Genomic DNA, 67,926 nt, shown 5'->3' on the forward strand with positions numbered 1-67,926 from the left:
TGAAAACCGATCGATGTTCACCCCTAACGGTCACTCTGAAATAAATTTTGTTTTGTTTTGTTTTGTTTTGTTTTTTTTTTTTTGTTTTTTTTTTCAAGCTGGAACCGCCAACTTCTATTATTTATTTATTTATTATTATTATTATTTTTTTTGTTTTTCTTGTTTAATTTTGTTGTTAAATTTTTTAAATTTGAACAACAAATTTATGCAATGTAAATATAGTATATAGTTTGATACCATATTATTCGACTTGAAAATTTATAATTATAAAAATATTTTAATTTTGACATGTTTAATTTAAATATAATAATTGTAATTATAATTTTTTATAATGATAATAAATAAAGAAATAATTAAAATATATTTGGGTCTACAAAAATTTGAGAAAAAACCCTAAAACTAATGGGGAGATAAAGGATGCAAGGTTTTTGGTGGATATCTTATAAATGGCATCCTTTACCCTTATTTGTAGACTTAAAAAAAAATACTATTGACTCTATTACAATGTAGTATTTTAATTTTTTAAATTAAGAATTAGATTTTAAATGTTTTTATTGTTAAAAATTATAATTATTTAACATTATGACTAAGAGTTGACGGGAAATAGAGAATCTCCGTCTCCGCCAAATTCCTTGTGGGGACGGGGATGATGAGTATTTCCAATTCTCCACCGTGGACGAGGACGGAGAATATACTCTCCGCCCCGTTGCCATCCCTATTTGGTTGTTTAAATGTATAATAAATCATTATATTGTGGATCCAAGTTTCACCATCCGTATTATGGACTCTAATTCAGATTATGTACATACAATTAATATATTACCCATACTTTCGAACATTCGGTTGACATAATGTACATAATAATTGAATAATGTACAAAATTTAGTAAAGGCATGTGTACATCTAGACCAAAGTCCACAATACTCATGATAGATCCTTAATAAAAGCTAACATCATTTACTCTTATTAAATTTTATTTTATAAAAATGTCCAATGCATAATAAATAAATAAATAAAGATAGTAAAACTATATGATTTGAATAAATAAACAAACACATAAATCTTTCTTCCCAAAACAAAGACATAAATCTTATCACTATTAAAAGATGACATTTTTATTTTTGATGAAAAGAAAGATTATTGTATCTCATAAAATTATTAAAAACTACATTAAATTTAGTAAAAATTGTGTTTTAAAATGATTATACTTTTCGCAAATGCAAACTATTTTTCTGATAATTTCTGTTTTAAAAATCTCCTATGAGATTGTATCGTGGATGGAATCGGATACTTTGTAAGTATTATATTTTTTCACATAAGTATTACAATTTTCATCATAAGTAACTCTTCAACTCTTAATATTATATTTTGATTTAAAAGTATTATATTTTTCTTTATCAAAAGTATTACATTTTTCGTCATAAATATTACACTTCCTCTTATAAGTAACAATTAAAAAATTTATCAATTATTAATATTAATTTTTTTTCCTCATAAGTAACTATTCAACCCTACATACTACATTTCGATTTAAATGTATTATATTTTTTTTCAGAAGTATTACACTTTTCATTATAAGTAACAAACAATGTATTCCTAATTAATATTACATTTTTCATCATAAGTATTACACATGACCAGACCCATCTCACTTATAAGGATATGTGAAACGGTATGATCTCATAGATAAAGATCCGTGAGACGACCTCACACGATACTCATTCAAACAAGAATGTTTTGTTTGCATTAAGATAACAATATATTCTACATCAAGTATTAGTAATATAAGAATGAAAGACAAACTCATTTTTTAAGTGAGTTTTTATTTATTATGTTTTTCTTTTTTAGAATAAGTTTTTATTTATTTTTTTAATAAATAAAAATTATATATTTGTACTTTACATAGTGAGCGTAGAATTGACAAAATGAAAAAATATTGAAGGTAGAATTGGTAAAAATGTATAAATGTACATTACAAAAATCAACAAAGAAATGCACTTAATGACATTTTTTGAATGACATTTAATCATTAACAATTGTATTTTAATTTCAATTAAGGACTAATGTTAGAAAAAATGTCAAAAGGAAAAATATGAAGGTACAACTGGGAAAAAATGTAAATGTATAACACAAAAAATAAACACATAATACAACTTATACTGTCAACACAATTTATATTCTAGTAGGGGAGCACATGTCCCCCCCCCCCCCCCCCCCCCCTCGCATTTAATGTGATATTTATAGGAGAGCAGGGGGAAACACATGGTAGAAGCTCGGCATGTGTTGCTCATGCACAAGGACAAATTGGGGGCCCTTCCAATTCCTCCACGTGCACAGAGGTTCTTGACGCCCTCATTCTTGCTGCAATCGGGGTTGACTAAAGGGATTGATGTTCCGTGCACTAAGTGGAGGAGATCGATCGAGCATCTCGTCCCGACCTAAGATGATCGGGAAGACCCTAAAGGTAAGGAAGTATGGTCGCTAACTATGCCTCTACTCGACCCTTCATGACATGTTGGGTCGAGTTGCTTTGAAGTCGGTAAATGCTCGTGACTAATTCCTCTTGATAGTATGCCTGGATATCGAGCCGGCCGGTATACGATACGTAAAGGTAACAAGATCTTAGGTATATTACTTATCACAATTCACAACCACTATACTTTAAGTGGTTACTTCTTCATATTTGTGGATATGACATGTTATATTCAACCTCACAAGTACATTAAACGATATCAATGTATTGGACCGTTCTTGAGTCTTCCACGAGGTCTTGGAAGGTAAAACACCTCAAGTAAACTTCTTTGTTAATGGTAACCATTATAATTTGGGCTATTACTTAGCAATAGAAATATATCCAAGTTGGGATACCTTTGTGAAGTCAATCTTGCTATCGTAACCATTATTGTGTTAATGATAACCATTATAAACTTAACGATGTGGAAGTATAACCCAATAATCCTAGTCTTAGTAAAAAATTCAAAACCCACGCACCTTGTCAAAATAGTTCCAATTGTTATAGCATGGACCATGGTCCACCTTATATTATGGACCCTTGTCAAAAAATTATGTGTTTGAAACATATTATGTACTACTAATTTATTTATAGACACATAATATGTTAACTATAGATACATAATTTAAAAGTCATTTTGAATAAAGGTCCACAATGTAATGTGTACCTTAGTCCATTATATAATTTGCCAACTAATTCAAGTGATCAACCAATTAACGTTTAGCTTTCTTTCAGCGGCACCACAAGAAATCGGAAGAAACTTGGGTTATTAAAAATAAAATTAAAGGAAAAATGACACAGTGTCCCCATGAATTGTATCATATAGCGCTTTTCCCCTTGAATTATTCATGTATCCATATTTGCCTCCTCAGTTATTTTAAAAGTGTCAGTTTTCCATTTTAGGTTAAGTGGACATTTTTATCCTTAAAAATAAGTATCACATTTATTTTTCTTTTCTGACAAATTATTGTTTATATGTAGCCATGTAGGGATTACAACGGTTCATTTAAACCGACCAGACACTGTAGCAACCCAACAGAAACTATAGAGATGGTTCCGGTTCCAATTCAAAATTGGAAACAAAATAAAATAAAGTAAAATAATTATTGAATTTTTACTATTTTAAAAATAGAAAATAGAATTTGCAAATAATAATAATAATAATAATAATAATAACCAAACAAACAAAAAAAGGGTTCAAATCGGAACCGCTGGTTATGGTTTATCATTTCTTGGAACCGTGAATTGGAACCGAACTGCGGTCATATCTATTTATATGGGGATCAAAATAAATGCAAAAAAAAAAAAAAACCTGACATGATTTGTAAATATTATAATTATAATTTTAAGCCAATGTTAGTAATATTATAATTATAATAATTGATAGGGACTATACTTTACTCGTATACTTAATTACTTATACATGTGCTCGGTATATGTACATGGAACTGACCATCTTGTGTTTTACCCGACCCGAGCATAGTTAGAAAATGACCCCTTATGATTAGTAGAAGGCACTCGCACCCGGGGTGAAATTTCCGACAACATTTGATCAAGAAGACCATCCCGAGCACCAGACCCCTATTACTAAAGAATTAATATAACTCGATCGCATTGCCCAATCACATCATGATAATATCGGTGTCAGGAATCTTAGGACATGCGAAACCATATGAACTACTCTCATTGCAGCCGGTGCATGAAGGATATGTGGCCGATATGCCGGACTCCTGACATATGTCTCATTCATACTTCTATATAAGGCACATTTAACACTTGGAAGGGGGACTTTTGGATTTTAGACTAGATACCACTAAGCTCATGGACGTCTGGCCTCATATTCAGTTACCTGATACCTTATACTGACAAAAAACAACACACCTGCGTATTTGTCAAATCAATAATTAATGATTTTTTACTTGTATTTAAATCTTAAATATGTTAGTAACATTAGCTTAAAATTATAATTATAATATTTGTAAATTATGTATATTATTTGTGTTTAAGTTTTAATTATGTTACTAGCATTAACTTAAAATTATAATTATAATATTTGCAAATGGTGTATGTTATTTTTCACATTTATTCTGATTCTCATTTATAAATAATTTATTAGAAAAGAAAAATAAATAAAATATTTATTTTTAATGATTTAAAAATCCATTTAATTTAATATAAGAAGGAGAAAGTTATCACTTTTAAAATAATTAAGGGACTAAAATGAATAGATAAAGATTGAGGGGGAAAAACTATATACATATAATTCAGGAGAATAAAGTGTCATTTTTTCAAAATTAAATTAAAAACCCAAAACCCTAACCGGGTTTTTGAAATTTAGAGCAACCACAAAACCCCGGGGATGCTCTAATCCGACCGGAATCCGACGTACAACGGTGGACGGCCGCAAATAAAATCTTTCTGTTCTACATTTTGATTCTTGTGTAGTAAAATTAATATAGAGCAGCAACAATCGACCACCAGAATGATCGAGCACAAGGAGGAGGATTGGTGTCTCTGGCGAGGGCAGTACCTCGGAGAAATCTCTGCCCTGTGTTTTCTCCATCTTCCTCCTCACCTCTCTTCTCTTCCCTATCTTCTAGCCGGTCTTCTCCTCTCTCTCTCTCTCTCTCTCTTGCTATTTAAATTATTATTATACCTTCTCTTTTCTGAATGAGTAAATGAATGATTATCTTATGTTAGTTGAACAAGTACCTTGAAGTACTCCACGCTATTCGGCTACTAATTTCGTTAATTTTTTCTTTTGGACATTTAGGAACTGGATCGCAAATTCTTGTCTACGATTTAGCCAGCGGGCTCATTATACGATCCTTTGAAGTTTTCGATGGAGTTCGAGTTCATGGAATTTCTCTGGGGTCTTTCAGTGATGACTCCACTACTGCCACCTTCAAGATTGCAGTTTTCGGGGAGAGAAGAGTTAAATTATTCAGTTTGCTAATAAATTCACTTGCTCACCCACGGGAATCTCTTCATTTGTCATTAACTCTAATGCAGTCGCTGCCAAGACTTGGCCACTGGGTCTTGGACGTTGCCTTCTTCCATGTAACCCAACTAATTTCGGTTTTTGTACTTTAATATTCTAACAAAATGGCTTCTTTTCCTTCTTATACTCAGTTATTATTACTTATAATGGCAGGGGAACCAGTGGCTTGCAATTGGATGCAGTGACAATTCTGTTTATTTCTGGAACATGTTGAGATGTAAGGTGCTTTCTCAAGTGAGCTGTTCAGGTGTGTTCATCAATTTTTTTCTAGTGAACTAGATTATCTTTGAGCTTTGTAGAGCTATACTTGTCTGCAATATTTAGTACCATAGCATATTGTTCTCTTATCAATTGGACGGAGTGTTTACTTACTGAATTTGTAGAGAGGTGCCTGTTATACTCTATGCGTATCTGGGGAAATGAAGTTGATTCTCTCCGTGTTGCCTCGGGTACAATTTTTAATGAGGTAACTGATGTGTATCTCCCTGACATATCAATCCAGAATTGGATCCATACAACATATGAGTTTTAATGTAAAAATATACATATTTAGTGAACTTATGAATTAATTAGCCCCAGGAATGCAATCCTCTCATCTCATCCAGAAATTATGACATGCAGGCTTCTTACACTGTCATCGTTTAAAAGGGGTGGGGCCTGGTGGTTTAAATTTGTTTGTTACTTGTCCTTTTTAATTCACAAGTTTCATTACTGCACTGAAAAATTATAAAAGCTAGCTTTTAAATGGTTATGTCATATGTGATTGGATGTTTGTTGCTGAACTAGTGAAAATAAATATATTTCAGTTGCAATAAACAGTAATAATGATTCTTGTAGAATATGTTGCAGTTTTATATTTGAATTTTCCTCTAGTTGAATCCCTATCTTTAAAAATTTGAAAGACACTATTGTCTCTTGGCAGGTTATTGTCTGGAAATTGGATAGCACAAATGATGCTCCTGCGTTTGGAAGTCCTGCTGTGGATAATGTAAACCTGACGAATGAAAAGGACAATCATCTTCCTATTCAGCCATATACAGCTATTAATTTATTCCGACTGATTGGACATGAAGGTTCAATTTTTCGCCTTGCTTGGTCACCTGATGGGTCAAAAATAGTATCTGTTTCTGATGATCGGAGGTAGATGTTTGTTGTCTTTTGTGCTGAGTGTTTACTGTTTAATAATGTACAGAACAATTTAAGTTGTAATGATGCTTAATTTATTCCTGGCTGCCGCAGTGCTCGTGTTTGGATACTTGATGAGAGCAAATGCCTTCAGTGCTCTGTGGAGGGTCCTAATCAATCTGTCAGCTCTGTTCTATTTGGTCACACTGCCAGGGTTTGGGATTGCTGTATATTTGACCATGTAAGTTCTGGAAATACTTTTCTGTATTATGCCTGAATACAAGTCATTTGAATTATTTACTCCTCTTGGAATATTTCATGTTTGGATCATGATCTCTCACTCCATCTCTTTTCTGACTTTGTTCAGTTGATTGTTACTGCTGGCGAGGACTGCACATGTCGAATATGGGGACTGGATGGTGCACAACTTAATTTGATCAAAGAGCACATGTGAGTTACATGACAAATTTGCATTGTCAATTCGTATACATGTTTTTGTGGTTGTATTCTCTGTTGATGAAGATGGATGTGTTATTTTAACCTTTAGTATACCTTTGTGGGTATCTTGTTGAGTATTAAAATAGTCAATTGCAACTCATGTCTCAACATGCTTACTGTGCCACTATTTTCTACCTTACCATCTTATTCTGCAGTGGGAGAGGGGTATGGCGGTGTGCCTATGATCCTGATTTTTCACTGCTTGTTACTGCGGGATTTGATTCTGCCATAAAGGTTCACCAGCTGCAGACTTCTCCTGAATTTTTGGGCAAAATTGTTGGGGCACAAGAGTTGTCAACTTATGAAAAGGACACCTTTAAACTTTCTATTCCGAATTCCACAGAGCATGTTGGCCACATGGATAGGTAACTAATATAATAATTTAATCATGCTGCTTGAAGTATTCCAAGTTTCATCGCCTGTTACTTTTGGCATTAAAATTCAATGAAATAAATTATATTTTTCTTTCTCTAGTCGGGGAAAAGGTGTTAAACTTTTACCACTGTACTGTTTTACTAGAATCTATTAGATCCAGTTAACATACTGGATGAGGAAAATCTGCTATCTATGAATGAAACACATTGTTTTTACTAGCCAAGCCTTACTCTAGTCATTTGATTTCAGTCATCAGATTTTAGAGCATTTCAGTAGCTTCTGCATGCCTTTTTTCATAATTCTTCCCGAGTCAAGGTTTTGTGCTCAAATTATCTGGTTTTACTTTGAACTTACAGAATTTTTATGGTCACTATTTTCTTTCTTCATCTACTCACAAATTCTATACCATCCTCGCATCAGATAGTATGTGTTAACTGGTTTTTTTTGGATGAATTCTTGCAGCAAGAGTGAATATGTTCGGTGTTTGCATTTCTCATGTGAAGATTCTCTTTATATTGCCACAAACAATGGCTATGTATACCATGCTAAATTATGTCATACAGGACGTGCTAGTTGGACTAAACTTCTACACATTGGGGAGGATGCACCAATCGTTTGTATGGACATGTTATCAAACCGGTCTGATCCCTCTTGTGGAATTGACGATTGGGTTGCAGTTGGAGATGGTAAAGGTAGAATGATGATTGCCCACCTTGCTGGTGATGTTTGTAGTCCTAAAGTTGAGTGCTCTTTAACTTGGTCGGCTGAAATTGAGCGGCAGCTTTTGGGAACTTATTGGTGCATCTCACTGGGATATAGGTATCTAATTATTCTCACTTAATGAAGATAGGGATTAATATGTCCACAGGCTTTTGAAACTTGAAACATATCTCACGAAAAGAATGGTATTGTTCTCCCATGTAGAGACAGTCTAATGTCTCTTTGTAGAAACACTACTTCTCTAGACTATTATAGGAGTTTGTTCAAGCATACTAGAAAAAGCATACTTGAAATTAGATTTTGCTTTTATCTCTGACTAAGTGAGGTGTATATCTTGTATAGGTTCATCTTCACTGTGGATCCTAGAGGGAGGTTGAAGCTCTGGAGGCTATGGAACCCTCAGTCATCTGTTTCTCATGTAGAGGCTGATTATCGTCCAGAATTGGTATCTGAATTTGTCTCTTGTGTCGGGATGCGGATAATTTGCTTGGATGCATCACTTGAGGATGAGGTTAATGACATTTATTAGTTCTGTATGTAGTTATTTTCTAAGTCAGTTTACCTCTCAGCAGATTAAAACTATAATGCTACATATAATGAAAATGAAACTTATCATAAGGGGAAAATGAATTTATAATTCCAGTCCTAAATCCTGCTGCTAAAATTTAAGATAATCTTGAGAAGTCTGAATCAACTTTTTGAATTATTCTCCTTTTTTACATTCTAATTTCTATTTTTTTAATTCTTTACATATGTCAATATTTGCTATTTGTGAACACTAACTTTTAGTATGTTGATCTTGCATTTTCTTAGAAGCAAATAATAGATCTTTCTAGTGGTTATTTCGATTATTACCAAGACTTATTATTGTTGTTTGGCTAAAATATAAATTTCGTCTCCTAAGTTATCATTGTGTGGTCAATTTTGCCTTTTATATATATATTTATATATAGTCAGTTTTAGTTTATATTTTCAATATTTAGGTTAATTTGATCATTTTGACCCAACCCTTCAATGTTATCATGTCAACATGTAACCTTTCAGCCTTGCAAGGTGCATGAAATGCAGTGAACTGACATCACAGATGAATATGAAAATTGATTTTTTTTTTATTTTTCATTTTTATATTAACAAGTGGCAAGTTATATTGGTACTCTATAACTTGAAGTTGTTGGATAATGGATATATGTGGATGGATTGTTAACACTAGTAATGAAACAATCCAATTGACTAAATATTGAAAACATAGAGGCTAAATTTGTATTTTTTCCATTGTTATTTTCTTTTGATGTGAAATGTCTTCGTATTTTATAGAATGTTCAAATCAATTCACTGCATCTGATGCGTTTATCTACTTGTACACAGGTGCTAGTGTGTGGGGACATCCGTGGAAATGTTTTGCTGTTTCCTTTGAAAAAGAATCTACTATATAACTCACCTATAACTTTAGAAGAGAATGTATCTCCACTGGCTTTTTTCAAAGGAGCTCATGGAATATCAACAGTTTGTAGTGTTTCAATTGTTGGCTCTGGTCCAAGTCAACTTGATATACATTCTGTATGGCCCTCTTATTTGAGATTCCTCTCCTGCCTTCACTTCACCTGTGATTATAAATAGCTTTGTATATCACTAAAAGAATATTTGTTCATTCTATATTCACTATTTTGTTATCTGTATTTTTAAAAAAATTTCAGACTGGAGGAGATGGATGCATATGCTACTTTGAATATGATAGAAATCAAAAGAATTTAGAATTCACAGGAATCAAGCAAGTGAAAGAACTAAGCACTGTACAATCAGTCTACTCCAATGCTGACTACAATGACAAATTGCCAAGTGGTAGCTATGCTATAGGTTTTACATCGTCAGAGTTTATAATATGGAATTTAAGTTCTGAAAGAAAGGTAATTCCCCCTCCCTCCCTCTCGTCCTCACCCCTCAACATTTAGTTTTCTCCTTTGTAAACTCCGTCTCCTACATTGTGTGTTGGAACAGGTTGTACAAATATTATGCGGTGGATGGCGACGTCCTCATTCATATTATCTTGGTCGTTCTCCTGAGATGAAGAATTGCTTTGCATTTGTGAAGGTTTTTTCTGTTTCCATGTTCTACGTTATTCATGTTCCATAAAGGGTTCTGAACAAATAAAGAAGTTAAACTCCTAATCTGGATTACTTACAAGTGCCTGGAAAAGTAGAATTGGACTGTATACTTTTATGAGCTCACACCCAAAAAAAGAACCTTTTTAAATGTATGATCATTTTTTGGGGGTCTGATGAGTATTCATGTTTAACACTTGTAATGTGGGACTATGCAGGATGGAATCATTTATATTCATAGGTACTGGGTGGAAGAGAATGACAGGGAGATGTACCCAAAAAATTTGCATTTGCAGTTCCATGGGAGGGAGATACATTCCTTAAGTTTCATTCATCCGGATCCATCATACAGTCCAAATGGGAAACAGAGTTACTTTTCTGAATCTAGCTGGATTGCAACAGGTTGTGAAGATGGAACTGTGCGACTGACAAGGTGCAATAGCTTCATTTGTTATTTTGTTAGACATCTTGTTTTATATTGAATTTATTTCCAACCTTGAATTTTTATTATCAACTTCCCCTCGTAGTTTGGGGTTCTGGCAATGCTGGGAGACATCTCATTTTACATTACTACTACTACTACTACAAGTTAAGTCTGCTAACATCTGTCTTCCCCATACCTGCATGACTTGGGCCTGTATGCAATGCTTAGAACTTTTTAAAAGTTTAGCTGCAATAGAAAACTGTGCAAAAGAAATGATCAACTTGGGATTTCAACTGCTATTAAATGTGTCAATAGTGTTGTTGCAATTTGATGACCATAATTCTCAGGTATGAAGCAGAAACTGAGAGTTGGTTAACTTCCATGCTACTTGGAGAACACGTTGGTGGATCGGCTGTGAGATCAATATGCTCTGTTTCGAAGATTCATAGAATAATGCTGAAGGCAACTGATAAGTCTGAAAAGGTGCAACGACAAATGGGAAACTTGGAGGACCAAGAAAATCATTTATTACTGATATCAGTTGGTGCAAAAAGGGTAATTACTGCATGGAAACAAAAAATTAGGTCAATAGACCAAAGGATAGAATCCCAGTACTGCAAACATGATAACAGAGATGGAATTACATCTCATGGTTCTTCATCATCCAAAAAATTATCACCTCCGTTATTCCAGTGGCTTTCTAGTGATATGCCTACTAGAAATAACAATGGCATACGTGAAAGCACTTCGAAGATAATTGGAGCAGTTGAAAATGACCAACCATTTCCATCAAAAGGCAGTGAGATAGAATCAAAATCTTACCTTCTAGATAGATCTGAAAATGATTGGAGATATCTGGCAGTTACTGCATTCCTTGTTAAAGGATCAGACTCAAGGTCAGTAAATCAACAATTAGCTCCTTGTTTAACACTCTTTTGTGTAAGTTACTTTAATTTGAAATAACTGGACTTTGTTCTGTCTTCAGGACCACGGTTTGCTTCATCATTGTTGCCTCTTCAGATGCTACACTTTCATTACGGGCTCTGATATTACCGCATCGACTCTGGTATGCACAGTTGTCTTTTCCTTTGCTACTTCTGAGTTTTTTCTTTTTCCCCCGTACACTTTGCAGAATCAGGATGGAGTTGCATGTCTTTAGTCCTGTCTTAACTTGTTTTGCTTCCTTATTATTCAATAATTGTTAGGTTTGATGTTGCTCTGCTGACTCCCTTGTCATCTCCAGTTCTAGCTTTGCAGCACGTCATTGTTCCCAGGCATTTGCTATCTGAAGGTTAGTTAAGCACAAGCCTACTGCAACCACTTTTTTTTTTCTTTTTGGCCTTGTGAAATCTTTATGAGCTTGTTCAGGAAACAAATAATTTTGGTTAATTCTCCAAAATTTTGGAAAAACAGTGGAACAATAGAGAATGTGTTCAAGTTATTTATTTTTCTCCAATGTGGAAAATGCTCCCTTGTATTCCAGTTTCCCAACTTTCTTTCAAAATGGAAAACACAGGTGAACAATACTTTCTAAACTGTTCACCCATGTTGTGTTCTGTAGTCTTCCTCCATGGAACTGGATGGCAGAACACGTGTTTTTTTTTTTTCCCTGAAAGGAACCAACCTGCTCTGTTATTCTTTTTGTTTTTGTTTGTTTGTTTGTTATTATTATTATTATTATTATTATTATTTTTTTTTTTTTTTTTTTTTTTTTTTTGGGGGGCTCCTCCACCGAACCATGGAAAAGTTGGTGGCTTGGTGCCAACCTGTTCATTTAATATTTAAAAAAAAAAAAAAAAATTCCTTCACCTCCCCTTCTCCTTCTTAACTTCTTTTCCTTAGATCTGTCACCACCACCCGCCACCACCAAGTGGGAAAAATAAATGGAGAGGTGAGGAAGAAGCTGTGCAGAGAGGGAGAGAGGAGGATTTGGTCTGATGATAAATGGGCCTAAAAATTCCTATATAGATACATCATATTTGAACTCTTTTTTGTGACTCACTTTTAGTTTTAAGTGAAGATTGTTACTGCCATCTTTTCTTTTGTTTCATTAATTCATCATTGGGACCTGCTCGGTAGTCCCCCATCAGGCATCAGCTTTGGTATATATCTGGATATTCCAACAATGACATGTTTTACATTCTTGGTGGGGAGTTCTGCAAGTTCTTCCTTCTGTTTTTATTAATAAAATTCTGGTGATTGCAATCTTGGTTGTGCAGAGAACGTTCAGATTGGAGATCTGTATATGGTAATTAGTGGATCAACAGATGGAAGTATTGCACTTTGGGATCTCACTGATCATGTTGAAAACTTTATGCAACTATTATCAACCCTTGAAATGGAAAAGGGTATAGATAACCAGAAAAGACCACGCACAGGCAGAGGAAGTCAAGGTGGACGATGGTGGAGATCTCTTGGCAGTCATGCCTCCAAGAAAAGACCAGGTGGTGAGCGGTTGAATGATCCTTCTTTGACAGAAAAAGGGCAAAACAGTTCATCTTTAACAACAAAAAAGGCAAACGACGCATCTTTACAAAATTATGATGCGGACTGTCTAGCTGGATGTTTCCATACTAAGCAAAGTAGGCATGTTTCTTCTGAAGGTAATCATAACGCATCACTCCTTAGAAAAGAGAAAACAGATGTCTCATCCCTGGATATCTGTGAAATAGGCCCCTTGCATGTCTTTAACGATATGCATCAGTCAGGTGTAAACTGTCTTCATGTTTCACATGTCAACAAGCCAACAGCTTCAGATTCAACGTTTAAGTTTTGTGTTTTAAGTGGAGGTGATGATCAGTCACTTAACTGCCTTACATTTGTTTTCACTGCCACCCAAAATTTGGAACTTCTTAATTTGGAGGCAGATATCTCCCCGTCAAGAAATATGGAAAGTAACATTTATTATTGTCAAATCCATAACCATCAAATGAGGCTTTTATCTGTTGATAAGATCAGCTCGGCTCACTCGTCTGCTGTCAAAGGTTTGTCATCTTAAGTTATGAACATTACTATTACGTTATTTTTCCCTTTTTTGTTGGCATGTGCAATCATTTCTATTGTCCTTTCATATGCATCCACATTCATTGACATTGGCTATTATTACCACCTCAAATTGCCCACATACCAATATACTTTTGGTTTGTGCTAATAACATATAATGTAGTTCTCCCTCTATCCCATTTTATCTTATTAAGTATTTTCTTTTTTTGGTCAATTTGATTAAATTTTGACCTAAGGTTTTGATATTGATAAACTAAATATTTGAAAGTAAAAATTACAAATTATGACCATTGGAAAATGAAAGAAGACATAACAAACAAGGTAATTGGAATATACTCTTACCATTTTATCTCATCTCATGTTATATTTACTACTACATATTTGAGAGTCAAATCTGTTCTTAAATCAAAATTTACCTTAATATTTTTCCTACAATTTTGAAGAGACATGAGAGCTGATTTGTGTTTGAGTTAATTGCTCTAGTTCATTAATCGCTTGTATAGTTGAAGTTTTCTATTAAACAACAGATTTTCTTGGTTCAAGTGGCTTCCCTATTGTAGGCCTTGCATTATTTTGTTATTTAGTCAAAGTGCATATTTTTACAAACCTAAAATGCCATTCCATTAACTACCATCCCTTCCAACTTCTAAAACTAAAATTCCATTTCTTACTTTCCCAAACGAATTGTTTGCATTCAAGGTTTGATCTGAACTGAACTTTTAGGGATTATATTAAAATTCTCTAGGAAATTTATACAGAATTTGGCTTACAAGTTACAAATGATGAAAATCTAATACACACCCACCCACACACATATATACAGGTGTTTGGACAGATGGTAGATGGGTATTCTCCACCGGCCTTGATCAGCGTGTGAGATGTTGGAATATTGAACAAGGGAAACTTATTGAGCGTGCTCATCTAGTTATCAGTGTGCCAGAGCCTGAGGCGTTGGATGCTAGACCTTGCGACAGGTAACCAAATTGAATGGTCGTTGATGACTGTATCTATTTCGTGTATGAAACCAAATAGGCAATTTTCTAGATGTATATTGATGCATTTGCTTATTATTATTATACCCAGGGATCACTATCAGATTGCAGTTGCTGGCAGAGGCATGCAAATGGTTGAGTTCTATGCACCTGGCAAAATGAATTGCGGAAAGTAATGCATTTTCCCCAACCCTCCCAATCTCCCATGCATCATGTGAAGTTATGGCGCCATATTTTGAGCATCAAAGGTAAGTTGCTGCACATACAGCTTAAGAGGAGCCATTACCAAACCACCCACCCCACAATGTTTTATACGGATCGAGTACATGTTTACAAGAGAAATGTTAAGAATAACAATTTCGAAAGAAGTTCATACTATTGAGAAGTACACTTCAACTGGTCGATCAAGTGGACAGGGATTCATTAGTGTATTAAGATGGTGATTAACTTCACACCCGCAAAGCTAATGTGATTATGATGAGGACGAGGACGAGGAGGAGGCTTATCGAGTGGGCAGGTGGAACTGGAATTAATCACTGGCGGGTAACTAAAATGTTATTTATTTGCAGGACAGGAAGAACAAGTAGATGTGTTTTTTTTTCCTGTTACATTCACAATTGTTAGGATCTACTACTTCCAAAGTTTTGTAATTTTTCACCTATTTCTCTTACATTTCAAAAATAGAATAGTAATTTTAACAATAAACTATTTTATCACTTGGTTCAGTCTTAACTTCTTTATATATATATATATATATATATATATATATATATATATATATATATATATATATATATATATATATATATTTATTTATTGTAGAAGATCCTTGCCATGCCTAATATTCCCAACCAGGATATTTATTTAAAAAATTGTATTCCCAACCTTTATTTCGCAATCAGGATATGTATTCCCAACCAAAATAGTTAATACATCAACCGAATCAATAATAATAAACAAAAAGCAAATAAAGGTTCATGTATTAATACTATTTTTATCATCAAATTCTTCAAGTGTTTGTGGATATTTTCGTCCAAGATATTTATGGTACAACAATATCTTACAACTGACAATGCAATGTACAAAAGATTAACGGAAAGGCAAATAATTAAAGGGTACTGATAACATAAATTAGAACATGGATATGTGTGCGTATAGCGTACATACTATATCAAGATGGGTATAACAATAAAAATGCTTTGTATGACCACTCAAGTAGAAGGTGATCAAGAGAATAGTTGAGACTAAGGACAATGGGATGGCTATGATAAGTAGCTAGTATAAATTATGATATGACAGGTAGAAAATGAGGTTGTTGTGGCTAGTTGATTATGTGGGGTAGTAACTTCAACAACTTAGGCTAATTACATCAAGGATGAGACTTGCAAGATGATGTGGCTACACAAGTAGAAAAAAATTTAATATTCTTATTGCTTAAATGTATTGTAAGCTTGAAAAGTATAAAAAAGGCTGACGCATGACAACACGTAGTAATCTTTTTGTACCTTTTTATTTTATTTTATTATTATTTTATTGTATTCTGATGTAAGAGTGGACTCACTTTTAAAAGTGAGAGTGTATTGCATGAATGTAAAATAAAAAAAATAAAAAAAATTAATGAATTACAAATTTGATGACATGAAAGTAAGATTTGTTTTTTTTTTTTTTTGTTTTTGTTTTTTTGTTTTTTTTTTTTTTTTTAAAGAACTAGCTACTTATCATAGCGTGGAAATAATAACCGATGGAAGTAAGGATGAATAAAATTTTACATCTAAAATCATTTTAGTTTTACCTATTCTTATCTAGAATTTAAAATTTACCCATTTTTGTTCGGTCCGCTCCAATTTTACCAATTGTTGTAAAAATCTCAACTTTATATGGCCTTTGATGAGAAGGGAAAAAATCGATCAAGATATATATTGGATCCCATGATCCATCCTGTAAGATGAACCATATGATATATGTTTATTTTTAATATGTTGTAAGTTTATTTTTAGTGTATTACAAATTCATTTTATGATTACTGAACAGTAAGTAACTTACACTGCATGCTTTGTCAGGGTACTCACGCGGTCGAATAGTGCTTTGCAAATATTGCATTTCCCTGGAACATTGCGATCTTGGAAGAAAGACTGCAATGAGTTGGCACACCATTCAAAAAACTGTAAACAGAAATCCCTAAGCAACCTCTCAACAAATCAATTAGTCCTTTTCAGATTATACCATCTTAATTGTTGAAGTTTAATATGTTAAACAATGACATACTGAAAGTTGGAAGCCAAGCATATTGATTAGAGCTAGAAATCAGAGCTGAGAAAATACTTCTGTAAGAAATCAGAGCTGAGAAAATACTTCTGTAAGAAATCAGAGCTGAGAAAATACTTCTGTCAAAAATCAGAGCTGAGTAAATACTTCTGCTAGAAATCAGAGCTGAGAAAAATACTCTGCCAGAAATCAGAGTTTGCAGTTAGAGCATTCGCTTGGTACCCCACTGCGATTTCGGAAGTCAGATCGCAAGAGAGACTGCAATCATAAGCAGAAATAAGCAAAAATCAGGGTACTCTTCTGAAGAACAACTCTTTATACATTTTTCTATTGACATAGAATGATGTTTATGCATTTATTTTAATTTACAGTTTTTCAATGCAAGTTCCTCGAATTCTAACTAATGCAAGAACAACTTATTATTAGGACTAACAGACAATCACATAACAGGATAGTGAGGTTCTGGCTTGCATTTTGTTGTAATTGAGGTTCTTATGTATGCAATAGGATTGTGAGGAAGGCTCAGATAGTGAATAAACAGAACATGTAAGATCCCACAAGCTGAGAGAACTAGAAAAAGCAAAAGCAACACTTCTACTGGCAACTCTCTCTATGTCTTTACATTGTAGGAATAAGAAGACAATCGCATAAAGAAGAGAGCTATACATCATGACTCCAAAAGGCTAAAATTCAAAATGCTACTTCAAGCAATTTTTTCAATTAGCTTTTTAAGAAAAGAAATTATACCAAACAGCTATCAGCTAACAGTTAATTTACCAAACACTTTTCTACAATCAGCTAATGTTATCAACTATTTATACCTTCTAATTAACACAATCAAGTTAACAACTAACAGCTAACAGCCATTTTACCAAAGATTGATCTAAGTATTTAAAATCAAATCAAATTCTTCACAAAAAGCTAACCATAAACTTTATAAGCTAGCCAATACACAAAAGTAAGTCATATCTAAAATGAATTAATAAATGATTATACAATGTTACGTTGGTGGGGACCTGCGAGACCTGAATTTGAAGAGAGATGAAGATGAGGAGCTCTGGGATTATGAATTCTGAAGAGAGATGAAGATGGAGTCTGCGAAATGGTCCTTTGATTATAGTTAAATTCACAAATTGTTCCTCGACTTTCAATTTTAAATAATTAAGTCCTTAACTTTATAATTTTAACACGATTTGGTCTTCCGTCTATTTTAGTATGTACATCACATAGCGTGCTTGTGATAATGTTCAATATAAAAACCGTTTTTTTAAAAATATAAAAACCAATTTAGTATTGCTAATAAAAAAATACATTTCAAAATGAATTTTCATCATAAATGTTTGATTTTATCATTTTTTTTAAACATTATTAACAATAAAGTTACTTAAATTTTATGTCGTGCATCGCACGAGGACAAATACTAGTATATTATAAGGATCCAAATATATGCATTTATATATAAGGTTTTGAAGAATTGGGCCAATGGTAATTATTAGGCTAGGATTATTTAAAATAGGAGAGTTGAGCTTTTCAATTAAAGAATTAATTTTCAAATTAAAAAAATATTCGTAGAAGTTGAATTTGGAATTAGAATAATTTTTGGGATGTCACACCAATAGAGAGCATATATAGTCGCTCGTTTGATATGTCGTAATTCCGTGTTGTACTATTCGTAGTAAACCCCCACCCAGCCCCCACTCCTCGAGGAGCCTCTTTCACCTGCCACCGATTCATATGAGATAATGATTTTCGACAACCATTAGCTCTCATCTTCGAGCCAAAGGGTAAAATAAAATACATAATTATAACTAATTGAGACAATACTATAATGAAAATGGCATAACCCTTTCACAAGAAATATCTTACAGTTTATTTAAACAAAATAATAAGTTCACTAATAATGATTTCACATAATCCAATCTCCTGCACTAACATTGTAAATAACATTTGAACAAAATTTTCGTGTTGTGATAGTCTTCTCTTCCATATCATATATGTATATGCTCATCTTTTCATTTTCATCAGAAGATAACAGGAATGATGTAGATCGAATTTTCCTTAACACGACCTGATGATCCAATGCTTGAGCATGACATAGAGGTGGTTTTGCCACTGATGAAAAATATTCTTTTAGCACCTAAGTTATTTACTCTTATCCATTTTGCCTTTTCAAAATCCAATTTGTATACAAATATGTCTCGAATTTTGAATATAATCTCGCTATAGAGTGAAATGACAACAACAAAAATCTCACCCAAAGATTCAATATAGTAATGGTTAAAGCTTATTGCCCCAGGAACATCCCATGTAGGCTTTTTAATCTTCTCAACTTGTGATTGTCTCATTTTGTGTCCATCAACATCCAACACCTTCATTTTCTCAAAGGTAAAGCAATAAATCTTCCCCTCACAACTAATAACGCTATCATAAGCATGATCATCATCATCAAACTCCCACTTTCTCCAAACTTTCTCACCAGGATGACAAAACATAACTGATGATTTTTCTGGTTGGAAGAATACAACTACGCTTTTTGGGTCACTTGGAGGCAATGTAAGAACAAAATACATGAATGTTTCAAATTTCCATGGTGGCAACTTTATCTTTTCCATGGAAGCAATTTTTAATAAGAAAAGAGTGTCTGATTTGATATAGGTATCTACCATCACAGTCCATCCCCAATAGTTTTTCCCAACATATTTTCTAAACAAATCGGGTATTTTCTTGACCTCATAACTGTCTCTTTCAATGTCATAAAAGGTTTGAGTATTATATTTCTTCCCATGAAAATATACAAGCCACGGAAAACGTGAAGGAGTAGGTGGCCGAGAAATACTTTTGTTACTTTTTGTCATATTATCTGCAAAACAAATATAATGTAAAACTAAAATATTTATTTAATTTATTTTGTAAATAGAGACGAGAAAATAAAACGTTAATATCATAATATTATAATATGACCAAAAAACTTTAATTTCAAATTTACTTTAAATAAAAAAAAAAAAATTGACAGGCTAGTAGGAAAACTTTGAATTAAGAAATAAATAAATAAATAAATAAATAAATATATATATATATATATATATATATATATATATATATATATATATATATATATTGCCAAACAGCATAATAATAATAATAATAATAATAATAATAATAATAATAATAATAATAATAATATAACAAAGAAGCAAATAATATAATATATTTAGAGGAGATTTGGAGCAAACAAGCAGGTTCGTTTAATTCTTTCAGGCTGAACCCCAACCCTAAGGGCCCCCCACACCCGACCCGACAGAGCGGTGGTCGTTTAATTCTTTCAGGCTGAACCCCAACCCTAAGGGCCTCCCCACACCCCGACAGAGCGGTGGGAGGTTGTAAATCATGGTGACTCAACTGAACATTAATCACAGAGGCTACCCATCAAATCATCAAGACCTGATTAATTGTTGAAGTTTAATATGTTAAACAATGACATACTGAAAGTTGGAAGCCAAGCATATTGATCAGAGCTAGAAATCAGAGTTGAGAAAATACTTCTGTAAGAAATCAGAGCTGAGAAAATACTTCTGTAAGAAATCAGAGCTGAGAAAATACTTCTGTCAAAAATCAGAGCTGAGTAAATACTTCTGCTAGAAATCAGAGCTGAGAAAAATACTCTGCCAGAAATCAGAGTTTGCAGTTAGAGCATTCGCTTGGTACCCCACTGCGATTTCGGAAGTCAGATCGCAAGAGAGACTGCAATCATAAGCAGAAATAAGCAAAAATCAGGGTACTCTTCTGAAGAACAACTCTTTATACATTTTTCTATTGACATAGAATGAGGTTTATGCATTTATTTTAATCTACAGTTTTTCAATGCAAGTTCCTCGAATTCTAACTAATGCAATAACAACTTATTATTAGAACTAACAGACAATCACATAACAAGACAAGTACAAGTAAAATTGTATCAAACAATAATGAATATGCACAAATAAACATATAGTCCAATTATAGATAAACTAAAAATGAATCGGTAATACACTAAAAATAAATTTGCAATATATTAACATTGAATCTATATAAAGGTCTATCTTGTAAGTAAATCTTGGGATCCACGATATAATTTGTCAAAAATTTTGGGATCCACGATATAATTTGTCAAAATGATTATAGCCCGATGGAATCGATCCAAATAAAGTTGTCCTCAACCTTACAATTGTAAGCTTTTGCAAGATGATGTGGTAGAAGAGAGAGTATATTTATTGCATTGTTTTAATCCTACGTGTATTGCAAGATGGCTATTTTAGCAAGTGCTTGCTAATCAGAAGTAAGTTGCAATATGGCTGCTTTTGCCGTCCATGGCAAGCAAAAGCTGCCGCCACATGCTTTGTTATCAAGGACGGAGCCAAAGGGGGCAGCTGTCCCCCCCTCACCCCACCCTCATTCCATATATAGTCTTTGTATGTATATATATATATATATATATATATATATATATATATATATATATATATATATATATATATATAGTACAAGTTTTAGTATTAGTATAAAAACACACACACACACACACACACACACACACACACACACACACACACACACACACACACACACACATATATATATATATATATATATATATATATATATATATATATATATAGTACAAGTTTTAGTATTAGTATAAAAAAACTATAAAATCGTAACAAAAGTGAGTTAGATTATGTGGTAGAGCACATATTTGGTAATTATGAGGTAAAGGGTTCAAATCTTGGCATTATTGTTGTTTTACAATTCATTAATTATGTTTCATATTTTGTTATGAATATTTTTATAAAGTTTAAATGTGTTTTAAGTATCCAACAATATTTACAACTATATTTCTTAAGTAATTTATTTATTTATTTTTAAATTATCTCTTTTGTTTTAATGTTTCGCCTTTATTGGAAAAAAAATTTCTGAATCCGTCTGTACTGTTTCGCCCCCCTTTAACCAAATTTCTGGCTCCGTCCCTGTTTGTTATGTGTTTTTTTATTTTTTTTAATTTCTTTTATATTATTTTATTATTATATTTATAATATAATAAGAAGGTGTGACCCATTTTTTAATGTGAGAAAAATTTGCTGGGATATAGAACAAATAGTGAAAAAATTATAAATTTAAGCCTAAATTTAATGATGTGGATGTGGGATCCCTTTTAGAAAGTGAGAAATTTTTAAGATAAGGATAGCCTAAGAACAATCAAATTTGATTCCACCCAGAAGGGTCCAACAATCATTTTCCTGGCCAAACTCAAATAAAGACAACAGGTATACCATGGTCCCGGGTCCAAAATACACAATTTACATACTGAAGTGAACATTTAGTATGTAAAATTGTAAACATTCAATATGTAAATTATGTATTTTTTAACCCGAGTTTACCTTGCAATGTGAACCAGAATTCAAAGACACACAATTTACATATTAAATGTTCACAATTTACTTCTTGAAAATTTACAATTTGTGATGACCTTATATTGTATTTACAAATTCTCAAAACTTAAAAACACAATTTATATTCTAGATGTTGACAATTCCAATACTAAAAATACACAATTTAGGACCAAGATCCACCTTGCAAGGTGGACCATGGTATAACAACTGAAATAAACATGGGTTCCAAAAATGTTTCTGATTTTCCTAGTGAGCACCAAATAGTATGTCAAATACAATGGACTCAAGAAAAAAAAAATACAGAGTATAAAAATTATAAAAAAAAATAAAAATAAAAAGGGGCTCCTTTCTGAAGCACAATGCAATAACTGTGTGGCTGTATACACTATAAGTAGACACTTCAAACTATTCCACATGTTTATTGCACAAGAGCTTGTTTTTCTTGTGAACCCCCTGCTGCATATTCTGCATCGGGAGGGGCTTCTACTTCGCTCACGACATCATAACATCGGCTGCAAAGTGAAGGATGATCGTCAAAGGAGCCAACTTGAAGTGAATAGTTCCAGCATCTTTCACATTTCTCGCCATTTGCACGTGATACACCGATCCACACTTTGCTCTCCCCTTCTATAAGATACTCTCCTGTGTACCGTATATCTTTAACCCGTTCATCTTCCAAGGATGAAAGGACCTCCACCTGCGGGCCACAATTTGCAGAAATAAGTTTGCGATTGTAAATACTATACTATGATAAGCTCTTCAACTCTCTCTGTAGACTAAAGAAACACTAATCAATTTGCCCCGCTTGTTTAAGTAATTACCAACCAATATGTGAACTAAAAAGGTCCTACTAGGATGAAGATGAGCAATATTAATGAGATTTTTCGTGTCTAGTGATGTACCTGGGATGTTATAAAGATCCGATGCAATGCATCAGCATCATATTTGGGTTCGCATGCTTCCTTTAACCGTGCAGCCAATGTACTATCAGAAGTGTACAGATAGACCGTAGCCTCTAAACTGGCACCAATCAATTTCCCACCTCGAGCAGCTTCGAGTGCTTTGTTCACCTCCGTCCTCAGCTGGTGAAAGTAGTTCAATTATATTCTACTTATTTTGGAGTGATAATGTGAAATGCATCTTATACAAATTTCATGAACAGTTTTTTTTTTTCAAGAAGAAGAAGATCAACTCCGATTGGAACTTGAGAACATTTTAGTTGAAAGTCAATATTAATGAGGGATAATCTCGGGGCATATAGGCAGTAATTACTTGCAATCATTGTTGCAAAAGTCGGCCTAGGTGGCTGCCTAGGCGCTAGGCGCCCTTAGGCCGTGGCGATTTCCCCCCTAGGCGGCCGCCTAGGCGCCTAACTTGGCCGACTTAGCCAAGTTGGCGACGAACTCAGCCGAGTCGGGGGCAGACTCGGCCAAATTTGACCGAGTTAACTCGACCTTGCTATATGTATGTATGTATATATAATATGACACACCCACATACGTGCACTGTTTTTTTTTTTAGTTAGCCGCCTAGGCCGTCTAGGCGGTACTCTACCACCCGACTAGCGCCTACTGCAACCATGCTTGTAATGCTCTCTCAATCAGACATTACTAGAGGATACAGTTGAGTTCTAAAAGCACGGTCAGATCTAAAGATAAAATAGTTACCTCAAGAACTTTTCCCCAGAATTCAATGTCTTCCTCGGGGAAGGAAAGATGGCTTTCATTTGTTTCTGGCCAACCTGACTCGAAGACAAATGTGGCTACATTTCCATCTTCAGAAGTATATGGGAAAGGAAGATGCTGCCAGACATCCTCAGCCAAATGGGGTAAAATTGGAGCAACTATCCTTGCAATTGAAAGTAAATGAGCAGCAAGGACAGTTTGACAACTTCTCCTTGTAAAACTAGCACTCCCACTGCAAATTTACAATTTGCATACATATTCAGTATGCAGTTTCAATAAGCTGCTAAAGTGTCGGGCAAAAACATTCAAAGGTGTAGTGTGAAAAGCATGCTAAAGTGTCGGGCAAAAGCATGCTACTAGTTAGTCTATTAAGAGAACTAATTTATGACCATAAATAAACTCTGGGCAATCTGATCAAGCGACCACTTGTCATTTTGTCATTTCTTTGGAAATTCTATTGTAGGAAGTTGAGAAACAAATACAAAATCATAAATCACAGACAGTTATAGCATGTTTTTTACACTTACCCAACATAAAGTCGATCTTTTGCTACATCAAAATAAAAGTTGGAGAGATCAATGACAACAAAGCGTTGAATGATCTGAAAGGATTAAAAAGTAAGTTAAGATAATAAGAAAGCAACCAGATGATTGTAGCTTTCTTCGTGTTCCTCTTTGATGTTTTTTACCTGATAAATCTTATAAAACTGATAATTTTCATAGCTCTCTTTAGTATTTTTCACGATAGAGGAAAGTTGAAATAAGGCGTGCCGATCAATCATTGGAAGGTCACTATATGGTACTGCATAACTGGCCTGCAAAAACAATTCTTCAGATATACGAACACAAGAAATTGGTATGACATACTACAAAAGTTGCTAACAATAGATCAAAGGAATGAAGTATCATGCAAGAGAAAGGAATATGAAATGAGTTGGATCTGCATGTAATGTAGAGTAGTGACAAAGAAGTTGAAGGTAGAGATACTAAAACCCGAATGAGTAAGAAAGTTCTCTTCTGGGAGAAAGATGCTACATTTTCATTTGGAATGATTTATAGATTAAGGATAAACAACTAATATTTTTCATAAATTAGGAAACTTTCTCAGATTGTCAAGCATACTTTCCAGTCATGGAGATTTGCCAAAAGAAACCGCAAAGTTCCTCGTAGTTTCCGGTACATGTCAGATGTTTGACGGAGGACTTGAGGGCCAATAAGCACATCTCCTGTATAATCTACACTTGAAACCCAGAGTCTCAAGACATCAGCACCGTACGGTGGTGCTTCCTGTCAAAGATAAAGTGTAAAACGAACTTGTAACCCAGAAAATTGAGATTGCTCATAGCACATTATCAACTAATGAGTAATGACTAACCTTTTGGTTTTTCCCTCCTTCAATCACACTCCTAGGATCAACAACATTGCCCAAAGATTTGCTCATCTTTAGCCCTCTTTCATCAAGTACAAATCCATGTGTAATGACCCCAAAATAAGGGGCCTTGCCTGCAATATGTTTATAGATCATGAGAACAAATGCTTTCTCAGACAAAGCAATTTGAACTATATGGGACCACTAAGGCATGACATGGCAAGACAAGGCAAAGAAGCCGGTACAGCAGATTTATTTTTTTATTTACATTTGAACAAAGACGCATATGAAACATTTAAGATCTATATATATATATATATATATATATATATATATATATATATATATATATATATATATATATATATATATATATATATATATATATATATATATATATATATATATGAAAGAGAAGCGAGAAAAAGACTATCATAGAATGCTCCTGACCTTTGCTAGCAATGCTTGTCAATAAAGAACTTTGGAACCAACCACGATGCTGATCAGTACCCTCAAGATACAGATCTGCAGGGTAATTAAGGCTGTTCCTCTTCTCTAGCACAGCAGCCCATGAAGAGCCTGAGGTAAAAATCCTTTGCATCACTGGTAAAGAGGATTGGTGGACAAAGAATAATAAACTAGCATATTCTCATAATACCTGAATCAAACCAAACATCCATTGTATCAGTCCCTTTCTCATATTCTGATGCTCTGTCACGATATTTATCAGGAAGTAATTCCTCAACTTTCATATACCACCATGCATCACTGCCCTTTTGAGAAATGATTGCTGCAAAATTTAATAATTGAGATTTCAATATGTTTTCATATTTGAAACGCAGATATCTATTTCTTAAGTCTCAAAGACTTCAAAGCTTTTAAACATTTCAATAAAACAGCGAAAGAGATGGATCTGGGTTTTCTCTTGAAGAGATTTAGTATCAGCTGAACAATTAAAAAAATAACAGTGGATCTCTGTTTCTCAACTCTCAAGTCTCAAAGACTTAAATGTTTTAAAACACTTTGATAAAACAATGCAGGAGAAAATTCTGGGTTTCTCTTGAAGAGATTTAGCATCAACTAAACAATTCAAAAAAATAAAAGGTGATCTATTTCTATCAAACAAACATGTAAAATAATGGAGATGAAAAATCCATAAACCATTGCAGGAAGAGTTTACATTTTATATGGCTAAGTGTTTCTTCATTCATCAGTGGTTCCTTGGACTCCACATGATAAAAGACAGGAATGGGAACACCCCAAGTCCTTTGTCGGGATATACACCAATCAGAGCGGCTAGAAATCATTGCAGAAATACGGTTCTCTGCCTGGAAATAAAAATATTAACTACAAAATGCAGCAAACAGTTGAATTTGGAAGATTGGTAATCCATAAACTCTCCAAAAGGAGCTCTCAGCATAAACGTTCCAAAGTCATTGTCAAAGTAAACAAAATACATAAAATAGACCTCTTACAGAAGTCAAGACTCAAGAGCATACAGTCAAATACCTGGGGTGGAACCCAATTCACTTGGCTGATTGCATCCATTGCAGCCTCACGAAATCCTTCCACAGAGGCAAACCATTGCTCGGTTGCCCTGAATATTGTAGGCTTTTTGGTCCTCCAGTCATATGGATACTTGTGTTCTGTATAATCATTTCCAGAATTATGTGGAGAAAAATGTAATTAAGAAAGTTGAAAAAATTTGCTAAATCTAGGTTGTCAAAATAGGAGTATAACTCACTGTATGGTTCCACCATGATCATTGACTGGCAATCATCCAAGTATTCAATAATAGCAGCGTTGCCATCACCAAGAACATTAAGGCCACCAAACCGTCCTGCTTCTTCAGTAAACTTCCCATCATCATCTACAGGGGAAAATATTGGCAAGCCATACTTGAGGCCAGTAATGTAATCTTCCTGACCATGGCCAGGTGCTGTATGAACTAGTCCGGTTCCTGACTCAGTAGTAATGTAATCACCACCAATGACAACAGGGCATTCTCGGTTATCTATGGGATGGATATACCTTTAAAAAAAAAAAATTGAAGCTAACATTTTAGAGCCATATGTTTGTTTGTGTTGAAATTGAGAGATTGAAAGGCCTAGTGGGTGGAGAATAACAACCACCCGCCAGTTAGGCGGAAGCAAAATATGTGAGAAACCAAAGAAAAAGATAATAGAAAGAATATATTATAATGAAATATTACAATAGATTGTCTCCCTATTTACTCTATACTTCTATCTATCTAAGGATACTATATTTATAGGAACATGGGGACTAAATCAAGCCTAATAGGAATAGGAAACTAAGCCCACTCCTAATAGGAGTTTCCTAATATTCAACAGTTTGGTTCCCATTACAGATTGAAAGGAAGAAGCTTTTGTGTTGTATTTCTCACACTCTTTACATGGATAAAATATAGCTCTAACAACCTCTGACCATTTAATCCCTCTAATTGTTGTGTTCCTTTAACATCCAACTAATACAAAGGCCAATTATTAGTAGTGGCTAGTGAAATAAATATACAAACCAAGATTAATTTGGATATGGGAGGAAAAGTCTCTATATAATCTATCCCATATGTTTGGACTTAACCCTTAGCCACCAGGTGCACCTTTAACCTGACCACAGAGCCATTAGGGTTTCTTTTCACCACATAGCTGCACTGACAGCAGCACATGGAAGAGTGTGGATGTACTTGGCAGCATAATTCCTTTATCAAGGTCTCCTCCAAACCAAGCAAAGCACAATCACTCCCACTCCAATACCATATTACAGATTGAAAGGAAGAAGCTTTTGTGTTGTATTTCTCATACTGTGCATTATAGACGTATAATGCATAGACCTAAAATAACAGGCATACATTTGAATGAATGTGAACAACCCTTTGACCATTTAACCCCTCTAACAAATGATAACTTCTACTAGTTCCTAGATAACAGCTAATGTAAAAAAGGGCATGGCTCAAGCAAGGAGAATAACGGAATAGACATATTACAATTTAACAGTAAAGACCTAAGAAAAAACAGACATACATTTGAATGAATGTTGTTAGAGAATAGCTCTAGCAACCCTCTGGCCCTTTAACCCCTCTAACAAATGATGACTTCTTCTACCAGTTCCTAACAACTAATGTAAAAAATGCATGACTCAAGCAAGGAGAATAAGGGGGTAGACAAAGGTATTACTCCATACAATTTAACAGGAAAGGGAAAAAGACAAAGGCATGTATTTTAAACCAATTCTGAATATCAAGAATTCAAAATGTTAGTAATATTTGTCTATACAGCAATATAAGGTACTAAGCATTCTTTATTCCACATTTTAGCTCTAATATGACCTTTTTCAAGATAAAAGTGGTACAAGGGAGGAAAGAAACATTTAAATGTCTAAATTGAAATTTGAATTACTTTGGCTACAACTGCATTTGTAATGTCTTTCACAAAGAACAACCATAGAGATTACCAAAATCATAAAGCAGCACTAAATTGCCAGTGTGTGATGCAGTAATAGTTTGATGCTTAGAATGTAACCTGCTATTTTCAAGATCTGAGCCCAGTAATGTTTTCTTCACAAGAAGCTTTAAGTTCCATTTTGCCTCCAGAGTTGAAACAAGGTCCAGTGCCACAATGAGGAAGAGGTTCTCAAAACCCTTCAACAAATTTCCTGGTATCTTCTTTTCATCTTTAGATATTGGATTGTCTACTGAAACTGACTGAACTTCGACAATGGCATATTGAAGCTTTGCATTCAGTGCAACAGCTGAAACCCCATAAAGAAAATATTATAGACTAACCATTATATATAATCCAAGAAGGGGAAAGATAATAGATAATTAGAGATGCCTACCAGCATTGGCTGGAATGGTCCAGGGAGTAGTTGTCCAAATTGCCAAACACAAATTGGGAAAGAATTCCTTCAAAAAATCTGATGCAGGTGGAGCACTGACTAATCTGAAAATGGCATATAAGCTCTTTGACACATGCTCCTCATTATACTGCATATAAGACAAAAGAACAAATAACAAAAGCTTGGTTTAATTTATGTAGTTGACCACTTGACCATTCAGATTGATTTACAGGTTATATAACAATTAATGCCAACTTTTCAGGAAATGACAAAACAGTAAGCATATACCATGAAGCATGTCCTATTCAAGAAAGAGAAAATCCCAAACTACATTACCTCCAACTCAGCTTCTGCAAGAGCTGTCCGGGATGAAGGACTCCAGTGAACTGGCTTTCTTCCTCTATAGATATGACCATGAATGGCCATCTGGCCAAATACTTCAATCTAGTCAAGACACAAATCAAAAGAGAAATATAGATAAGATTATTTTCTCAATAGGCTACTGAATACTGATAACACCATTTGAAAATGCACTTTCAGTTTCAACTGTCACCTAGCAAGGCAGAAAAATAACAGTATGTGGGGTATGCATCAGATGCAAAAGCAACAAGAAAAATAATGCCAATCAAAGCAAGCAGATCAAAATAAGATCCCAAGAACTAAATAAAAGGAACTATAATTGCTTTGACATCTACCTGAGCAGCTTCATATTCTGGATCAAGAGTAAGATATGGATGGTCCCAGTCTGCCCATACACCATATCTCTGTAAGCATCCAAATATGATTTTAGCATTCAGCTTTTATTGACTACGCATATCTGCTGGAAACAAGACTTTTCCCAATATAAAATACAACTGATTGTGATGAAGGGGGGAAAATACTGTTAGAAGAAAGGAAGTATATATTTTATTAGAAGGGCACAGGATATTCTTGCATTTAACCTTAAATGATGCCATCTGACTCTGCACTGTTGTTTTAGCAAACTTAGCTGCCTTGATCCTCAATTTTTGGGGTGTTAGCTGTCTTCTAGCATCTTGGTCTAGTGACTGCAAAACTAAAATAATGCAAAGAAGTCATGCTATGCAAGACACGGATCACAACCTTCCTCTGTTTTTTCCACATATGGCCATGTGTTAGTCAAAGGATAACCTCCAAGGGTTATGAACTAATAGTTTCATAAATCAATTAATCATTAGAGAAAGAGGGAGAAGAGGGCAATTATGGCTTTCCTCCATAAAAGAATAATCAACTATCAAAACTTTATAGAATACATTCTGAGCAAAACTAGAAGATTGGCTGTCAAAATTCAATATGCAACAGTGTAATTCTTATATCTTTTACATTTTTAATAAAAGCAAGCTTCTTGGAATTTATCAAACTAGCCCAAAATGCCCAATTACATCCATAAGATGTCTCACAATAAACCCATGATATTCTGAGGTTTCTTATTCTGATAGAAGGCAATTTATTGTAGATATAAGTTGTTAGGAAGATATGAAAAATGTACCTTTCAACTCAATTGGTAGACCATGGCAATCCCAACCTGGCACATACTTCACTTTATGGTTTTGAAGAAGCTGCAAGGAAAGAAAATAGTAGAACTTTTACAAATTGAAAAGGTAGAATTATGCTTACAATAGTAGTGGAATTACATGTGCTATACATTCCCAGACTGGTAATCTATGTTATGAAATCCTTGTATATTACAAGAATGTAATTGAAACTAAGATCATGGAACAAGTGTAAATGCTATTTCCTTTCTCTGAAATGGCATAATGCAGAGACAAAGCAAAACATAAATGTTAAAAACACATAAAGAAATTAAATAGATAAAAGGTAATGTAGAGTGCAAACCTTATAACGATTAATAATGTCCTTCAAAATCTTATTTAAAGCATGCCCCATGTGTAAATCACCATTAGCATAAGGAGGACCATCATGAAGAACAAAATTTGCCTATAAACATGCATAAATCATCAGCAAAGAATCCACCTGGGTACATAGAAACTTCAAAAAATTATTTACAAACTCACCCCATTATTCCTCTCAGAAACCCTCTTAAAAACCTGGTTTTCATCCCATAGTTTTTGAAGTTCTAGCTCTCTAATTACAGAATTTGCTCTTAAACTAAATGTTGTCTTTGGCAGATCAACTGTGTGCTTATACTTCCCATCTTCCTGCTTTGAACCTAGCCTTGCAGAAATACACATCCTCAAGAGCAGACAAAACATGCTAGAAGCAAGAAGGAATCATGAAAGATTAACACTATTTTCAAATAAATCATAGCAATAAACTTGTAAACCTTCAGATGCTTTTTTGGCCAACATCACAGGTCCTCGAGACCTCCTTTTTGAAGAAGGAGAAGTGTCGGAGTAGGTACAATAACGAGTCACATTCAAGAGAGATAAACCTCTAGCTGAAGAGCTGCTTCTTATATTCAATGAGCTAAAATAACTAGTGGTCCTAAATGATGAGGAATTCTTCATTGACCAAGCCTGAAACAAATCACATATACTATATTGGAATGCAATACACAGAAAATGTGGAAATTAGAGCTCTGTTTTAAGCCATAGAGTTATAATAAAAAAAATACATATCATCAAGCGACTGGTGTGCCACCAGTAGTTACATTCTTCTTTACCATCACATAACAAATTGAGGAGAGCGACTACACATACTTACAATAACGAGAATAAAAACATACGGAGTATATTCATATTGTAAGATTGGTTCAATTTAATATTGAAAACAACTTAGAAACTTGCCCCAATTAAAAACAGAGACTTGCAGATCAAGAAAGTAATTCTTAAAGCCATTGGAAAAAATAATGGCATTCAAAAAACTTTCAAAGTCAATGTTCTAAAAACCCATCAATTCAAAAACCATTAAAATCTAATTTCGCGCATTTAAAAGCTAAAACCTCGAGCTAAGTTTACCATTTGCCCAAAAAAGCTTACAAGAAAGACGAAAACAAATGGATTAATAAGAGCACAGAGAATATGTGTTGTGTATGTGGCCGCGCACACACACACGCATGTATAGCACACATACATAGACTACCTTGTAAGTGGAAGTTTGTAGAGCCATTTTGAAATGAGAGACAGAGGACGAAATTGGCTTTGTGGAATTGTGGAGAAGGATAGCTTCCATTTATATGGAACTGCAGCTACTTAAGAAGAAGAAGAAGAAGAAGATACTCTGTTCCATTTGACTAAGAAAGTGACTGAGGAAGAAGATGGTGTGCGCGGGCGGATAAGCGAGCGACGAAGCCTGCGATTTTATAGTTTGTAGAGTGTGGAGTAACAATTTTGTGGTTAATTGCATTCCCACCACTTGTATTTTCTGAAATTGGGTGTGCCCTGAATTCTGCTGCGCTACCAAATTAAAATTGCCAGATAATGCTGCTTATGTTCTGTATCAAAACTCATTCTATTTCATTTTACTAATTTATAATATGAGTTAATACGCAAATAACTTTGACTATGATGGTTTTTTTTAATTCTATTTTAATCGATTTTTGTGATCTAATTTTTTTTTTTTTTATTACAAAGGAAGGGGGATACCCATACACAATCTATGCCTACACTGAGGCTCGAAACCTAAACCTCCCACATAGGGGAGCAATCCGATACCAGTGGACCACAAGCCACCGATTTTTGTGATCTAATTTAGTCCTTACACTTTATATTTTCTCACCGTTAAATAAAGAAACAATATAATAATTGTAATATTTCACTATCTGACCTGCCAAGAAGCACCTAAATCATAGACTTGTGTGACTTTCGGGGATGGGTCTAATGAAAGTTCCGATAAAGATGTCAACAGGGCGGGGGACATACCCCCCATCCCCGCCCCCGACTTTCTTCTCATTCTTCGTCCCCGTCCCTATCCCCGTCGGGGAAGGGAAAACTCCCCACACCCCATCTCCACGGGGATTATTCGGAGACGGGGAATCCCAACTCCATTAATAAGTTATAAAAAAATTAAAAATTAAACATTCAAAAACATTGAAATAAATAACAGATATATATTCATCCCCTATTTAAATAGTATTCAATATTTTACAATTAAATATGTTATTTAAATATGCATTTCATAAGTATGACATACAATGACAATAATATTTTTAAAATTATATATATTGTATACAAAGTAATACATATGTGTGAATTGTGTGGCTATATATATATATATATATCGGGGACGGAACGGGGCGGGGAGAGTACTCCCCATCCTCGACGGGGAATTCAAAATTGCCCACATCCCCATCCTCATTCCCGATCCCATATTTCTGTCCCCATCCCCGTCCTCGTAGGGACAGGGAATCGGGTTCCCCGTCGGGTGCGGGTACAATTGACATCTCTAAGTTCCGTCAAGACATTTGATGATCGATTTAGGTTTTCGGGCTCTTGGTGGGGGAACTACTAACCAGGAATCAAGGTGTCCGTATAAACTATTTGACCAACATTAAATTAATTAGAGGATCAAATTATAAGAAATTGGAATTGATGACAACATTGATAGTTCGCTTACAATTGAGGGACCAAATTGCTGATTCCTCCAATTTCTCATATTTTTTACTTTCTAACACAAATTTACAAGAGTAGTAATGAAATTCCTAATGTTTTGATTCAAAGTATTTTCAATTCCAGACTGTCTCATTTGAAACATATTTATTTTACAATAAAAAAATTACCTAAATCATATATGAGAATAAAACAGTTATAAATCTCGTGATTTAAAACAATATTAATGATAGCGAATATACCACGTGCTGCAGCACTCCTTATACTCAGAACCTTATCAAGTATGAGTCGCCTTAAGACCCGGACTATTCCCAACCAGAGTGGAGCACTTGTCCATCATGGCCCTGGGTTAATCGGCATGTTGTCCTGGTAAGCTACTACCTTAACCTCTATGCGGTGGAGCCCAACTCGAATGTTCAGCCTCGACCGAGTTTTATATGAATATTTTACGCCGCCTAAACTAATCCCAACAAGCAATTAACTGGACCAAAACATTCTTAGTTTTTTACACAGTGTCCATTCATCCTTAGCCGACGGATTACCAAATGCATGGAGGACACGCGACATACATGCCGGCCCTCGACATGTGTCCCATGAATTCTCTACAAATACCCCGCGATGCGACGGTAAACGAGACTTTTGGCAAATTTTTCATAACTTTACTTAGTTCGGGAATTTTCGGCATCATGCCACTTACCAAGCTTAACCACTAAACCAATAAGCAGACAACCCAAGGGTCCAAACCCGGCTCGATCTCATACTTTATATGTATATTTATAATAATAAATGAGGTATTTTACCACATCAATTAAAATAGAGTTTGATTTCAATTTTTTCACAACGTAATGACTTTTTAAATTACTATTTTTTGTTTTGTTTATCATATTTATTTAAGTACTAATATAATTACCTAAATCATATTACAATATTAATTTTTAAGATAATTGCAGATAGTCGAGTCATATTTTTATTCAATTAATTGGTGATATTTTTACATTATTCTTATAATAATTAAATAAATGTAAATTTTAAATATTAGAGTTGTTTATAAATTATATTTTTAATTTTATTATTTAAATACACGAAAATTTTATCCGTACATCGCACGGATAATTTATTAAAATATTTGAAGTGATAGAGATAATTTACTAGCCAAATTTGGTAACCTAGTAGCTAAATTGATTAAACCAATCGGCAATCGGGACAATACCTATTACCTAGATATGTTTGGCAAATGTAGATGAAAATGTAGCTGATAGTTTAAAATGAGCTGAAAGTTGAAAAGCTATAAGTTAAGAGTTGAAAACTAAAGAGTTGTTAAGCTAGCTGTTATATTTGAAAGTTTGATAAAATTAATTTTTTTATAAGCTGATAAATGTAAAAAGATAAAAAATGACATCTTCATAAAATTTAAATTAGTTTGTTTACATATTAAAATTTAACATTTTGTCTTAAAAAAAATTAACATTTTAAAATAAAATTAGCATAATAATGATCTAGCATCCCATAAAGAAATAGAAATATTGTTGCGAATCTCCTTCATATATAATAATAATAATAATAATAATAATAATAATAATTAATAATAATAATAATAATTGCTGTGAAAGTTGCGGATAAAGGAGAATAGAAAAGAATTTTAATTAGAAAGGATAAATGATGTCATTTCTTTAAAATAATAAGGACATGAAAAAAAATTAGGAGGCTATGAATTAGGGTGCGTTTGGAAACTTAGAAAATTACTTTTGGAAAATATTTTTCGAGTTTTAAGTGCTTGGCAAGAGGATGAAAAATGAGGTCAATGAAAAATGATTCATTAGTCAAAGGAAAATATGTATGTTTTGGGGAAAAATGACTTCCCTTTTTTTGGGAAGTCATTTTCTAACTCGTCCTCCTCACATCACTTCCTATACTTTTCATTTCACAGTCTATAGATAGATACTGACTCTGTTTGGCAGAGCTTATAGCTTATTTTAAGCTACTAATAAGCTATAAGCTCTGTTTGGTAATGTTTCCAAAATAAGCTCCTAGCTTAAAATAAGAGCTTATTTTGGAACGTTATCTAAGGTAGCGTTTCAAAATAAGCTATTAGCTTCCTAACTTTTTTCCTTTGTCCTTATTATTTTAAAGAAGTGGCATCATTTACCCTCTCCAATTAAAATCATTTTATCTTCTCCTTTTATCAACAACTTTCACTGCAATTATTATTATTATTATTATTATTATTATTATTATTATTATTATTATTATTATTATTATTATTATTATTATTATTATTATGGGATGAAGGAGATTCGTAACAATATTGCTACTTCATTATGGGATGTTAGATCATGATTATGCTAATAATTTTATTTCAAAATGTATTTTTTTTTTAAAGATAAAATGTTAAATTTTAATATGTAAACAAACTACTTAAAATTATTTTTGAATATGTCCTTTTTAGTCATTTTACATTTATCAGCTTATCAAAAAGCTATTTTTACCAAACACTTTTAATTATAACAGCTAGCTTAACAACTCTTCAGTTTTCAGCTCCTAGCTTATAGCTTTTTAACTTTTAGCTTATTTTTAGCTTTCAGCTCCGAGCTTACAACTTTTCAGGTAGGCAAACAGAGCCACTGTATGTAATATATATATATATATATATATATATATATATATATATATATATATATATATATATATTAAAGCAAAATAATAGGAGCAAAAAACTCCCGCCCAACAGCAACGGCGTCGTTTTGACATAGCCGAAATATTTATGGTATTTGCGTCGGAACAAGAAAGGTTTGTGCAGTGTAATAGGTAAACTTTATAGAAAACCTACATTTTTAAAAATATCTACGGTAGATCACTCTCTAATCCAATGGGATTAGAGAATGTATTTAATTCCATCACTTCCCCATATGGAACATTGAGCCCACTAACCCATACATATTCTCTAGGTATTAATTTCTAAGGAAATAGTACGAAAGGTCATCAGACCTTATATATACAGCACATATACAACACAAAATATTCTACTGTCATTCTCATTCTTCTTCAGACCTTTCGTTATTTCACACAAAAACTGCACCGGTCACTCTCATTCTTCTTCAGACCTACAAGAAGATGTTTATCCTTGCTAGCCAAATATCCCCAATGAACACCAGGCAGGCTCTTAGGCTACGGGTGGTGAGAGCATATCAGATTCCTGAGAGAAATGATCACACGAAGATTAGATCAAAAGAAATAGTTTTTCATGATGAAGAGGTAAATGCTATTTACAAATATATATTCAAATACATCAACAGGTTTAAGTCACAGGTTTCAGTTTTTACAGTTCCTATTTATGATATATATTTAGACAGTTCCTATTGATTTTATAGGGTTCCTTCCTTCATGCTCATGTACCCAAAGAATATGTAAAAAAGTACCTAAGCTATTTTTCTGAGGGTTCAGTTTACGCTATAAAGAATTTTTGTGTTATCACCAATTTTTATTCATACAAGACCAGTCCACAGAAGTACATGATAAAGTTTAATTATCAGACTATGGTCAAGGATTTAAAGAATGCAAAATTTCCGATGAAAATGTATCGTCCGAAGTCATTTAGAGAGATCAAATCTAATGAAGGCCTTGATGAGAAACAACTCTTTGGTAATCAATTGCTCTCTTATTTTCTAATTTTCTAATTAATTTATATTGTTACTATTAATTTGTACTGTAATAATGCACTATTCTGTAGATGTGATTGGTCGAGTGATTGAGATTCACTGCACACAGGAGAAACTGATTAATGGGAAGAACTCCAGGCTGATTGACTTCACTATTGAAGACACTGAGTATTTTTTTTTTATTCGTTTCCTTCTATTTCTACTCTATTTTTAGATTTTCTGTTCTTCTAATGTCTTATCTAACATTTTGAATTGCAGTGGTATACAATTGATGTGTACTTTGTGGGACGAACACGTAAGCAAGATCGAGGCATTCTACAATTCTACCACACAAGAGGCATTATTGGTGTTGATCCAATTTTGTAGGGCTAGGGTGTGTTTAAAAAGTAAGTAAATTAAAAGTTTTAGTTTCTGGCTAAGTTATATATATATATATATATATATATATATATTTGTCCACATTTACCAATAATGGATTGTCTAATGTTTACTACCATAATTTCTAAAGGTGGGGATGTTAAGCTTTGTAGCTCCTATGATGTAACACAACTGCTGTTCAACCAGGAATCTCCACCATTTGAGGAGTTCAGAAAAAGGTTAGTCAATTAAATTTATTGCACTACCTATTAGATTGGTACCTAAGTCTTAGTGTTTTTTTTTTTTCACAGTATCAGCCATGAACAGACTCCAATGCGAAGTATTATTTCGCAATCAAGTTTTAAGGAATGTAGCTCCTATTCAGTTTCCCTATATGGTGATATTGAGGTCCGTACTATCAGTGAAATATACAGAGACAAGGAGGTAATATTTATTTAAAACATTTTAATTATTACCTTAGTAGATATACTGTGATATATACAACTATAATCTGTGGAGATATCAATGCCAACTGCTTCATTTGTAATCTGCATTTAATAATATGCATGAGATTGGAAAAAAAAAAAATTTTAAAAATTAAAAGTTAATAGACTAATACTCTGAAATGTTATTTGGTTTCTTACCTGATTGAGTAAATAGATAGTCTTTACTCATGTAGACTAATATTGTGCAGACCATGCTCTGTAGGCATCATTAACCTGCACAATGACAGTTAAAAAAAGAACTTAGCATCCCATTAATACTCATTAAAAGTTAATACAGTAACAAATTAGATAATTAGTTTTTTGGGTGCTTAGCTCATTCAGTAAACAAAATGCTGGATTAATAGCTTTGAAATAGCTGTGAGTATGGTTATGCAACTCATATTTTGTTTGTGACCCAAACTTGCACAAACAAGAGATTATTAATTTTAATCATTACCATTGGATCATTACCTATTTGATTAAATATATATGTACTCACTCTATATAGATGACCATTGTTATATGTTTTTCTCATCCATGTTCTGTATTCATCTCAAATATGCACAGTGAGTGCCATTTAACCTGCACATTTAATATTTGGCATTAGTTACAAATATAATAGCACAGAACACAAGAGTTACAAATATAACAGCACAGAACACAAGAGTCTCAATATAAGTCATTCACAGTTATTATTTTAACAAATTACAGAGTCTATTTGGGGTTACTTATCTCAGTTAGTAAATACCATGAACACATCCCATGACAGTTTTGTTGTTATTATTATCCAACCCATACTCTGTGTTTCACCCAAACCTGCACACACAAAATAATCTCTCTTAGTTATATAAGCACAATATGTTTTATTTTGTGTTAGCAAAAATAGATCAACTGATAGATATTATGCATCTCAAACATTCACAAACACTAAACCCTAAAGTAAACTTAGCCTAATGTACCTTTCTAATTCTGTAAATGTTTACCTTTCTAAATGTGTGTGTGCAGTTTGGTGATTTTTGGGTGGCAGCAAGGATTGTGTTCATTGATGATCCTGAGTGGTACTATGCTTCGTGTAGAACAAAGGGTTGCAACAAAAAGCTGAAAATGAAAGGAAAGTGGCTGTGGTGTAGTACCTGTGACAGGAATTGGGGCGATGGAACGACCTTGAGGTACAGGGTTAAAGTTAGGGTGGTGGACTTGGATGGGAATGCTCCTTTCCTCCTATGGGACAGGGAGTGCCTTGATCTACTTGGTGTTAGCGCAGATGATTTGAATTCTACCCATACTAAGGTACTAAATGTTGTTTACTATACCAAGTGTTAACTAATATACAAATTGTATAAGTTTCCTATGTACACAATCTTTAAACAATAAATTAATTATTTGCAGGGCTGAAAGGGGATACCTAAGGAGCTTGAGACTCTGATTGGATTGAATCTGCTCTTTCGAATTGCTGTTCACAAAGAACAATTCCAAAACTACCTCAATGCTTTCCCTGTTATGAGGATCATCACTGATGAAAAGATCGTAGAAAAGCATGCACCAGAGCTAATTGGAGTTAGGGACAGGGATCTAAGTTCAAAGTTGGAGTTGGAGCTTACAGATGAGGATCTATGGGATCTAGAGGTATAATTGGGTTTACAATTTATACTAATTACTTTATAAATGCAAATTTTAAGTACTTACAGTTTCAACTCTCGATTTTTAAGGAAAATGACCAAGCAAATGAAGCTGAAAGTCCTCTACAAGTTGTTGCACAGAGGCTGAATGCAGAGAACACCTTAGAGAATGGAATAGTCAAGAGATCCCTCATTAATGAATTTCCAAGCACACAAAGTTCTAAAAAAAGCAAGGAAGCTGTGGTCAAAATTGAGAAATAAGCAGATTTGTTATGAGTAGAATGAGTGGGATGTGCTCTATTGAACTTTTTTTTTTTTTTTGACTTTATGAATGCTTTTATGAGGACACAGTTGTGGTGGATTCAAACATTGGACACTGTTAAAGATGGTTTTATGAATGCTCCTGATTTAAGATGGTTTTTAAATCATGTTATTTCTAAGGCAATTGTTTTATCCCTTCTGAAAAATGTTTTTGTTTTATTTTTTGTAGGTACTAAAGAAGACTGTTATTCCACATAGACCAGGAGCAGATTTTCTTCAATCACATGATGGAAAAAGACAATGCAGAAGTGATTCAACATGAAACAAAAGAAGTTGAACATAACGTGATGGAAAAAGACAATGCAGATTTGATGACACATAAAGCAAAAGAAGATGATCATCACATGAAGGGAAAAGACAATGCCGATTTGATTTCACATAAAGCAAAAGAAGATGTACATCACATGATGGAAAAAGACAATGCAGATAGTATAGCATACGGATATAATTTCATCTGTAATTTGTTAATGTAAAACATTACTTCCAAAATTAATCTAATTTTTTTTTTTTGTTTTTAGCATGCAGATTAAATTTTGGTTATACATTGTTATTTTAAGTTAAGGTATACAGTTTATTAAGATAAATGTAATCTAAATCTTAGTGATTACATATAATTTTACATGTTCTATTCCTAAAAATTTAAACACTATAATATGAACTACTATTTTTTTTTTTATTTAATCCTAAAAGCACTTCCATCACTTCCATCAATATTAATGGTTTAACGTCTTTGTTACTACTAAAACTGTTTTAAGTTTGATAAATTAAGACACAATTCATGTTAGAATGGAATCAAAAACACCATTTTGATTAAAAATGTAATATAACTTAATCATATAGTTATTACAATAATCCTAACATAACGAAAAACAAATCACATGAACATCTGCGTAATATTTTCAGTAAACCTGAAATTAGGAACATGAGAACACTAATACTCTATTAAGTAAATAGACAAATTGATTTAAGCATATATGTATTTCAATAATCCTAACATAACGGAAAAAAAAAAAAACAAATCACATGATTATCTGGCTAATATTTTCAGTAAACATGAAATTAGGAACATGAGAACACTAATACTCTATTAAGTAAATAGACAAATTGATTTAAGTTGAGTTCAGCAAGCATAGTATAATGGATATCAAAATATACATCACAATTCTTACTATAGAATTATAGTGAATGCTAATTATTGAATTAACACTTATCTTTTTGTATGCAAGTTCAACTCGAATTGACATCGTGCATTATAAGAAGTCATTAGGGCCACAGATATGTTGAAAACAATTTGCAATATAAACTCTCTTCAAAATCCTTGGAACCACCAGAGATTCTGTGGCATCTTGCCTGCATTTTAGTCAACAATTATTAAATTTCCAGCATGTGACATACAAATGTATATATAGAGATAAGCAGGTAATTAGAATGTACATTGTCAGGGACTAATGGCTGATTAGGCACTTACAATGTATTGACACCAACTTTGTATATCTGAAGCCTCCTCAAATGCCTTAAGATGAAAGTACAGGTTGTCATACAGATCCCACACGTGATGTCTAGATCAAGGTAGTATAAAAAAAATATAAGTTACAAACAATGCAATAATGACAAACTCGGTAACTAACAATCTATATCAAATTAGATTATACACCATTGGGTAGACTTAACACTTATCTTTGAGCCTTGCTAAGCAACTGTAAGTACCAAACTGGATACCATTGGAACTTACTTAGTCAAAACGTGTCACAACATTTTCACAACCACAGGTCTTTTCATATTCAAGATACCTGAAAAATAGCTTAATCAGTACCTTATTATATTTCAGACTAATTTGATTAATCAATGTAATTATGAGAAGGAAAGTGTAATAATATCACTGCATTAAGTAGCACAAATAAAACTTTTAGTATTCCAACTTGATTTATATTCACCATTTTTCAATGTTGTCTACCAATCTTGAATGGGAATGCTCTACTACTATATAATCAACACACAGGTATTCTTATTCTCTCTTAACCACTACCTAAACAAAACTGGAATTTAGCCAATTCAGTGCCAGACGAACACATGAAGAAAATTACAACTTCAACCACAATTGGAGCAAAGCGGAAGCAGAACAACAACAATCAAGGTAATACTAGAAACTGTTAAAGTAGTAGAGCATTTTTGTGTTCGAGTATAGCTCTAAATACTAGCTCAAACCATATAAACTATGTGCATGTGTTCTTGACCCCCAAAATTAATGGCATCAATTAAATTACAGTGAATAGATGTGTTAAGACATGCATAATTTTTGTGGCTAAAATTCATCCATGAAGACATTTTTCCCCTTCAACCATCCGCATCGCATGGTGTCCATCTTGCACGTTCGTCCGATTGCGTCGCTGTTGCATGCATGCCCACTTAATTCTCTTTTTGGATTGTATAAGTAGCTAGCTAAGCCTTGTAATTCAATGCACCAATTCATTCATTATCTTTTCCTTTTAGCTACTTCACGTAGCATACATACATACATACATACATACATACATACATACATACATACATACATACATACATACATACATACATACATACATACATACATATATATATATATATATATATATATATATATATATATATTATATTAATTTCTTTAATCCTCTTTGAGTGATAATATATAATATATATATTCTCCATATTCCTATTTCTTTGTGTCATTTATATTTTCCCCTATTATTTAACTTCTATAATTCTCAATTTTCGATTCTTCGCTTCCGCATTACTCCGCTATATTCCTAACAAGTGGTATCAGAGCGGTTTTATTGAGAGTTATTTTAAAGATGTCGACTGTCACTAAGTTCGATATCGAGAAGTTCGACGGGAAAATTAGCTTTTCTATCTGGAAGGTTCAGATGGAAGCCGTTCTAACCCAGAACGGTTTGAAGAAAGCGCTAGCTGGAAAGAAGAAGAAACCAGCTACAATGACAGATGAAACTTGGGAAGATTTGGATGACAAGGCACGTTCAACCATTCTTTTGTGCCTGTCTAAAGAGGTTCTACGTGAGGTGGTAAGTGAGACGACTGCGTCAGATTTATGGTCCAAGCTGGATACACTTTACATGGCCAAAACTCTGGCGAATACGCTACGCCTGAAGGAGCGTCTGTACACAATCCGTATGACGGAAGGTACTTCTATTAAATCTCACTTGGATGAATTCAATTCTATTTTATTGGACTTGGAAAATATTGATGTCATAATTGAAGATGAGGATCGCGCTGTTTTATTGCTTGTCTCTCTCCCTAAATCATACAAGCATTTCAAAGAAATTATGCTGTATGGTAATAGTAGTGATACCCTTACTTTTGACAATGTTAAGTCAAACCTATTGTCCAAAGAAAAGTTTGACTTTGAAATTAAGTCTGAGGACAAAGGTGAAGGCTTAACCGTGAGGGGTCGTTCACTTGAAACCGAGAGTAGCAATAAAAAATCTAGATCCAAGTCCAAATGACGAAAGTCCAACAAATCCTGTAAGTACTGCAAGAAGCATGGTCATGATGTGACTAAATGCTTCAAGTTGAAAAACAAGCAAGATAGAGAAAAGAAGTTCGCTGAAGCTAGTGTTGTTGAAAGTGATTCAGAAGGCGATGTTTTGTTATCTGTTAGCTCCGATTGCAAATGGAGCGAAACCGAGTGGATTCTGGACTCTGGTTGTACATTCCACATGTGTCCTCACAAATACTGGTTCGTCTCTCTGGAACCAGTTGATGGTGGAGTTGTCTTGATGGGTAATAATACCCAATGCAAGGTTAGTGGAATTGGAAGTGTGCAGATTAAAACTCATGATAACGTTATCAGGACTCTTACCAATGTTCGGTATATTCCTGATTTGAAACGCAATCTGATATTCTTGGGCACCTTGGAATCTCTGGGGTGCAAGTACGTAGCTGAAGGTGGAGTTATGAAAGTCATCAAAGGCTCTTTGGTTCTCATGAAAGCTTCTCGTTCCGGAAGCTTATACGTCTTGCGTGGCAGTACTGTGACAGGTTCAGTAGCGGTATCCTCATCGATGTCTAATGCGGATCTCACTCAATTATGGCATATGCGTCTGGGGCATATGAGTGAGAAAGGCATGCATCTCCTGAGCAAAAAAGGCCTCCTTGGTGGTTCAGGTACGGGTAAATTACAATTTCGTGAGCATTGTATTTTTGGGAAACAAAAGAGGGTTAGTTTCTCTACTGTTACACACCGTACCAAAGATGTATTGGAATATATACATTCCGATTTATGGGGACCAACTAAATTCCAGTCTATGGGAGGCTGTAGATATTTCATGTCTATTATTGATGACTTTTCCCGTAAGGTTTGGGTCTATTTCTTGAAACACAAAAATCAGGCTTTTCCTATTTTCAAAAAGTGGAAAATACTTGTTGAGACTCAGACAGGGAAAAAGGTCAAGAAGCTCAGGACAGACAATGGCTTGGAATTCTGTGAGTCAGATTTCAATGACTTCTGTGCGGCAAATGGAATCGCCAGGCACAAGACCTTGCCTGGTAAACCCCAGCAAAATGGTGTTGCCGAACGTCTAAACAGGACACTATTGGAAAGAGCTCGTTGTATGCTCTCTAATGCTGGGTTATGGAAACGGCGTGATTTTTGGGCCGAGGCCGTTTCTACTGCTTGCTATTTGGTAAATAGATCTCCACATTCATCCCTTGATTTCAAAATTCCAGAAGAAGTTTGGTTAGGTAATCCTGTTGACTACTCTATCTTAAGAGTTTTTGGATGTCCTGCTTATGCTCATTCTAGTACGGGTAAATTAAACCCGAGAGCTGTTAAATGCATTTTCCTTGGTTATGCCTCTGAGTCAAAAGGGTATCATCTATGGTCTTCTGATTCTCAGAAAATCATTCTGAGTCGAGATATCACTTTCGATGAAAATGCACTACTTTCTTCTGGAAAAGCTCCCAGTACAAGTGAGACGCAGAGTACTGGTGAGAAGGTGGAGTTTGAGTTTAGGCCTATTGATAGTGTTACTACTGCTGATGGTAATACTAAAGATGATGCATCTACTAGCACCGCACCTCTCATCGAGCCACAACGAGAGTATTCCATTGCTATGGATCGTCCTAGGAGGACAATTAAAAAACCTGCTAGGTACGCTAGTGACGATGAAACCAATATGGTTGCTTATGCACTTTCAGTCACACAGGAAGTTGATGGTGATTCATCCTGCTATTCCCAAGGTTCTTCCTGTTGCTAAGTTCAAGTAGTGTTTGAGTTTAGTCGGACTATTTCAATTGTTAATTCTCACGATGAATTTGATCCAAGGTGGAGATTGTTAAGACATGCATAATTTTTGTGGCTAAAATTCATCCATGAAGACATTTCCCCCCTTCAACCATCCGCATCGCATGGTGTCCATCTTGCACGTTCGTCCGATTGCGTCGTTGTTGCATGCATGCCCACTTAATTCTCTTTTTGGATTGTATAAGTAGCTAGCTAAGCCTTGTAATTCAATGCACCAATTCATTCATTATCTTTTCCTTTTAGCTACTTCACGTAGCATACATATATATATATATATATATATATATATATATATATATATATATATATATATATATATTATTAATTTCTTTAATCCTCTTTGAGTGATAATATATAATATATATATATTCTCCATATTCCTATTTCTTTGTGTCATTTATATTTTCCCCTATTATTTAACTTCTATAATTCTCAATTTTCGATTCTTCGCTTCCGCATTACTCCGCTATATTCCTAACAAGATGTGTTGATAAACAAATTTCAGTATACACGAAGATGATTTCTAAAAATTAGTTCTATAAACTGCCGTTTTAGATAGATATATAGTCACCATACTTAGATCTGAAAAATTAGAAGAGATAGGGTTAGAAATTGTTACCCAACTTGGTATAAAATCTAGAAATCGTGTAGGAGAACACCCATTTCTGCCTTGGTCCATCGTTGAGCATCACACATTACTAACCACCAACCTTCGATCTCCCTCTATCCATGAAAGCCGGCGAAGTATAGTGTTCATATGGCGGTCGATAGACCGTGATATCTCTAAATCAGGGTTTTGACTATGGGGTTAACACTCAGATTGGGAGTATTGAACATACTTCACAGTAAGATCATCATCATCGCGAATCCATAGTATAGTTCGGTTAACAGTTTCTCATCGAACCCTAAACGGGAGTTAAGAACTCCATTTGTGGTGAGAGGACCGAGACTGGGATGGGTGAGATGAGCTTAGATGAGGATGAAGGCTAGGTGTGTAGGAAAGGGAAGGACAGCTGTTAACATCACTGTCTCAATCCATCTGTGATGTTTATGTAAGATATATTAATTATTATTATTATTATTATTATTATTATTATTATTATTATTATATTATTATTATTATTATTATTATTATTATTATTATTATTAGCAAGGTACTCAATTGTTTAATTGTTTATGTTTAATTGTTTATTATTATAAGTTTAATTGTTTATGTATTACAAATTCTTGTACTCAATTGTTTACTATAATGGTTGGTAATTAATAGTTATTTTAATTACTATTATAGTGTTAGGGAAGAGCGTTATATTATCAGTTTACTATTGTTATTATTTTATTATAATAATACAAATCATTATTATTACTATCATTATATTGATAAATGTTATGTCAATATTTAGGCAATTACGAATGTAAATTAGATTAAGCTATGATTATATAATAAATTAGTTTTAGTACTTTAACATTATAATAAACATTATACAATATAATAACGTGGTTGTTGACATACTATGATTGAATAATTAAACTTGATCTATGTATGATTAACAAAAATGGTACACCAAATAATAAATGTGTACTGATAACATTGTTTTTTTTAACAGACAAAATGGTACGTAGCTGCATCTCGGGTTAACAGTCCTGACGGTCTCAAAATATTGATAGTCAAAGACCCAAGTTCAACTACTACATCAACCACTAATGTTGTATATCATGAAGTTTTCAATAATTTGTAATTTTGTAAAGTTCTCTTTTCTTAGTTCCATGACCTTGCAACTATTTGATCTCTTTTCGTACTATTCTCTTTTCTAGGACTTAATCTCCATCTATCCCAATCATATTTCATTTATATGTTATAAATTTTAACCGCATTAGTTCACACAATTTGTAACATAATATACACACAATTAATACTTTTTAATTTACATACCGTGCAGCGCACGGGTCAAATACTAGTATATATATATATATATATATATATATATATATATATATATATTCAAAATTATCCTCAAGGCTTAGTGCTATTCATAGAAGAATTTTATCAAAAGTACCAAACAATTAAAATGTTGAAATATACCATTCTATTCATTTTTCTGCTCATTTTCTAAAAAATGAACCAAACATAAAGACAGTTTTCCGTTGAACAGCTAAACACGGGAAATGAAAATATTTTATGAAAAATAACTTATTTTTCAAAAGGTATTTGTCAGAAGTCATTTTCCGAGTTTCCAAACGGACCATTATTTTGAAAACATTATCAAATAGGGCTTATAGTTTATTGGCCAAACAGAGCCCTAATAATGTCGGCGCATCATCATTATATAAAACGCCCTTCACGTCCCGCCTTAGGTCCTTCGTTTTACATCACAGATTTCAAATTTCAAAAGCTTCTGAACATGTACGGACAGCCGTCGATCGGCGGTGGCTCTACGCCGCTCTCAACAGGCGCCAACTTTAATCCAAAACCTAATCTATACTATTCGCAGAGTCCGAATGTCTTCCCTAATCCTTTCCAAAACCTTTATTTACAATATCAGAATCCTAGCTTTTCATTCCCAAACCCTAGCTTTCAGTTCCAGGCTCAGCTTTCGAGGCCGGCGACAGTAGCCGAGAGGATCGATAAGGCAGTGCTGACGGCTCACCGCGAAATTCTCGCAACTGAAGAGGGCGTGTCAGCATGGGAAGTGTCTCAATCAGCTCTGGCAATACTTCAGGCTGACACCTGGGAGTCTTTGGGTTTCCAAATGCGGCAAGTGCCCTCTCTTCACCGCCTTATGCTCACCGAAGGAAAGGTAGGAATGAATATTGGTTGTATCAATCGTTGGTTGAATTTACTGTGTTCCCTTATGAGTTTTGATTTATTTCTTTATTATCAAGTTCAACTGGCAATTAACTTTGTGATTAGCCAAGTTGTATAGTTTTGTGCAACTCTTAAGGGGTAGTCCTTCACCTTTAAATGTATTGGGCCACACACTAAAGTTGAATGTATAAAATGGATCAATTAAGATTCATGGGAATATAAGAAAATTAAATTGCTCTGAAGTTTGAGGGGCATACATATAATGTCTCCTTGTTTTTCTACATTCATATGCAATTAGGAATCTTGTAGACCTCTCAAAAATTTTCTTATATGTTTTATCTTTTTGTAGATTAATGACTTCATTCACTGCTTTGCTGGCGCTCGGAGAATTACAACATTGCTTGATTTGGAAATTGCAATATGCAATGCAGAGGGGGTTGAGCGGTTTGAAGATCTGGAATTGGGGCCTTTGGTGAAACACCCATTAATTATACATTATTTTTCTCTCAGTGCTGATGCCACAGAAATGTGCCGAATAACAAGTGAAGAGATAGTGTCATTGCTTTCTGAGTTAATGGATATCAATAAACAAAGAGATGTAGAAATTGAGGAGCTTTTGGATTTTATTGCAAAGAAGAAATCTGTAACAGCCAAGGAAAAGCTTGGTGTGCGAATTCAGAGCTTGGGGTAGGTGCTCCTTTTCCTTTAAATGAACATTTGGTGATTTATATTGGTAGAACAACAGATGCTATTGTGGTTTAAGTTACTTTACATTGTTATAGTGAGACAGCTAGTGTGATTGAAATATTGAATTATATACCTTCACGTCAAAATTTCATCTTTTATGTGAACTTGGGAGCCCTAGAGCAGACTTCTCTTTCTTTGCTTGTTTCCTGGTTCTGAAGTTGAGGAATATTTTTAATTGTATTAATGAGTGCTTCACTTAATTACATGATTATAAGCCCATTAACTTCCTTACCCCTACACCTTCAAACCTCTCCTTTTCACAATAAAGTGAGCCCTTATAAGATTTGTTTGTTATCATAAAAAATCCTTTTCTTTCCTCTTAAATGTGAAAATGAAAGGACTGTATTATAAATTATTTTCATTGTTCCATAGATCATGGTTATCAAGGTGTCGCCTAGGCCTCTGGTCGGTGGAGACCGGATGCCTAACAAGGTCACTTTGCCCAGCGAGCTCAGGCCGTACTTATTTATTTACTCCGTATTTAATACTCATTGCCTAGTCGGCGCCTAGTCGACTAGGCGGTCGGTGGCATCTTGCTCAGAAAGTCCGCCTTAATAACCATGCCATAGATGGAATAACACAATGTAATTTTTCTAGGTTAGCAATTGAATATTGCTAATGTGCTTGCTGTTTTCTTAAGGGTGTTCCAATTTTAAGCAGTCAAGTTGTTGTCCCCTTTGTCATAGCAGCTGTACAATGTGTAATTTAGTTTTATGTTTCTGGTAAAGAAGTTTAATCATTTTCTTTTGACTAAGTTCAATGTAAAGACTAATTGTTCATAATTACACTTATTTGGAATCAATTATACTTGCGCAAATTTGTTCCTCAAATATTTAATGCTTGTTTCTTTCTCTCTGATTTTTTTTTTTCAGGATGCATATCACATTAATCCGAAAAGCATGTCAGTTAGAAAACACCAGTGTTGCTGAAGAAATTACACGGCTGGGATGTAGCAAGAGTAGTAAACAATCCAAAAGAAAGAGGAAGTGTAGCAATATTCAGAGTCCTGTTACTTCACCTCAAAAAGTGTGCGAAAGAAAAAGGACCCAAACACCATTCAGTATGAAAGAGCAGACAAAAAGTTCTGGCAAAAAGAATAAAAGGGTAGTGAAGCAACAATCAACTGATTCAATTGATAAGAGTAGTAAAGAATCCAAAAGAAAGAGAAAGTATAGCAATATTCAGAGTCCTGTTACTTCACCTCAAAAAGTGCGCAAAACAAAAAGGATCCAAACACCATTCAGTAGGAAAGAGCAGACAAAAAGTTCTGGCAAAAAGAATAAAAGGGTAGTGAAACAACAATCAACTGATTCAATTGATTGCTCATATAGCAGTGATTCAATGAAGATGTTCATTACCACTTGGAAGGAGACATGTCAAGCAAACAATGTGGATGAGGTATGAAAGACACTCATTTCATTATGTTATAAGAAGATACAAAGCCCTTGTACCTTTTCTCTTTCATAAGCTTTCTTTGTCAAATCTTGGGTTGTCAGTTGTTGGCTATAGGCTTCTACCTGAAGCAGGCATAGGAGAATATTTATTCTAAGATGATGGTGGTTGAGGTGGCTATGTAGTTTCTGTGTAGTATTGTACATGTTGATGTGTTAATCCTCCAGAAGTCTATTGAAGCTGTGTGCCTTGATTTTACCATTTTCTACAAGTAAAAGTAAAGGGACAATCTTCTATAAATCTACAATCATGTCCTATGCATCAGATATATTCCATTAGATGCATGATATCAATTTGGGTGGTGGGTGTGTGGGGATTAGGGCAATAGGTGATTAGGTGCAATTGTGTTTCTGCTTCTTTTATTCCCTTGTTTTCATTTTCTGATATAGGGTTGTGCTTGTGAAGTTTGCATGCAAGTTGCTTTCCTATTAACTAATGAATCGTGTATTAATTCCTCCTGTCTCCACAATGTACAAGTCTCTGCTATATATAATCACTATGTTGTTATTGGTCTACTTCTCTTTTAAAATGTTAGTTATTTCTATAAAATGCTGATTTTGGTTTATAATTGTTGTTTAGGTGTTTGAGAAGATGATTCAATTTTATAGGACAAGGAAGAGAACAACAGCAAGAAAATTGTTTTCCTTGTACCCATTTGTTGGCTTGCTTCATATTGCTGTAAGTTTATTCAAAGCATTAACTTTCATGTTATGAATTATGGATAATAAATAATGATTCAGAGACACATCAGAAAGTATATTCATATGCACTGGAGTATATCTTCTTTTTTGCTTCAAGATCAAATCTAAGGGGGGTGTATTGAATCATGACTTTCATAGAGTTTTAAAGACTTTTATGAACTTTAAAAGTTTGGAGGTATTCAATTCAAACTTTTAGAGTCTTTAAAAGTCAGTCGGTATTCAATCAAGATTTTTAAAGAGTCTTTAAAAGTCGTGTGGTATTCGATTAAGAATTTTAAAGAGTCTTTAAAAGTCATGTGGTATTCAAAAAGTTATGAACTTTTGTAGACTTTTTAATTTTAAGACTTTTGTAGACTTTTCCTTCTCAAATATAAATAGTTGAAATCCAACCATCAACCCCAAGATTTCAAAATTTTCTTTCTAACAATATTGAATGTTTTCTCTCTCTATTTAAACTCTATTTTTTCTCCCTATTTAATAAAAATATTTTTTTTTCTACCCTACTAATTTTTCTCTCTCCTAAACTTTGCAATCTTCATCTAAAAATTCGAAATAATATTATTTTTACTTCATTATTGCTTGTTTATATTGATTTTTATTTTTTCTATGAATTTTTTATCCCTAACTTTCTCTAATTCTCCCTAAATACATGAACAAAGCAAATTTTTCATCGTCAAATTTTAGTATATGTTTCATAATATTCATATAAATACTTATATATTTTGATTTTTATTCTTTTTATGTTTATATTCGTAATATATATTTTTCCTTTTTTTTTTTTTTTAACAATAGGTTACTACGAATAGAGAACTACTGTTCGCAACAACAATTTGGGGTTGCAAACAGTAGCACCTTGTTGTTGTTCGTAGTCTCAAATTGCTTTTGCAAATAATAGTACTTTGCGTGATGCCTAACAATATATCAAGTATATATATATATATATATATATATATATATATATTATGAATATTAGATTTTTATTTTTTTATTTTATGCAACTTGTAATTATATTTTTAAATATTTTATTTGATCAATTCTTTTATTATAAATTTTATTGTTCAATATTGTTATGAATTTCTAACGAAATAGTTTTTTTTTTTTTTTTTTTTGTATTGATGTTTATTAATAATATATATAAGTAATTAGCAATTTTTTTTTTTGAAGAATTAGTAATTAGCATATAAGTATCAACATACTATGGATAAAAATAATAATGTTGAGAATGTTGATGTGGGTGAAGAACTATATAATAAGAAGAATTTTATGATATATTATAAATGTTTTGTAAGAAAATTATAAATGATAAGAGTCAAAATCATTGAAAGTTTGTAAGGATGTACTCAATTTAGAATTTCAATGACTTTTGTAGACTTTTTAAAATAAAAAGTTGATAAAAGTCTATGAATGTTTTTTAAATAGACTTTTATAGAGTCTTATAAAGTTTTAAAAAGTTTTGAACAACTCTATGAAAGTCAATCAAAGTTTATTAAAGTCTTTAAAACTCTACAAATGTCATGATTGAATACACCCCCCTAAATTATAGCCAGAAAACTTAATTTTTTGTAGATATAAGTTTGAAGACCTAATATGTCCTTATGGTTGTATAATAATTTAGACTTTTAGTTAACAAGAATAACAAAAATTTTGTAAAACAATGTTAAAAACTAACATTTTGTTGGACCAAAATGCAGGGGAATGCATATAAACGTCGTGTATTTATTTACTTGTAATTTTTCCTTATTCTTCTTCTCAAGTTTTTGGTTTATACTGGTTTAGTTAAGGGTAAATTATTGAGACATTGCTTGAAATTGACACATTGCTTGAACAATAGTGAATGAAGGTCTACATGAACAATTCATTAATTGAAAATCTTTATCTCACATTCATACTGTACGTAATATAGTTTCGTCCTTAAATTAATGAATCTGAAAGATGGTAAACCAAAAGAGAAAAACATGGTCATGCATATGGAAACTTTTATCACTTCAGGCATGCAATCATGTTGTCCTTATTCCTTAATTAAAACAACAAACTTCTTGGGGACTCACATCAGTTTTGTCCTTGTTCATATGATTCGGTGATTGATACTATCCATTCATAACTTCAGATCCTTCTAGGGGTATTGTTTTGTATTAACATCTTCATGTGTTTAGGCAGTTGACTCATCGAATTTCATGTGTTTGTGATAGGTAACATCTATTAAAAATGGAATGTGGGATAGCATGGATGATACCTTCCAAAGTTTCAGCCAACTCGATGTAGCAAACACAGTTTCTGAGAATTGTTCTGATTTTATATCCATTCATGTTGAATCACCTAGAAGGAAAGCATCCAGTCTTTCTCAAAAACTTTTGGCACCCGAACATGGTGAGTCAAACTGTGCTGACCTTTTTTTCTCCTTTGCATGATTTATATTTCTTTGAGTTCTTACATTAAATGATTGTTGGGCCTAACTTATATCGGAGCTTATGTACTCTATTAAAGCAGTTGGGCCAAACATTAAAAATGTAGATTCATAGAAAAGCTTTTAATAATGCCATATAAGAGGAAAACCCTTGTTTCCAAGAGCTCCAAAGTAAGTTGAGGCTTCTAAAATTTTTTTGGGCTGAAAAAGATTGAGAAAGTATAGAATAGATACTACCTTGTAAAGAATCATTAGTGTTTCAATTTATTTATTTATTTATGTTTTTTTTTTTTTTTTTTTTTTTTTTTTTTTTTTTTTTGGAGAAGCTCAAGCTGAGCCAATCAAGCACTAAATGAAGTTTCAAAATCTGGCAGTAATTGGAGCATAATTTCATTTTAGAGCAAATTGATACTTGGCTGATTGTTTTATAGGGTTACATTTATCCTTTTAACACACACACACACACACACATTTTTAATGCTTTAATTTGATCCATCTTTCTTCTTCTTCTTAACAATTGTCATTGGGTTTTGATTTTTTTTTTTCCCTTATTCTTTACAATTGCCATTGGGTTTTGATTTTGATTTTGATTTTTTATTTCTTCATGTTGTGACTACATCAGAAGATACAGTTTCAGCTTCAAATTTGTCTAATTTGAGAGATGGAGGTCAGCTATCTCTCTGCCCAGCTGATGCTCAACAGGCACTTTTAACGGGTAGACTAGGAGAATTTGTTGCTTTCAAATACTTCATTGGAAACGTTGGTAACGCATCTGTGAAGTGGGTGAATGAAACTTTTGAGACTGGGCTGCCTTATGACCTTGTAGTGGGAGATCAGGAATACATAGAAGTGAAGGCAACAACAAATGTCAGAAAGGATTGGTTCAAAATATCCGCAAGGGAGTGGCAATTTGCTGTTGAACAGGGTGAACTTTACAGCATTGCACATGTCATGTTATCAGTTACTAATACAGCTACAGTGACAGTATACAAAAATCCTGCCAAACTCATCCAGCTTGGTAAGCTGCAGTTAGCCATTGCAATCAATTAACTTTTATTCTTCGATATTGCCCAGAATGCTGGAATTCTGAGGATCCTTCACTAAACGAGTGAGATCCGAAGAAAACAAACTCTATTTACTAGACAGGTGATTGGGGATATGAGCAGTGTTAGATTTTCTGATATAGGATGCTGAGCTTGATTCATTGCGGTGAATTTTCATTTGGAGATGTATCATTTGGTAAATCTGTTCAAGTATATAAAGATCCCTGGCTGCCTGATCCTATATGCCCTATGGTGCAATCTGAGGCTCAACAGGAATTATGGGACATTTTGGTGGAATCTCTTCTTCAAACTGATGGCAAAGCATGTAATGAAGAAATCTTGGCAGATTTATTTGATCAGTGAGATAGGGAACTGATTATGAATATCCCTGTTTCAGTAATGAAAGCTGAGGACAAGCTGATTTGGAATGCGGAGGAGTAGGGGGAGTTTTCTGTCAAGAGTTGCTACCGTAAGACCACCAGGGAAGCTCAAATAACGGAAGGAACAACATGGACAAGGATGTGGGCTATCAATATTCCTCCAAAAGTGAAGATATTTTTCTGGCAGACTTGTGTGAATTGCCTGCCTCCGGGGAAGCTCAAATAACGGAAGGAACAACATGGACAAGGATGTGGGCTATCAATATTCCTCCAAAAGTGAAGATATTTTTCTGGCAGACTTGTGTGAATTGCCTGCCTACCGCACAAGCATTTTGGGTAATACGGTACAATGTTCTATTTTGTGGTAGTGATACTGAGACTCCTCTTCACCTTTTCATGCATTGCAAAATGGCTAAGGATTGCTGGGATACTGTGGGGGGTTTAAGTATGACAAATGTGGATTCCTTTGAAGAATGGGTTGAGATCAATTTCATGGGGCATACTGATGAGAAATGTTGTGAGTTGATAATGGTGTGCTGGAGCCTGTGGCAAGCTTGAAACAACAAAGTCTGGAATCAACAGAGCTCATCACCGTATGGTATCCTGCGAGAGGCCAAGTTTTTTTTCAACATGGCTGGAGGGAGGCAAGGCGACTTGGAGACCAAAAGAAGAATAGAGATAATGCCTTGGTGACTAAATGGGAAAAACCTCCTGATGGTTGGCTTAAGTTGAATGTCGATGCGGCAATTGACACGGCAGGTAGAAAGATGGGTTTTGGGTGTGTTTTGTGAGACCAAAATGGCGGCTTTGTTTTGGTGAAGGAAGTTCCATGGAAAAGACTGTTCAATCCAAAGGTGGAAAAGGCTGTAGTCATTAGGGATGCTTTGTCATGGATGAAGAATTCTGGTCTGGACAACATACAAGTTGAAACGGATGCCATGGAGGTGCTGAATGGTCTCAAAACTGGCAGAATGAATGCCTCTTTTGATCTATTAGAACTAGCAAAGCAGTTCACAAACATTTGCTTTTTACATGTTAAACAATCTACGAATATGGTCACTCATTTACTAGCTTAGGAGTCATAGAGTGGTTCACCATTCCTTATTTTTCCGTGCATGAAGCTTTAAACTTGCCCCTTCCCCCCCCAAAAAAATGTTTTGTTTAATATACATGTTTTGCTTTAGCTTGTAGTAGTATTGTAGACGGAATTTATTAGAGATACCTAAAGTAGTACACTGAATTACAGTATTAAATCTTAGTTATTCGAAAATGAATTACATTTGTCGTTAATATCTATTTCTCTCATGTTACCAGTTTTTGATAATTTAGGTTAATATCTGTTACATATCATATCCAATCGATATTTAGTGGAAGTCTGGAGCAATAGCTTGAGTTTGACAATATGATTATTACAACATTATTGTTGAGAAAGATGTAGAAAGATTTGTTGTATTAATTTCATGTATCAATAGAGAGACAAGTAGACAACACACAGACTTAAAAGATGCAATCCTATTGACACACAACTTCAACAGATATATTTTTACAGATATAACTTTTGCGTATCAATACACTCTCTCAAGCTGGAGCATGCATATCATATGCACCAAGTTTGTTACAAATGTATTCAATCCTATGACTTCTTAAAGCTTTAATAAATATATTAGCTAATTTGATTATTTGAGCCTATAAAAGATGTAGTAATATCTCCATATGCAACATTTTCTCGAACAAAATGACAATCAATTTCAATGTGTTTCGTCATTTCATTAAAAACTGGATTTGACGCAATATACAAAGCTGCTTGGTTATCACAAATGAGCTTCATGGACTCCTTTGTACAAATCTTCAGTTCAGTAAGGAGGGTTCTCAACCACATAAGTTCACATGTTCCAAAGGCCATGAATCGATATTCGGCTTCTGCATTTGAGCAAGCAACAACATTTTGCTTTTTTTACTTTTCCAAGAGATTAAATTGCCACCGAGAAACATACAATATCAAAATGTTGATTTTTTATCCCATGCACCTACCCAATCTGCATCTGTATACTCAATAATTTCACGGTTTCCATGGTCTTTGTTAACAAACCAGTGCCTGGAGGGTGTTCCAGCGACCGGAATGGATGTGTAGGGGTCACCGGAGGCTGGAGGAGAGAGTTATAGTACTATTTTGACAAAAGAACTCACCTATAAGAAGTAATAGGAGAAACTAGTTTTGAACGAACAGTACCAGTTACAGTTCACCGGAAAAAAAAAAAAAAAAATTCAAATTTTGGCTTCTGATACCTTGTTGAGAAAGATGTAGAAGGATTTTGTTGTATTACTCCCATGCCTCAATAGAGAGACAACACACAAATATATACAGACTTAAAAGACGCAATGCTACACAACTTCAATAAATATATTTTTACAGTCACAACTTTTATGTTTCAACAATTATAATTACGTTTATTCTATAAAATAACAACCATAAATATAACCGGACTTGAATGTTTGACCTTGAGTTCGAGAATCTCTCCTCAAAGACTAATGTTGTATTACTTAAAAATTTCTCTTCAATATTCATTTGCGAGTTATTTTTATTAATTTGTAATGAAATTAATAAACTTGTGGGTAGTAAATTAATTTAAAGTAATTTTTATGTGTGATTGTGAGCTATTACTAGCGTGAACATTTCAATTTTTATATTTTAATTATTACCGCAAAGAATAAATGAGTTAAAAAAGAAAAAGAAAAAGAAAATTAACATGAATTACATTCTATGTTCACTAATTTAATTGTAATCCTAACTATAATAAAGCTAAATCTTTTGGTTGAGAAACTCCCACCCAAATGATACGGCAACGTTTGGAGGACAACATGTATTACACTGTTTTGGTCGGAGATACTGCCTTTTCACTATACAATTTCGAGCCACTCAATGGATTACACTGTGTATACCAATTTCCAATGCACGGTCATCCATTGGACTACCAAAATTTTTGAATTAGTTGTTTGTTGTACAATTTATCATCTATAAATACTAGGGGTCCGTTTACTAACAGAAAACTGTTCTCTGTTTTCATTTTCTAATTTTTCAGTTTTCATTCTCTGTTTTCTGTTTAGAAAACTTGTTTACTAACATAAAACTGTTCTCTATTTTCTGTTTTCTAATTTTTTAGTTTTCACCTAAAATTTAGTTTATTGAGTTCAATCAAAATCTAAAACATTATATAGAGTTTAATTCTTAATTTTGATAATGTAAATAATGTCTAACTTTAAAGTGTAAGCAAATAAATTATGTTTAAATAAGTAAGGTAAGTAGAAAAGATAGAAGATAGTGATAAGTAAAATAAGATGATAATGAATGTAATCATAGTAATGTGGTTATAGTGACATATAACTAAATAGATGATAGATGATTCTGTTTTCTATTTTGAAAACAGTTTTTAAGTGTGTTTCATTTTTCCGGAAATTTTCAGAAATTATTTTCAGTTTTGAAAATGGAAACTGTGTTAGTAAACATGTTTTCTGTTTTCTATTTTTCAGTTTCTGGAAATTCCCAGAAATTTTCAGTTAGTAAACGGCCCCTAGATGTTTCATTGAGAAACCCCCACCCCACATTTACACTGAAGCACAAGATTTAGTTTAAGTAGCTCTTCTCACGAAACTTCCTCCATAGAGAACTGGGAGAGACAAATCCTGCACAAAAAAATAAAAGAGTTAATACCAGTCAAGGTCCCTTGAATATAGTGGTTCCGCCACCTATGGTCCTAAACTTTTAAATCAACCTTTCGTGGTCCTCCAAGTTTAAAAAATGACCTGCAATAGTCTGCCGTTACTATTTTCCGTTTGAGCCGTGAAATGCAAGGGCATTATGGACCTTTCACAACTTTCATAATTTTCAAGCTTTGACTTCGCCGGTGAGACAGGGTCCAGTTTCAACTTGGACGCCTTCGCACCTCCATTGTCGCCGTCTCATCGCTGGTTTCTGACTCTCCACTGTTGCGATACGAAATCCCGTGTCTCATTGTCGGTTTCTGGCTCTCCGTCGCCGGCGATTTTGCCTACGGTGCCGAACTCCTCGTCGACAGCTCCCTTTTCTGTTGTTGGTGAGATTCCAAAACAGTCTTTCATTTTTCTATTCCTTTCTTTTTCTCTGATTTCTTCTTTTTGTTTTGTTTTGGTAATAATTTCAGCTTCGAAGAGGAAGAGACCAAGGCAGGTTTCGGAGAATAGTGTTCAAGCAGCTGGGCATGACAGTGGGATGATAGTGTTCAAGCTAGAGAGGGAGCGCCCTGCATTTTCTGTGAGTGGAGATTATCTGTTTTATGTTAAAGACCGGTTCCTTCGTATCTATGAGTATTCAACTCAGAAAGACACACAGTTGATACCAATTCGTAGGCTTGGTTCAAACAGCTTAAATCAAGGTCCTTGAACCTGTCATACAGTGCTACTGAAAATGCTGTCTTAATATGTTCAGATATGGATGGTGGTTCTTATGAACTATATGTTGTGCCCAAAGACAGTTATGGGAGGGGTGATACAGTTCAAGATGCAAAGAGAGGAAGTGGAGGATCAGCAGTGTTTATTGCTGGACAGAGGTTTGCGGTGCTTGAGAAGAGTACCAATCAAGTTCTAGTCAAGAATCTCAAAAATGAAATTGTCAAGAAAAGTATTCTTCCAATTGCTAAAGATGCAATATTTTATGCTGGGACTGGAAATGTACTGTGCTGGGCAGAGGACAGGGTGGTGATATTTGTCTTAAGAGTGGAGCCTGGGATGACAATGGAGTTTTCATATATACAACACTGACCCACATTAAGTATTGCCTTCCTAATGGGGATAGTGGAATTATCAAGACCTTGGATATCCCAGTATATATTACTAAAATCTATGGGAACACCATTTTTTGCTTGGACAGAGATAGGAAAAACCGTCCCATTTTCAAGCCCGTCATCGGCTTCTTCTTCCCCAAATTTCGAGGAAACACCAGTTCAAAATGGTGGTGGCTCTTTGTTATATGGTTTGGGCAGTTCAATCAATTCACAATCAAATCCAATGGTGGAGCCGATGAAGGTGGAATTGAAAATCAAGCCGCCGGCGACGGAGCAAGCGCCGGAAAGTGGAGATTTGGTCGGAAAGGAGGAGGAGGTGGTTGTGAGCTCCCCGAAGAAGGAATCACCTCTTTCTGCTTCTTTGGAGGACTCGAAAGCGATGGCTGCATAACAAGCAAATTAATGGGCACAACTCGTTGGTAACTAAGGCCTAAGGTAATTGAACTGCCGTAGGGAGTCTGCAAGACTTTTCGTTAACTCCACAGTTCTTCCCTGCAACCGCTCACCACCGTTTCCCTCCTTCAAAGCCACCTACCTAGCCGCCGCGCCTCCAAAAGCTCCCCACCTCCCAACCCCAACTTCTTCCTCTTAATTCCCTAAATCCCCTTCAAATCGCTCTCGGTAGCCTCTCAATTTCTTCAATTGCCATCAATTTGGGTGAGAAAATTGTGAAAGGTCTATAATACCCTCGTATTTCACCGCTCAAACGGAAAACACTAACAGTAAGATTATTGCTGGTCATTTTTGAAACTTGAAGGACCACAAAAGGTTGATTTGAAAGTTTAGGACTATAGATGGCGGAACCATTATACTCGAGGGACCTTGGTTGGTATTAACTCAAAATAAAATGTTAGAACCCTTTTTTTAAACCACACTGTCTACATACAAGTAATATGAAGAAGATCACTACTTCAAGGAAGAAAAATGAAACAACATTTTGACAATAAAGGTTGGTTCATCTTGCTATTATTTTGGTATGTTTTAATTTTTAATTCGTTAGTATGTCTTTATGAGGAACTCATAGAACATCGTATAAAATGAGTTTTTTCGAGAAGCAAGCTATGTAGTAATATCTACCAGTGAAGGTTGTAGATTCTTCCTATCTTCCTATGAAAATGTCTTCAAGAACCAAGTGGTATGTAACAGTTTTTTTTTCTTTAGATTAAGTCCTGTAACAGTTGAAGCCTACCTTATGATATCCTTTTCTCGGACAAACTCTACCCATTCCTTCCATCAATGCAGAGTGCACCCAGAACCAGAATACACCTAGCACCAAACCACAGAAAATAAATAAAAAAAATTTAGAAAACCTGAATTTCTAGACAAAACAGTAGCAATGTATAAAAAAACGACTAGATCTAAAATACGAATTTCTTAGTAGTGCACCCAGAACCAGAATACACATAGCACCAACCCACAGAAAATAAATAAAATAATTTAGAAAACCTGAATTTCTAGACGAAACAGTAGCAATGTATAAAAAAAACAACTAGATCTAAAATACGAATTTCTTAGTAGTGCACCCAGAACCAGAATACACCTAGCACCAAACCACAGAAAATACAAAAAAAAAAAAAAAATTATTTTTTAGAAAACCTGAATTTCTAGCCGAAACAGTAGCAATGCAAAAAAAAAAAAAAAAAAAAAAATTAAAAATTGTTTAGCTTTAGAAATTGTTAGAAACTTAAATCAAAAGTTAGAAACATATTATAGTCAGAGAAAATGGACTAGATCTAAAATACGTTTGTTAGTTTTATAAATTGGTAGAAACTTAAATCAAAAGTGAGAAACATGTTGTAGAAGTCAGAAAAACGGACTAGATCAGTAAGATCACTACCTAAAAAAACCAACTACCTCATGCATGATCCAGATCTAGAATTTAATCTCCATTTTTAAACTCTTCAGACTAAAAAAAATACACTACTATACAGATCTAGGATTTCAAGTTCATCTATCGTCATGTTTTCCAACTTGATCTGGAAATATACTATAAAAAATGTAAATACAGATACAGATATATAAAAAGAATAGAAAGTTGGTACTTATATCTAGAACGAGAGTGATTGTTTCACATTAGCCTTCAGAATCAAGATTTGAAAATAAGTCTCACCAACAACTTATACTTGATTTTGTATGCATTATAACGAAGAAATGCAGACAAAGATGTTTCAAAGCTTGCTAAGAATAGATGAGATGAAACTGCCTTCATCGTGAATAGAAATACAAAGTTGTGATAGTGAAGAAAACCTTGAACTAAGATCGGAGAATGAAAGAGGTAGGTGTGAGTGGAGTGGCCGTGTAGGGTCGCCGGCCCTGTCAAAGCGGGCAAACCCGCCCCATGCGGGTTGGCGGGCCCGCGGACTGGCCCGGGAACTCTTTTTTTTTTTTTTTTTTTTTTTTTTAATATATATAATTCAAAGTTAAACAAATAAGTAAAATTTAAAAAATTATATATATATATATATATATATATATATATATATATATATATATATATTTTGCAGTAAGTCTGTAGTATTTATATATTAATTTATATATTTATATATGTTAGTTACTACTAGCTTACTGCATTCAATCCATTCATTATTATATATAAATATATAAATTAATATATAAATACTGCGGACTTACTGCAATATATATATATATATATATATATATATATATATATATATATATAGTAAATTACACTTTTGGTCCTGTGATTATTGTGGTTTTGTTAATTTGAGTACTTGACTTTAAAAACTAACAATTTAGTCCTGTAACTATCCAATTTTTAAGGAATTTGGTCCTCCCGGCCAAATCGCCGGCCGAATGTTGCCGAAAAAACGTAATTCCTTTAAAATTGTTTATTCATATAGGTAAAATAGTCAATTTACGTTAAAAATTGTTGTCGGTAAGTCGGTAGCCATTTACAGACCATTTTTCCGGTTCTGAAGTCGTTGTTCTCAACAGGGATGGTTTTCTTCTTGAAGAAGCCTGGGACGAGCATGGAGCTTGGTAGCGGAGAGGAATCGCAGGCCGACTCGGCATAAAAGTCAGCGATGTTCAACACAACCGTTGGGCTCAACCTTCTCCCCGATCTTCTTCAACGGCGCCGTATCACCCAACCCTTCATCGCGTTTCAAAATCCTCACTTGCCGCACCCTGAAATTTCCCTTTGTCTTCGTCGGCGAACTAAAGAAACGGACGCTGCTGTTTCCGTGAAACGATGAAGAAATGGAATGGAATTGTACCAAATTACTTTCAACAAGTAAACGTTTTGACATTCACCTATCAACAAACATTGGATTAAGCATTATTTAACTTTGAAAAAAAAAAATGATAGTGACTAGTATAATGGCATAAACGGGAGGTGGCGGATCCGGCGATGCCGTTCTGGTGGATGCTGCGAGCAGAAGAGGTGGCAGCTCCGGATTGCCATAACGGAAAGAGCTTCCACAGCTTCCTGTCAGACCTGTGGTGGTCGGCGACAGCCATCGCTGACAGAACCCCCCTTTCCCCTTTTTTTTTTTTTTTTTTTTTTTTTTTTTTTTTTTTTTTTTTTTAAAGAAATTAAATTGACCATTTTATCCCCATGAATAAACAATTTTAAAGGAATTACGTTTTTCCGGCAACATTTTGCCGGTGATTTGGTCGGAGGACCAAATGTGTTAAAAATTACATAGTTACAGGACTAAATTGTTAGCTTTTAAAGTCAAGTACTCAAATTAACAAGACCACAATAGTCACAGGACCAAAAGTGTAATTTACTCTCTCTCTCTCTCTCTCTCTCTCTCTATATATATATATATATATATATATATATATATATATATATATATATATATATATATATATATATATATATATATATACACACACACACACACACGAATGCACTTAAAAAGAAGTCACAATCTTAATTACTTCGTATGCCTTATTCGTAAGCGTTAATTGATTTGGTCCGCGGGCTGACCCGCAGCTCGTGCGGGCTAACCCACGTGGATTGCGGGTCAATTCCGCCCCGCTCTGTTAGGCCCGCATTTTCGCGGACCTATTTTTTATGACCCTAACCCGTCCCATCATGGGGTGGGGGCGGGCCAACCCGCGGGCTTCGACCCATTTTGACGGTACTATGTGGGGCAACACAATGTGGTAGGCGTGTACATAGTCTGATTGGGTAGGGTTATGCAAAGGAAACGGGCTGCTGAACTGGGATGGAATTGGGCCTATTTTATAATATCTGTATCAAGTTATTATTTGATACATATGTGTTGTGTATACATAATGGGCTGGAATTGAGCTCATTATCTATAGATCACATATATACCTACATATACATATTTTAGCGAAATTAATATTTAATTAAATATATTGTGTATATACTTCATATGGTTTCTGTGTTGATTTTTATCCTTGATATATATGTTGTGTATGTTTTATTGTTTGTAGTAGTATACATATAATAGATGAAAATTTATATTTTGCACCAGGGCGCGCGTTGCCCTGATACAAAACGACGTCGTTTTAAATTATTTTTATTTTGAAATTTCGCTACCAAGTGTTAGTGGTTAATTTTTTTTTTTTTAAAAAAAAATTCATGTTCAAAAATGTACATAATTTTATACTAAAATACATATAATTGTATAAACAAATACACATAATTGTATAAATAAATACACATAATTGTATAAACAAATATGCAGAATTGTATAAATAAATACACATAATCACATCAACTCTCGACTGCGCATCTTAAAATGACGTCGTTTTGGGAGGTGCGAGGCACACAGTGCTATGTGCGTCGTGGTGTAGGATATAACGATTGATGATAGATTGTTTCAAATATTCTTCATGTATTTTCCTCACAACTGTTTGTGTTTCATTTGCTTCATACTTATTACTTATTTATTATACATCACTTTTTGAATATTTTGTAGAAAATAATTCACCAAGTTGGCAGAACACGTAATAGAAGCAAAAATATCTACAAGGGATCATGTAGGTACTAGGGTGTTGGTTCCTCGAATGGCTATGACACCATCAGATCCAAGATTGCTATTCAAGTTTGAGAGAAGACAATTTCCATTAATGCTTTCATATGCAATGACTATAAATAAAAGTTAGGGACAAACGTTATCCCATGTTGGATTGCTACTCAAGAAGTCAGTTTTTGTACAAGGACATTTATATATAGCCGCATCTAGAGTGAACAATCCTAAAGGTCTCAAGATTTTGATTTGTAATGAGTTGGACAATAGTTGTAATTCAACCACTAATGTAGTTTACAAAGATGTCTTTAATAATTTGTAATTTAAAATAATAATTTCTCATTTTTATAACACTGATGCTTATTACTTTGTATGTTTAAATCCCAAATTTTAAATCTTACAAAAATTGTAATATCCACATAAAAAAAAATGATTATCTTACAGTAAACAAACATAAGTTCATTAAGGCTAAAAATTTGATCCGTGCATCGTACGGGTATCATACTAGTAATAATAATAATATAAAAACAAAACGGTCATCATCATTATTGTTGTTGTTGTTGTCGTTGTTATTATTAGTACTACTAGTATTTTCACCCATGCGTTGCATGAAACAGATTTGTTATAATATTTTAAGAATATTTGGATCGATATACAATTATATAAATTATAACAAAGAATAATATATAGCGCAATTGATGAAATAGGTTGGATCGATTATGTTTTCTGATATTATCCTTGCTTGAATTCGAACAAATAATTATCCAATTACCATGCGATATGATGTATAGTACGAATAAAATTTTTATTATATATTTAGATAATAAAATTAAAGATGAAATTATAAACAATTCTAATATTTGAAAGTATACATTTGATATACGAATAAATTTTGTTATTATATATTTAGATAATAAAATTAAAGATAAAACTATAAACAATTATAATATTTGAAAGGAGTTAATTCCGCCATAGTTCTCTTGTCTTTGGTGGCAATTTCAAATTTAGTCATAAACTATTATTTTTTTGCCATTTAACATCCCAGACTATTATTTTTTGGACACTTTTAGTCCTTCTTGTGGCTTTTCCTATTTTTAGAAAAGGGAATTTTTGTCTTTTCATATTTTTCTTTTGTTATTTTTCCAGTTTCAACCGATTTAATTGGTTTAGTACTTTAGGTAAACTCTGATTTTTAGTAACTAAATTTTTCAATCGATTTTTAGTAAAGTTTTAAACCAATTAAACCGGTTGAAATCAAAAAGGTTACAAAAGAAAAATATGAAGAGATAAAAATGTCCTTACTAAAAATATGAAAAGTCATGAGAATGACTAAAAATGTCAAAAAAATAATAGTCTTGGATGTTAAATGACAAAAATGATAGTCTAGGACTAAATTTGGAATTGCCACCAAAGACAAGGGACCTCTGATGGAATTTACTCTATTTGAAAGTATACATTTATTTGATTATAAAATTAGTGCAAACGTATCACTCAATTAATTGAATAATATAAACTTGTTTGTCTACAATTAGCTTAAAAAAATTGATATGTAATATGATTTATGTAATTATATTATTACTAAAATAAATATAGAAAAAAAAAGAGAGAAATATTTTAATTGTAATTATTATAAAAAATAAATTCAACGACCATGTTTAGCTTAATTACTATTATAATTATTAGGCAATTATACTAATATATGTGCAATTATACTTTTATACATTTCCTTTTCACTATATCACCTTTACTTATTTTCTCTTCCTCCATATCTGAATGAATTAATTGTAATTATTATTAAAAAAACAAACTCAACGACCGATGTTTAATTGTAATTTATAGATGATCAAAAAACACTTATTGTATACTTGTTAATGGAAGATGTTCAAAGCATTTTTCGAAAAAGTTTGTCGAATCTTTCAATTTAGATGAAGATGGTTACCCAATGTATAGGCGTCGGGATGATGGTAAAAACTTAAACAAAAATGGTATCCAGTTGGACAATAGATATGTGGTACCACACAACAGGTATCTTCTCCTCAAATATAGGGCACACATCAACGTAGAATAGTGTAACCAATCAAGATCTATCAAGTACTTATTCATGTATTTGAACAAGGGGAATAGTCGAGTCACAACTGAATTCTATAAAAATACAATAGATGAATAGTCTACCAAACACATATATGAGATGAGCATGTACTATGACTGCCTTTAGTTTCTGTGTGTGGGGCTACTCGACGACTTTTTAGTTTTGATGTTCAATTCAGGACACAATTTATGGAGAGATTAAGTTTCCATTTTCCAGACTGCCTCAATTGTTTTCAAAAATGATGATAGCATTGCCAATGTTTTAAATCGCTCAACTATTGGTTAGAGCATGTTCATTGGATGGTTTGAAGCCAACAAGAGATTTACAGAAGGCTAAACTTTTAACTTATATTGAGATGCCAACTAAATTTGTTTGGAAGAAAGACATCCGTGAATGGCATCCAAGGCGAACATAGGGCTTTTCAATTGGTTGAATTTTCTATGTACACCAGGAAGTGGTGAAATATATTACTTCAGATGCTTTTTGAATATAGTTCGTGGTCCTACAAGTTTTAAAGACATAATGACATTTAATGGTGGAATAGAGTATATGAGTTTCAGAGATGCATGATGTGCATGGAAGCCATTGGTCTTTCGCTCATTCAATGAGAAAACTTTTTGTCATATTGTTGACATCAAATTCGTTAATTAAGCCTGAAAATGTTTGGAATGCCATGTGCCATCATCTTTCATAAGATGCACAACTCATTCGACGAAGACTCTTGCTCCAAGAAGGTTTGGTTTATTCATAATTTTATAACCAACCTTTTATAGTATATTTTATATTTTTTTTGAAGGGTTATAGTATATTTTATTATGTTTACTAATCATTCTATAATTCTTTTCTTACATTTTTTCTAATTTATGATAGACTTGCTCATAACAGACTATTTAAAGAAAAACTTTGATT

General features: G+C 33.7%; 4 protein-coding genes across 8 annotated transcripts; 3 read left to right on the forward strand and 1 right to left on the reverse strand.

Annotated features, from left to right (window-relative positions):
* The first annotated feature begins 4,820 nt into the window (after positions 1 to 4,820).
* On the forward strand, positions 4,821 to 15,471 carry LOC109178980. 4 transcript variants are annotated; one of them, XM_019328531.1, is made up of 21 exons: positions 4,821 to 5,115; positions 5,286 to 5,572; positions 5,667 to 5,760; positions 5,897 to 5,979; positions 6,436 to 6,653; positions 6,753 to 6,879; positions 7,006 to 7,088; positions 7,292 to 7,501; positions 7,974 to 8,330; positions 8,574 to 8,742; positions 9,597 to 9,788; positions 9,926 to 10,135; positions 10,227 to 10,319; positions 10,549 to 10,763; positions 11,102 to 11,650; positions 11,740 to 11,820; positions 11,960 to 12,045; positions 12,974 to 13,738; positions 14,581 to 14,731; positions 14,841 to 14,928; positions 14,982 to 15,471. In XM_019328531.1, exons 1-20 carry the CDS (start codon positions 4,995 to 4,997, stop codon positions 14,923 to 14,925), a joined length of 4,176 nt encoding a protein of 1,391 aa, XP_019184076.1. In that variant the 5' UTR covers positions 4,821 to 4,994; the 3' UTR covers positions 14,926 to 14,928; positions 14,982 to 15,471. The 4 variants fall into 4 exon arrangements, with proteins under 4 accessions (XP_019184076.1, XP_019184079.1, XP_019184078.1 ...); XM_019328532.1 differs by lacking the exons at positions 4,821 to 5,115; positions 5,286 to 5,572 and adding an exon at positions 6,135 to 6,186 and having other exon boundaries at positions 5,668 to 5,760; XM_019328534.1 differs by lacking the exons at positions 12,974 to 13,738; positions 14,581 to 14,731; positions 14,841 to 14,928; positions 14,982 to 15,471 and adding exons at positions 12,597 to 12,645; positions 12,834 to 12,846.
* Positions 15,472 to 22,659: 7,188 nt separating this feature from the next.
* Positions 22,660 to 32,727, reverse strand: LOC109178981 (isoleucine--tRNA ligase, chloroplastic/mitochondrial). Its single transcript, XM_019328535.1, has 22 exons — positions 32,409 to 32,727; positions 31,651 to 31,843; positions 31,382 to 31,536; positions 31,203 to 31,304; positions 30,856 to 30,925; positions 30,290 to 30,402; positions 30,044 to 30,112; positions 29,685 to 29,792; positions 29,349 to 29,496; positions 29,033 to 29,261; positions 27,238 to 27,524; positions 27,003 to 27,139; positions 26,674 to 26,821; positions 26,152 to 26,283; positions 25,944 to 26,072; positions 25,500 to 25,627; positions 25,247 to 25,411; positions 24,814 to 24,939; positions 24,653 to 24,726; positions 24,108 to 24,357; positions 23,343 to 23,522; positions 22,660 to 23,137 (listed from the first exon to the last, which is right to left on the reverse strand). Exons 1-22 carry the CDS (start codon positions 32,496 to 32,498, stop codon positions 22,859 to 22,861), a joined length of 3,312 nt encoding a protein of 1,103 aa, XP_019184080.1. The 5' UTR covers positions 32,499 to 32,727; the 3' UTR covers positions 22,660 to 22,858.
* Positions 32,728 to 37,407: 4,680 nt separating this feature from the next.
* Positions 37,408 to 40,574, forward strand: LOC109178931. Its single transcript, XM_019328482.1, has 9 exons — positions 37,408 to 37,513; positions 37,602 to 37,698; positions 37,789 to 37,916; positions 38,039 to 38,126; positions 38,199 to 38,331; positions 39,378 to 39,662; positions 39,771 to 39,998; positions 40,082 to 40,168; positions 40,482 to 40,574. Exons 1-9 carry the CDS (start codon positions 37,408 to 37,410, stop codon positions 40,572 to 40,574), a joined length of 1,245 nt encoding a protein of 414 aa, XP_019184027.1.
* A 7,401-nt stretch (positions 40,575 to 47,975) lies between these two features.
* Positions 47,976 to 56,321, forward strand: LOC109178975. 2 transcript variants are annotated; one of them, XM_019328524.1, is made up of 7 exons: positions 47,976 to 48,403; positions 48,761 to 49,098; positions 50,031 to 50,141; positions 50,325 to 50,556; positions 51,190 to 51,288; positions 53,501 to 53,678; positions 54,338 to 56,321. In XM_019328524.1, the coding sequence occupies exons 1-7, from the start codon at positions 48,008 to 48,010 to the stop codon at positions 54,763 to 54,765; spliced, it is 1,782 nt and encodes a 593-aa protein (XP_019184069.1). In that variant the 5' UTR covers positions 47,976 to 48,007; the 3' UTR covers positions 54,766 to 56,321. The 2 variants fall into 2 exon arrangements, with proteins under 2 accessions (XP_019184069.1, XP_019184070.1); XM_019328525.1 differs by having other exon boundaries at positions 54,347 to 56,321.
* Positions 56,322 to 67,926: the final 11,605 nt, after the last annotated feature.

Source organism: Ipomoea nil, unplaced genomic scaffold (assembly GCF_001879475.1).
Source record: "Ipomoea nil cultivar Tokyo-kokei standard unplaced genomic scaffold, Asagao_1.1 scaffold0875, whole genome shotgun sequence".
Lineage (NCBI taxonomy): Eukaryota > Viridiplantae > Streptophyta > Magnoliopsida > Solanales > Convolvulaceae > Ipomoea > Ipomoea nil.

Excerpts from the sequence above, each read along its gene's own strand:
- LOC109178981 (XM_019328535.1), bottom strand. The coding sequence starts at position 32,498 with ATGGAAGCTATCCTTCTCCACAATTCCACAAAGCCAATTTCGTCCTCT. Across the intron at positions 29,793-30,043 it reads CAGAATATGAAGCTGCTCAG|ATTGAAGTATTTGGCCAGAT; the intron begins GTAGATGTCAAA and ends TGTCTTGACTAG. Across the intron at positions 27,140-27,237 it reads GATCATGGTGGAACCATACA|AACACAAGTATCCATATGAC; the intron begins GTGAGTTATACT and ends ATGATTATACAG.
- LOC109178975 (XM_019328524.1), top strand. The coding sequence starts at position 48,008 with ATGTACGGACAGCCGTCGATCGGCGGTGGCTCTACGCCGCTCTCAACA. Across the intron at positions 50,557-51,189 it reads AAGCAAACAATGTGGATGAG|GTGTTTGAGAAGATGATTCA; the intron begins GTATGAAAGACA and ends ATTGTTGTTTAG. Across the intron at positions 53,679-54,337 it reads ACTTTTGGCACCCGAACATG|AAGATACAGTTTCAGCTTCA; the intron begins GTGAGTCAAACT and ends TGACTACATCAG.
- LOC109178980 (XM_019328531.1), top strand. The coding sequence starts at position 4,995 with ATGATCGAGCACAAGGAGGAGGATTGGTGTCTCTGGCGAGGGCAGTAC. Across the intron at positions 5,573-5,666 it reads TGGACGTTGCCTTCTTCCAT|GGGAACCAGTGGCTTGCAAT; the intron begins GTAACCCAACTA and ends TTATAATGGCAG. Across the intron at positions 5,980-6,435 it reads CGGGTACAATTTTTAATGAG|GTTATTGTCTGGAAATTGGA; the intron begins GTAACTGATGTG and ends GTCTCTTGGCAG.
- LOC109178931 (XM_019328482.1), top strand. The coding sequence starts at position 37,408 with ATGGTCAAGGATTTAAAGAATGCAAAATTTCCGATGAAAATGTATCGT. Across the intron at positions 37,514-37,601 it reads TGATGAGAAACAACTCTTTG|ATGTGATTGGTCGAGTGATT; the intron begins GTAATCAATTGC and ends ACTATTCTGTAG. Across the intron at positions 39,999-40,081 it reads AGGATCTATGGGATCTAGAG|GAAAATGACCAAGCAAATGA; the intron begins GTATAATTGGGT and ends TCGATTTTTAAG.